Source organism: Symphalangus syndactylus, chromosome 17, assembly GCF_028878055.3.
Source record: "Symphalangus syndactylus isolate Jambi chromosome 17, NHGRI_mSymSyn1-v2.1_pri, whole genome shotgun sequence".
Classification (NCBI taxonomy): domain Eukaryota; kingdom Metazoa; phylum Chordata; class Mammalia; order Primates; family Hylobatidae; genus Symphalangus; species Symphalangus syndactylus.
This window is the reverse complement of record NC_072439.2, coordinates 37,493,554-37,565,642: the sequence shown is the minus strand read 5'-3', so window position 1 is coordinate 37,565,642 and position 72,089 is coordinate 37,493,554.

Sequence of the window (72,089 nt, the reverse complement as noted above, 5' to 3'; positions counted from 1 at the left end):
GAATGGAATGGAATGGAATGGAATGGAATGGAATGGAATGGAATGGAATGGAATAGAATGGAATGGAGTGGAATGGAATGGAATGCAGTGGAGTGGAATGGAATGGAATGGAATGGAATGGAATGCAGTGGAATGGAACGGTGAAATAAAATCTGAGAAGACATTGTGACACTGCATTCCAGCCAGGGTGACAGTTGAGAAGTTGTTGAAAGAAAGGAATAGAATAGAATAGTGTGGAATGGAATGGAATGAAATGGAAAGGAATTGAATGGAATTGAATGGAATGGCATGGAATGGAGTGCAACGGAATGTATTGAAAACGAATGGAGCGAAATGGAATGCAATGGAATGGAACGGAATGGAATGGAATGGAAAGGAATGGAATGGAATGGAGTGCAATGGAACGAAACGGAACAGAATGGAATGGAATGGAAGGAATTGGAATGGAATGGAATGCAATGCAATGGAATGGAGTGGAATGGAATGGTATGGATATGAATGGAACAGTGAAATCAAATGTGAGCTGATGTTGAGCCTCTGCAATCTAGCCAGGGTGACAGATTGAGAACTTGTTGAAAGGAAGGAATAGAATACAATAGTGTGGAATGCTATGGTATGGAATGGAATGGAATGCAATGGAATGGAATGGAATGGATTGGATTGGAATAGAATAGAGAGGAAAGGAATCGAATGTAACGGTGAAATAAAATGTGAGCTGACATTGTGCCTCCGCAATCCAGTCAGGGTGACAGATTGAAAAATTGTTGAATGGAAGGAATAGAATAGAATAGTGTGGAAAGGAATGCAATGAAATAGAATGGAGTGGAGTGGAGTGGAATGGATTGCAATGGAGTCGAGTGGAATGGAATGGAATGGAATTTAATGGAATAGAATGGGGTGTAACGGAATGGAATGGAACAAAAGTAACGATATGGACTGAAGTGGAGTGGAGTGCAATGGAATGGTATGGAATGCAATGGAATGGAATGCAACCGAATGAAATGCAATGAAATGGAATGCAATGGAATGGATCGGTGAAATAAAATGTCAGCTGAAACTGTGCCACTGCAATCCATCCAGGGTGACACATTGAGATCCTGTTGAAAGAAAGGAATATAATAGAATAGTGTGGAATGGAAAAGAATGGAAAGGAATGGAATGGAATAGAATGGAATGGAATAGAACAGAATGGAATGGGATGGAATGGAATGGAATGCAATAGAATGGAACAGAACGGAATGTAATAGAAGGGAATGGAAAGAAATTGAATGGAATGGAATGGATCAGAAAGGAATGGAATGGAATGGAAAGGAATGGAATGGAATGGAATGGAATGGAATGGAATGGAATGGTGGAATGGAATGGAATGGAATGGAGAGCAATGGAACAGAATGGAATGGAATGGAATGGAATGGAATGGAATGGAATGGAATGGGGAGCAATGGAAAGGAATGGAATAGAATGGAATGGAATGGAATTGAATGGAATGGAGAGGAATGGAGAGCAATGGAATGGAATGGAATGGAATGGAATGGAATGGAATGGAATGGACTAGAACGGACCCGAATGGAACGGAAAAGATAGGAATGGAATGGAATGGAATGGAATGGAATGGAATGGAATGGAGTACAATGGAATGGAATGCAATGGAATGGAATGGAATGGAGTACAATGGGATGGAATGGAACGGAATGGAATTCAATGGAATGGAATGGAATGCAACGGAGTGTAATGGAAGGGAATGGAATGGAATGGAATGCAGTGGAATGGAATGGAATGGAATAGAATGGAATTGAATTGAATAGAATGGAATGGAATGCAAAGGAATGGAATCGAATGGAATGGAATGGTGAAATAAAATGTGAGCTGACATTCTGCCATTGCAATCCAACCAGGCTGACAGATTGAGAACTCCTTGATTGAAAGGAATAGAATAGAAGAGTGTGGAATGGAATTGAATGGAATGGAAAGGAATTGAATGGACCGAATGGAACGGAAAAGATAGGCACAGAATGGAATGGAATGGAACGAAATGGAACGGAGTGCAATGAAACGGAATGGAATGGAATGGAATGGAATGGAATGGAGTGCAATGGAATGGAATGGAATGGAATGCAATGTAATGGAATGGAATCTAATGAAATGGAATGGAATGCAAAGGAATGGAATGCAATGTAATGGAATGGAATGGAATGGAATGGAATGCAATGGAATGGAAGAGTGAAATAAAATGTGAGCTGAAATTGTGCCACTGCATTCCAGCCATTGTGTTAGATTGAGAACTTTTTGAAAGAAAGGAATAGATTAGAATAGTGCGGAATGTAAGGAACTGAAGAGAATGGAATGGATTGCAGTGGCATGGAGTGAAGTGGAGAGGAGTGGAATGGAATGGAATGGAGTGTAATGGAAATGAATGGAACAGAATGGAACGAAATGGAATGGAATGGAAGGGAACAGTACGGAACCGATTGGAATGGAATGGAATGAATTGGAATGGAATGGAATGGAATTTCATGGAATGGAATGGAATGGAATGGAATGGAATGGAATGGAATGGAACGGAAGGGATCGGAATGGAACGAAATGCAATTGAATGGAAGGGAATGCAATGGAATGGAATGAAATAGAATGGAATCCAACGGTGAAATAAAAAGTGAGCTTACATTGTGCCACAGCAATCCAACAAGGGTGTCAGATTGAGAAATTTTTGGAAGGAAGGAATAGAATAGAATATTGATGTATGGAATGGAATGGAATGGAATGGAATGGAAACGTGAAATAAAATGTGAGCTGACATTGTACCACTGTAATCCAGCCAGGGTGACATGTTGAGAGCTTGTTGAAAGAAAGGAATAGAAAGGAAGAGTGTGGAATGGAATGGAATGGAATGGAATGGAATGGAATGGAATGGAATGGAATGGAACTGAACGGATGGGAACGGAATGGAATGCAAAGGAACGGAAGGGAATGGAATGGATTGGAATGGAATGGAATGGACTGGTGAAATAATATGTGAGCCGCCATTGTGCCCCTGCAATCCAGTCTGGGTGACAGATTGTGAACTTGTTGAAAGAAAGGAATAGAATAAAATGCTGTGGAATGGCATGCAATGGAAAGGAATGGAATGGAATGGAATGGAATGGAATGGAATGGAATGGAATGGAATGGAATGGAATGGAATGGAATGGTGAAATAAAATGTGAGAAGACATTGTGACACTGCATTCCAGCCTGGGTGACAGTTGAGAAGTTGTGGAAAGAAAGGAATAGAATAGAATAGTGTGGAATGGAATGGAATGGAATGGAATGGAATGAAATGGAAAGGAACTGAATGGAATTGAATGCAATGGCATGGAATGGAGTGCAGTGGAACGTAATGAAAAGGAATGGAGCGAAATGGAATCGAATGGAATGGAACGGAATGGAACGGAATGGAAAGGAATGGAATGGAATGGAGTGCAATGGAACGGAACGGAACAGAATGGAATGGAATGGAAGGAATTGGAATGGAATGGAATGGAATGCAATGCAATGGAATGGAGTGGAATGGAATGGAATGGAATGGAATGGAATGGAATGGAATGGATTGGAACAGAATAGAGAGGAAAGGAATCGAATGTAACGGTGAAATAAAATGTGAGCTGACATTGTGCCTCTGCAATCCAGTCAGGGTGACAGATTGAAAAATTGTTGAATGGAAGGAATAGAATAGAATAGTGTCGAAAGGAATGCAATGAAATAGAAGGGAGTGGAGTGGAGTGGAATGGATTGCAACGGAGTCGAGTGGAATGGAATGGAATGGAATTTAATGGAATAGAATGGAGTGTAACGGAATGGAATGGAACAAAATGTAACGATATGGACTGAAGTGGAGTGGAGTGCAGTGGAGTGCAATGGAATGGTATGGAATGCAATGGAATGCAATGGAATGGAAGGCAACCGAATGCAATGAAATGGAATGGTATGCAATGCAATGGAACGGTGAAATAAAATGGGAGCTGATACTGTGCCACTGCAATCCATCCAGGGTGACAGATTGAGAACCTGTTGAAGGAAAGGAATATAATGGAATAGTGTGGAATGGAATAGAATGGAAAGTAATGGAATGGCATGGAATGGAATAGAATGGAATGGAATAGAACAGAAAGGAATGGGATGGAATGGAATGGAATGCAATGGAACGGAAGAGAATGGAATGTAATAGAACGGAATGGAAAGAAATTGAATGGAATGGAATGGATCAGAAAGGAACGGAATGGAACGGAATGGAATGGAATGGAATGGAATGGAATGGAATGGAATGGAATGGAACGGAGTGTTATGGAAGAGAATGGAACGGAACGGAATGCAGTGGAATGGAATGGAATAGAATAGAATGGAATGGAATGGAATGGAATGGAATGGAATGGAATGGAATGGAATGGAATGAAACGGTGAAATAAAATGTGAGCTGACATTGTGCCATTGCAATCCAACGAGGGTGATAGATTGAGAACTACTTGATTGAAAGGAATAGAATAGAGGAGTGTGGATTGGAATTGAATGGAATGGAAAGGAATGGAATGGAGCCGAATGGAACGGAAAAGATGGGAACAGAATGGAATTGAATGGAACGAAATGGAAAGGAGTGCAATGAAACGGAATGGAATTCAATGGAATGGAAGGGAATGGAACGGAGTGTAATGGAAGAGAATGGAATGGAACGGAATGGAGTGCTATGGAATGAAATGGAATGGAATGGAACGGAACGGAACGGAACGGAATGGAACGGAGTACAATGGAATGGAATGGAATGAAATGAAATGCAATGGAATGGAACAGTGAAATAAAATGTGAGCTGACATTGTGCCACTGCAATCCATCCATTGTGACAGATTGAGAACGTTTTGAAAGAAAGGAATAGAACAGAATAGTGTGGAATGGAAGGAACTGAAGGGAATGCAATGGATTGCAGTGGTGTGGAGTGAAGTGGAGAGGAGTGGAATTCAATGGAATAGAGTGTAATGGAACTGAAAGGAATGAAATGGAATGGAATGGAAGGGAACAGAACGGAATGGATTGGAATGGAATGGAATGAATTGGAATGGAATGGAATGGAATTTAATGGAATGGAATGGAATGGAAAGGACTGCAAGGGAACGGAATGGAACAGAATGGAACGAAATGGAATTGAATGGAAGGGAATGCAATGGAATGGAATGGAACAGAATGGAATTGAACGGAGAAATAAAAAGTGAGCTGACATTGTGCCACAGCAATCCAACCAGGGTGTCAGATTGAGAAATTGTTGGAAGCAAGGAATAGAATAGAATATTGATGTATGGAATGGAATGGAATGGAATGGAAACGTGAAATATAATGTGAGCTGACATTGTACCACGGCAATCCAGCCAGGGTGACATATTGAGAACTTGTTGAAAGAAAGGAATAGAAGAGAAGAGTGTGGAATGGAATGGAATGGAATGGAATGGAATGGAATGGAATGGAATGGAATGGAATGGAATAGAATGGAACGGAATGGAACTGAACAGATTGGAACGGAAAGGAATGCAATGGAAGGAAAGGGAATGGAATGGATTGGAATGGACTGGTGAAATAAAATGTGAGCCGCCATTGTGCCCCTGCAATCCAGTCTGGGTGACAGATTGAGAACTTGTTGAAAGAAAGGAATAGAATAAAATGCTGTGGAATGGCATGCATTGGAAAGGAATGGAATGGAATGGAATGGAATGGAATGGAATGGAATGGAATGGAATGGAATGGAATGGAATGGAATAGAATGGAATGGAGTGGAATGGAATGGAATGCAGTGGAGTGGAATGGAATGGAATGGAATGGAATGGAATGCAGTGGAATGGAACGGTGAAATAAAATCTGAGAAGACATTGTGACACTGCATTCCAGCCAGGGTGACAGTTGAGAAGTTGTTGAAAGAAAGGAATAGAATAGAATAGTGTGGAATGGAATGGAATGAAATGGAAAGGAATTGAATGGAATTGAATGGAATGGCATGGAATGGAGTGCAACGGAATGTATTGAAAACGAATGGAGCGAAATGGAATGCAATGGAATGGAACGGAATGGAATGGAATGGAAAGGAATGGAATGGAATGGAGTGCAATGGAACGAAACGGAACAGAATGGAATGGAATGGAAGGAATTGGAATGGAATGGAATGCAATGCAATGGAATGGAGTGGAATGGAATGGTATGGATATGAATGGAACAGTGAAATCAAATGTGAGCTGATGTTGAGCCTCTGCAATCTAGCCAGGGTGACAGATTGAGAACTTGTTGAAAGGAAGGAATAGAATACAATAGTGTGGAATGCTATGGTATGGAATGGAATGGAATGCAATGGAATGGAATGGAATGGATTGGATTGGAATAGAATAGAGAGGAAAGGAATCGAATGTAACGGTGAAATAAAATGTGAGCTGACATTGTGCCTCCGCAATCCAGTCAGGGTGACAGATTGAAAAATTGTTGAATGGAAGGAATAGAATAGAATAGTGTGGAAAGGAATGCAATGAAATAGAATGGAGTGGAGTGGAGTGGAATGGATTGCAATGGAGTCGAGTGGAATGGAATGGAATGGAATTTAATGGAATAGAATGGGGTGTAACGGAATGGAATGGAACAAAAGTAACGATATGGACTGAAGTGGAGTGGAGTGCAATGGAATGGTATGGAATGCAATGGAATGGAATGCAACCGAATGAAATGCAATGAAATGGAATGCAATGGAATGGATCGGTGAAATAAAATGTCAGCTGAAACTGTGCCACTGCAATCCATCCAGGGTGACACATTGAGATCCTGTTGAAAGAAAGGAATATAATAGAATAGTGTGGAATGGAAAAGAATGGAAAGGAATGGAATGGAATAGAATGGAATGGAATAGAACAGAATGGAATGGGATGGAATGGAATGGAATGCAATAGAATGGAACAGAACGGAATGTAATAGAAGGGAATGGAAAGAAATTGAATGGAATGGAATGGATCAGAAAGGAATGGAATGGAATGGAAAGGAATGGAATGGAATGGAATGGAATGGAATGGAATGGAATGGAATGGAATGGAATGGTGGAATGGAATGGAATGGAATGGAGAGCAATGGAACAGAATGGAATGGAATGGAATGGAATGGAATGGAATGGAATGGAATGGAATGGAATGGGGAGCAATGGAAAGGAATGGAATAGAATGGAATGGAATGGAATTGAATGGAATGGAGAGGAATGGAGAGCAATGGAATGGAATGGAATGGAATGGAATGGAATGGAATGGAATGGAATGGAATGGACTAGAACGGACCCGAATGGAACGGAAAAGATAGGAATGGAATGGAATGGAATGGAATGGAATGGAATGGAATGGAGTACAATGGAATGGAATGCAATGGAATGGAATGGAATGGAGTGCAATGGGATGGAATGGAACGGAATGGAATTCAATGGAATGGAATGGAATGCAACGGAGTGTAATGGAAGGGAATGGAATGGAATGGAATGCAGTGGAATGGAATGGAATGGAATAGAATGGAATTGAATTGAATAGAATGGAATGGAATGCAAAGGAATGGAATCGAATGGAATGGAATGGTGAAATAAAATGTGAGCTGACATTCTGCCATTGCAATCCAACCAGGCTGACAGATTGAGAACTCCTTGATTGAAAGGAATAGAATAGAAGAGTGTGGAATGGAATTGAATGGAATGGAAAGGAATTGAATGGACCGAATGGAACGGAAAAGATAGGCACAGAATGGAATGGAATGGAACGAAATGGAACGGAGTGCAATGAAACGGAATGGAATGGAATGGAATGGAATGGAATGGAGTGCAATGGAATGGAATGGAATGGAATGCAATGTAATGGAATGGAATCTAATGAAATGGAATGGAATGCAAAGGAATGGAATGCAATGTAATGGAATGGAATGGAATGGAATGGAATGGAATGGAATGCAATGGAATGGAAGAGTGAAATAAAATGTGAGCTGAAATTGTGCCACTGCATTCCAGCCATTGTGTTAGATTGAGAACTTTTTGAAAGAAAGGAATAGATTAGAATAGTGCGGAATGTAAGGAACTGAAGAGAATGGAATGGATTGCAGTGGCATGGAGTGAAGTGGAGAGGAGTGGAATGGAATGGAATGGAGTGTAATGGAAATGAATGGAACAGAATGGAACGAAATGGAATGGAATGGAAGGGAACAGTACGGAACCGATTGGAATGGAATGGAATGAATTGGAATGGAATGGAATGGAATTTCATGGAATGGAATGGAATGGAATGGAATGGAATGGAATGGAATGGAACGGAAGGGATCGGAATGGAACGAAATGCAATTGAATGGAAGGGAATGCAATGGAATGGAATGAAATAGAATGGAATCCAACGGTGAAATAAAAAGTGAGCTTACATTGTGCCACAGCAATCCAACAAGGGTGTCAGATTGAGAAATTTTTGGAAGGAAGGAATAGAATAGAATATTGATGTATGGAATGGAATGGAATGGAATGGAATGGAATGGAAACGTGAAATAAAATGTGAGCTGACATTGTACCACTGTAATCCAGCCAGGGTGACATGTTGAGAGCTTGTTGAAAGAAAGGAATAGAAAGGAAGAGTGTGGAATGGAATGGAATGGAATGGAATGGAATGGAATGGAATGGAATGGAATGGAATGGAATGGAACTGAACGGATGGGAACGGAATGGAATGCAAAGGAACGGAAGGGAATGGAATGGATTGGAATGGAATGGAATGGACTGGTGAAATAATATGTGAGCCGCCATTGTGCCCCTGCTATCCAGTCTGGGTGACAGATTGAGAACTTGTTGAAAGAAAGGAATAGAATAAAATGCTGTGGAATGGCATGCAAAGGAATGGAATGGAATGGAATGGAAAGGAATGGAATGGAATCGAATGGAAGAAAATGGAATGGAATTCAGTGGAATGGAATGGAATGCAATGCAATGGAATGGAATGGAATTGTGAAATAAAATGTGAGAAGACATTGTGACACTGCATTCCAGCCAGGGTGACAGTTGAGAAGTTGTTGAAAGAAAGGAATATAATAGAATAGTGTGGAATGGAATGGAATGGAATGGAATGGAATGGAATGGAATGGAATGAAATGGAAGGAATTGAATGGAATTGAAAGGAATGGCATGGAATGGAGTGCAATGGAACGTAATGAAAAGGAATGGAGCGAAATGGAACGGAACAGAATGGAACGGAATGGAAAGGAATGGAATGGAATGGAGGGCAATGGAATGGAACGGAACAGAATGGAATGGAATGGAAGGAATTGGAATGGAATGGAATGGAATGCAATGCAATGGAATGGAGTGGAATGGAATGGAATGGATTTGAATGGAACGGAATGGAACAGTGAAATAAAATGTGAGCTGATGTTGAGCCTCTGCAATCTAGCCAGGGTGACAGATTGAGAACTTGTTGAAAGGAAGGAATAGAACACAATAGTGTGGAATGCTATGGTATGGAATGGAATAGAATGGAATGGAATGGAATAGAATGGATTTGAATAGAATAGAGAGGAAAGGAATCGAATGTAACGGTGAAATAAAATGTGAGCTTACATTGTGCCTCTGCAATCCAGTCAGGGTGACAGATTGAAAAATTGTTGAATGGAAGGAATAGAATAGAATAGTGTCGAAAGGAATGCAATGAAATAGAATGGAGTGGAGTGGAGTGGAATGGAATGGAATGGAATTTAATGGAATAGAATGGAGTTTAACGGAATGGAATGGAACAAAAAGTAACGATATGGACTGAAGTGGAGTGGAGTGCAGTGGAGTGCAATGGAATGGTATGGAATGCAATGGAATGCAATGGAATGGAATGCAACCGAATGAAATGCAATGGAATGGAATGCAATGGAATGGAACGGTGAAATAAAATATGAGCTGATACTGTGCCACTGCAATCCATCCAGTGTGACAGATTGAGAACCTGTTGAAGGAAAGGAATATAATAAAATAGTGTGGAATGGAATAGAATGGAAAGGAATGGAATAGAATGGAATGCAATAGAACAGAAAGGAAGGGGATGGAATGGAATGGAACGCAATAGAACGGAAGAGAATGGAATGTAATAGAAGGGAATGGAAAGAAATTGAATGGAATGGAAAGGATCAGAAAGGAACGGAATGGAACGGAAAGGAATGGAATGGAATGGAATGGAATGGAATGGAATGGAATGGAATGGAATGGAATGGAATGGTGGAATGCAATGGAATGGAGAGCAATGGAACGGAATGGAATGGAATGGAATGGAGAGGAATGGAATGGAATGGAATGGAATGGAATGGAATGGAATGGAATGGAATGGAATGGAATGGAATGGACTGGGATGGACCTGAATGGAACGGAAAAGATAAGAATGGAATGGAATGGAATGGAATGGAATGGAATGGAATGGAATGGAATGGAATGGAATAGAGGGCAATGGAAGGGAATGCAATGGAATGGAATGGAATGGAGTGCAATGGAATGGAATGGAACGGAATGGAATTCAATAGAATGCAATGGAATGGAACGGAGTGTAATGGAAGGGAATGGAACGGAATGGAATGCAGTGGAATGGAATGGAATAGAATGGAATGGAATGGAATGGAATGGAATGGAATGGTGAAAAAAAATGTGAGCTGACATTGTGCCATTGCAATCCAACCAGGCTGACAGATTGAGAACATCTTGATTGAAAGGAATAGAATAGAAGAGTGTGGAATGGAATTGAATGGAATGGAAAGGAATGGAATGGACCGAATGGAACGGAAAAGATAGGAACAGAATGAAATGGAATGGAACGAAATGGAACGGAGTGCAATGAAACGGAATGGAATGAAATGGAATGGAATGGAATGGAATGGAGTGCAATGGAATGGAATGGAATGGAATGGAATGGAATGGAATGGAATGGAATGGAATGGAATGCAATGGAATGGAATGGAATGGAATGCAATGGAATGGAATGGAATGCAATGGAATGGAGTGCAATGGAATGTAATGGAATGGAATGGAATGAAATGTAATGCAATGGAATGGAAGAGTGAAATAAAATGTGAGCTGACATTGTGCCACTGCAATCCAGCCATTGTGACAGATTGAGAACTTTTTGGAAGAAAGGAATTGATTAGAATAGTGTGGAATGGAAGGAACTGAAGGGAATGGAATGGATTGCAGTGGCATGGAGTGAAGTGGAGAGGAGTGGAATGGAATGGAATGGAGTGTAATGGAAATGAATGGAACAGAATGGAACGAAATGGAATGGAATGGAAGGGAACAGAACGGAACGGATTGGAATGGAATGGAATGGAATGGAATGGAATGGAGTGTAATGGAAATGAATGGAACGAAATGGAATGGAATGGAAGGGAACAGAACGGAACGGATTGGAATGGAATGGAATGAATTGGAATGGAAAGGAATGGAATTTCATGGAATGGACTGTAATGGAACGGAATGGATCGGAATGGAATGAAATGGAATTGAATGGAAGGGAATGCAATGGAATGGAATGGAATAGAATGGAATCGAACGGTGAAATAAAAAGTGAGCTGACATTGTGCCACAGAAATCCAACCAGGGTGTCAGATTGAGAAATTGTTGGAAGGAAGGAATAGAATAGAATATTGATGTATGGAATGGAATGGAATGGAATTGAATGGAATGGAACGGAAACGTGAAATAAAATGTGAGCTGACATTGTACCACTGCAATCCATCCAGGGTGACATATTGAGAACTTGTAGAAAGAAAGGAATAGAAGAGAAGAGTGTGGAATGGAATGGAATGGAATGGAATGGAATGGAATGGAATGGAATGGAATGGAATGGAATGGAATGGAATGGAATAGAATGGAACGAAATGGAACTCAACGGATGGGAACGGAATGGAATGCAATGGAACGGAAGGCAATGGAATGGATTGGAATGGAATGGAATGGACTGGTGAAATAAAATGTGAGCCGCCATTGTGCCCCTGCAATCCAGTCTGGGTGACAGATTGTGAACTTGTTGAAAGAAAGGAATAGAATAAAATGCTGTGGAATGGCATGCAATGGAAAGGAATGGAATGGAATGGAATGGAATGGAATGGAATGGAATGGAATGGAATGGTGAAATAAAATGTGAGAAGACATTGTGACACTGCATTCCAGCCTGGGTGACAGTTGAGAAGTTGTGGAAAGAAAGGAATAGAATAGAATAGTGTGGAATGGAATGGAATGGAATGAAATGGAAAGGAACTGAATGGAATTGAATGCAATGGCATGGAATGGAGTGCAGTGGAACGTAATGAAAAGGAATGGAGCGAAATGGAATCGAATGGAATGGAACGGAATGGAACGGAATGGAAAGGAATGGAATGGAATGGAGTGCAATGGAACGGAACGGAACAGAATGGAATGGAATGGAAGGAATTGGAATGGAATGGAATGGAATGCAATGCAATGGAATGGAGTGGAATGGAATGGAATGGAATGGAATGGAATGGAATGGAATGGAATGGATTGGAACAGAATAGAGAGGAAAGGAATCGAATGTAACGGTGAAATAAAATGTGAGCTGACATTGTGCCTCTGCAATCCAGTCAGGGTGACAGATTGAAAAATTGTTGAATGGAAGGAATAGAATAGAATAGTGTCGAAAGGAATGCAATGAAATAGAAGGGAGTGGAGTGGAGTGGAATGGATTGCAACGGAGTCGAGTGGAATGGAATGGAATGGAATTTAATGGAATAGAATGGAGTGTAACGGAATGGAATGGAACAAAATGTAACGATATGGACTGAAGTGGAGTGGAGTGCAGTGGAGTGCAATGGAATGGTATGGAATGCAATGGAATGCAATGGAATGGAAGGCAACCGAATGCAATGAAATGGAATGGTGTGCAATGCAATGGAACGGTGAAATAAAATGGGAGCTGATACTGTGCCACTGCAATCCATCCAGGGTGACAGATTGAGAACCTGTTGAAGGAAAGGAATATAATGGAATAGTGTGGAATGGAATAGAATGGAAAGTAATGGAATGGCATGGAATGGAATAGAATGGAATGGAATAGAACAGAAAGGAATGGGATGGAGTGGAATGGAATGCAATGGAACGGAAGAGAATGGAATGTAATAGAATGGAATGGAAAGAAATTGAATGGAATGGAATGGATCAGAAAGGAACGGAATGGAACGGAATGGAATGGAATGGAATGGAATGGAATGGAATGGAATGGAATGGAATGGAACGGAGTGTTATGGAAGAGAATGGAACGGAACGGAATGCAGTGGAATGGAATGGAATAGAATAGAATGGAATGGAATGGAATGGAATGGAATGGAATGGAATGGAATGAAACGGTGAAATAAAATGTGAGCTGACATTGTGCCATTGCAATCCAACGAGGGTGATAGATTGAGAACTACTTGATTGAAAGGAATAGAATAGAGGAGTGTGGATTGGAATTGAATGGAATGGAAAGGAATGGAATGGAGCCGAATGGAACGGAAAAGATGGGAACAGAATGGAATTGAATGGAACGAAATGGAAAGGAGTGCAATGAAACGGAATGGAATTCAATGGAATGGAAGGGAATGGAACGGAGTGTAATGGAAGAGAATGGAATGGAACGGAATGGAGTGCTATGGAATGAAATGGAATGGAATGGAACGGAACGGAACGGAACGGAATGGAACGGAGTACAATGGAATGGAATGGAATGAAATGAAATGCAATGGAATGGAACAGTGAAATAAAATGTGAGCTGACATTGTGCCACTGCAATCCATCCATTGTGACAGATTGAGAACGTTTTGAAAGAAAGGAATAGAACAGAATAGTGTGGAATGGAAGGAACTGAAGGGAATGCAATGGATTGCAGTGGTGTGGAGTGAAGTGGAGAGGAGTGGAATTCAATGGAATAGAGTGTAATGGAACTGAAAGGAATGAAATGGAATGGAATGGAAGGGAACAGAACGGAATGGATTGGAATGGAATGGAATGAATTGGAATGGAATGGAATGGAATTTAATGGAATGGAATGGAATGGAAAGGACTGCAAGGGAACGGAATGGAACAGAATGGAACGAAATGGAATTGAATGGAAGGGAATGCAATGGAATGGAATGGAACAGAATGGAATTGAACGGAGAAATAAAAAGTGAGCTGACATTGTGCCACAGCAATCCAACCAGGGTGTCAGATTGAGAAATTGTTGGAAGCAAGGAATAGAATAGAATATTGATGTATGGAATGGAATGGAATGGAATGGAAACGTGAAATAAAATGTGAGCTGACATTGTACCACGGCAATCCAGCCAGGGTGACATATTGAGAACTTGTTGAAAGATAGGAATAGAAGAGAAGAGTGTGGAATGGAATGGAATGGAATGGAATGGAATGGAATGGAATGGAATGGAATAGAATGGAACGGAATGGAACTGAACAGATTGGAACGGAAAGGAATGCAATGGAAGGAAAGGGAATGGAATGGATTGGAATGGACTGGTGAAATAAAATGTGAGCCGCCATTGTGCCCCTGCAATCCAGTCTGGGTGACAGATTGAGAACTTGTTGAAAGAAAGGAATAGAATAAAATGCTGTGGAATGGCATGCATTGGAAAGGAATGGAATGGAATGGAATGGAATGGAATGGAATGGAATGGAATGGAATGGAATGGAATGGAGTGGAATGGAATGGAATGCAGTGGAGTGGAATGGAATGGAATGGAATGGAATGGAATGCAGTGGAATGGAACGGTGAAATAAAATCTGAGAAGACATTGTGACACTGCATTCCAGCCAGGGTGACAGTTGAGAAGTTGTTGAAAGAAAGGAATAGAATAGAATAGTGTGGAATGGAATGGAATGAAATGGAAAGGAATTGAATGGAATTGAATGGAATGGCATGGAATGGAGTGCAATGGAATGTAATGAAAACGAATGGAGTGAAATGGAATGGAATGGAATGGAACGGAATGGAATGGAATGGAAAGGAATGGAATGGAATGGAGTGCAATGGAACGAAACGGAACAGAATGGAATGGAATGGAAGGAATTGGAATGGAATTGAATGCAATGCAATGGAATGGAGTGGAATGGAATTGTATGGATATGAATGGAACAGTGAAATCAAATGTGAGCTGATGTTGAGCCTCTGCAATCTAGCCAGGGTGACAGATTGAGAACTTGTTGAAAGGAAGGAATAGAATACAATAGTGTGGAATGCTATGGTATGGAATGGAATGGAATGGATTGGATTGGAATAGAATAGAGAGGAAAGGAATCGAATGTAACGGTGTAATAAAATGTGAGCTGACATTGTGCCTCTGCAATCCAGTCAGGGTGACAGACTGAAAAATTGTTGAATGGAAGGAATAGAATAGAATAGTGTGGAAAGGAATGCAATGAAATAGAATGGAGTGGAGTGGAGTGGAATGGATTGCAATGGAGTCGAGTGGAATGGAATGGAATGGAATTTAATGGAATAGAATGGGGTGTAACGGAATGGAATGGAACAAAAGTAACGATATGGACTGAAGTGGAGTGGAGTGCAGTGGAGTGCAATGGAATGGTATGGAATGCAATGGAATGCAATGGAATGGAATGCAACCGAATGAAATGCAATGGAATGGAATGCAATGGAATGGATCGGTGAAATAAAATGTCAGCTGATACTGTGCCACTGCAATCCATCCAGGGTGACACATTGAGAACCTGTTGAAAGAAAGGAATATAATAGAATAGTGTGGAATGGAAAAGAATGGAAAGGAATGGAATGGAATAGAATGGAATGGAATAGAACAGAAAGGAATGGGATGGAATGGAATGGAATGCAATAGAACGGAACAGAACGGAATGTAATAGAAGGGAATGGAAAGAAATTGAATGGAATGGAATGGATCAGAAAGGAATGGAATGGAACTGAAAGGAATGGAATGGAATGGAATGGAATGGAATGGAATGGTGGAATGGAATGGAATGGAATGGAGAGCAATGGAACAGAATGGAATGGAATGGAATGGAATGGAATGGAATGGAGAGCAATGGAAAGGAATGGAATGGAATGGAATGGAATGGAATTGAATGGAATGGAATGGAATGGAAAGGACTGCAAGGGAACGGAATGGAACAGAGTGGAACGAAATGGAATTGAATGGAAGGGAATGCAATGGAATGGAATGGAACAGAATGGAATTGAACGGAGAAATAAAAAGTGAGCTGACATTGTGCCACAGCAATCCAACCAGGGTGTCAGATTGAGAAATTGTTGGAAGCAAGGAATAGAATAGAATATTGATGTATGGAATGGAATGGAATGGAATGGAAACGTGAAATATAATGTGAGCTGACATTGTACCACGGCAATCCAGCCAGGGTGACATATTGAGAACTTGTTGAAAGAAAGGAATAGAAGAGAAGAGTGTCGAATGGAATGGAATGGAATGGAATGGAATGGAATGGAATGGAATAGAATGGAACGGAATGGAACTGAACAGATTGGAACGGAAAGGAATGCAATGGAAGGAAAGGGAATGGAATGGATTGGAATGGACTGGTGAAATAAAATGTGAGCCGCCATTGTGCCCCTGCAATCCAGTCTGGGTGACAGATTGAGAACTTGTTGAAAGAAAGGAATAGAATAAAATGCTGTGGAATGGCATGCATTGGAAAGGAATGGAATGGAATGGAATGGAATGGAATGGAATGGAATGGAATGGAATGCAGTGGAGTGGAATGGAATGGAATGGAATGCAGTGGAATGGAACGGTGAAATAAAATCTGAGAAGACATTGTGACACTGCATTCCAGCCAGGGTGACAGTTGAGAAGTTGTTGAAAGAAAGGAATAGAATAGAATAGTGTGGAATGGAATGGAATGAAATGGAAAGGAATTGAATGGAATTGAATGGAATGGCATGGAATGGAGTGCAACGGAATGTAATGAAAACGAATGGAGCGAAATGGAATGGAATGGGATGGAACGGAATGGAATGGAATGGAAAGGAATGGAATGGAATGGAGTGCAATGGAACGAAACGGAACAGAATGGAATGGAATGGAAGGAATTGGAATGGAATGGAATGCAATGCAATGGAATGGAGTGGAATGGAATGGTATAGATATGAATGGAACAGTGAAATCAAATGTGAGCTGATGTTGAGCCTCTGCAATCTAGCCAGGGTGACAGATTGAGAACTTGTTGAAAGGAAGGAATAGAATACAATAGTGTGGAATGCTATGGTATGGAATGGAATGGAATGCAATGGAATGGAATGGAATGGATTGGATTGGAATAGAATAGAGAGGAAAGGATTCGAATGTAACGGTGAAATAAAATGTGAGCTGACATTGTGCCTCTGCAATCCAGTCAGGGTGACAGATTGAAAAATTGTTGAATGGAAGGAATAGAATAGAATAGTGTGGAAAGGAATGCAATGAAATAGAATGGAGTGGAGTGGAGTGGAATGGATTGCAATGGAGTCGAGTGGAATGGAATGGAATGGAATTTAATGGAATAGAATGGGGTGTAACGGAATGGAATGGAACAAAAGTAACGATATGGACTGAAGTGGAGTGGAGTGCAGTGGAGTGCAATGGAATGGTATGGAATGCAATGGAATGCAATGGAATGGAATGCAACCGAATGAAATGCAATGGAATGGAATGCAATGGAATGGATCGGTGAAATAAAATGTCAGCTGATACTGTGCCACTGCAATCCATCCAGGGTGACACATTGAGAACCTGTTGAAAGAAAGGAATATAATAGAATAGTGTGGAATGGAAAAGAATGGAAAGGAATGGAATGGAATAGAATGGAATGGAATAGAACAGAAAGGAATGGGATGGAATGGAATGGAATGCAATAGAACGGAACAGAACGGAATGTAATAGAAGGGAATGGAAAGAAATTGAATGGAATGGAATGGATCAGAAAGGAATGGAATGGAACCGAAAGGAATGGAATGGAATGGAATGGAATGGAATGGAATGGAATGGAATGGAATGGAATGGAATGGTGGAATGGAATGGAATGGAATGGAGAGCAATGGAACAGAATGGAATGGAATGGAATGGAATGGAATGGAATGGAATGGAATTGAGAGCAATGGAAAGGAATGGAATGTAATGGAATGGAATGTAATGGAATGGAATGGAATGGAATGGAATGGAATGGAATGGAATGGAATGGAATTTCATGGAATGGAATGGAATGGAATGGAATGGAATGGACTGTAATGGAACGGAAGGGATCGGAATGGAACGAAATGCAATTGAATGGAAGGGAATGCAATGGAATGGAATGAAATAGAATGGAATCGAACGGTGAAATAAAAAGTGAGCTTACATTGTGCCACAGCAATCCAACAAGGGTGTCAGATTGAGAAATTTTTGGAAGGAAGGAATAGAATAGAATATTGATGTATGGAATGGAATGGAATGGAATGGAATGGAATGGAATGGAATGGAATGGAATGGAAACGTGAAATAAAATGTGAGCTGACATTGTACCACTGCAATCCAGCCAGGGTGACATGTTGAGAACTTGTTGAAAGAAAGGAATAGAAAGGAAGAGTGTGGAATGGAATGGAATGGAATGGAATGGAATGGAATGGAATGGAATGGAATGGAATAGAATGGAATGGAATTGAACTGAACGGATGGGAACGGAATGGAATGCAAAGGAACGGAAGGGAATGGAATGGATTGGAATGGAATGGAATGGACTGGTGAAATAATATGTGAGCCGCCATTGTGCCCCTGCTATCCAGTCTGGGTGACAGATTGAGAACTTGTTGAAAGAAAGGAATAGAATAAAATGCTGTGGAATGGCATGCAAAGGAATGGAATGGAATGGAATGGAAAGGAATGGAATGGAATGGAATGGAAGAAAATGGAATGGAATGCATTGGAATGGAATGGAATGGAATGCAATGGAATGGAATGGAATGGTGAAATAAAATGTGAGAAGACATTGTGACACTGCATTCCAGCCAGGGTGACAGTTGAGAAGTTGTTGAAAGAAAGGAATATAATAGAATAGTGTGGAATGGAATGGAATGGAATGGAATGGAATGGAATGGAATGGAATGAAATGGAAGGAATTGAATGGAATTGAAAGGAATGGCATGGAATGGAGTGCAATGGAACATAATGAAAAGGAATGGAGCGAAATGGAACGGAAAAGAATGGAACGGAATGGAAAGGAATGGAATGGAATGGAGGGCAATGGAATGGATCGGAACAGAATGGAATGGAATGGAAGGAATTGGAATGGAATGGAATGGAATGCAATGGAATGGAATGGAATGGAATGGAATGGATTTGAATGGAACGGAATGGAACAGTGAAATAAAATGTGAGCTGATGTTGAGCCTCTGCAATCTAGCCAGGGTGGCAGATTGAGAACTTGTTAAAAGGAAGGAATAGAACACAATAGTGTGGAATGCTATGGTATGGAATGGAATAGAATGGAATGGAATGGAATAGAATGGATTTGAACAGAATAGAGAGGAAAGGAATCAAATGTAACGGTGAAATAAAATGTGAGCTTACATTGTGCCTCTGCAATCCAGTCAGGGTGACAGATTGAAAAATTATTGAATGGAAGGAATAGAATAGAATAGTGTCGAAAGGAATGCAATGAAATAGAATGGAGTGGAGTGGAGTGGAATGGATTGCAATGGATTCGAGTGGAATGGAATGGAATGGAATTTAGTGGAATAGAATGGAGTGTAACAGAATGGAATGGAACAAAAAGTAACGATATGGACTGAAGTGGAGTGGAGTGCAGTGGAGTGCAATGGAATGTTATGGAATGCAATGGAATGCAATGGAATGGAATGCAACCGAATGAAATGCAATGGAATGGAATGCAATGGAATGGAACATGAAATAAAATATGAGCTGATACTGTGAAACGGCAATCCATCCAGTGTGACAGATTGAGAACCTCTTGAAGGAAAGGAATATAATAAAATAGAGTGGAATGGAATAGAATGGAAAGGAATGGAATAGAATGGAAAGGAATAGAACAGAAAGGAAGGGGATGGAATGGAATGGAATGCAATAGAACGGAAGAGAATGGAATGTAATAGAAGGGAATGGAAAGAATTTGAATGGAATGGAAAGGATCAGAAAGGAACAGAATGGAACGGAAAGGAATGGAATGGAATGGAATGGAATGGAATGGAATGGAATGGAATGGAATGGAATGGTGGAATGCAATTTAATGGAGAGCAATGGAACGGAATGGAATGGAATGGAATGGAATGGAATGGAATGGAATGGAATGGAATGGAATGGAATGGACTGGGATGGAGTGCAATGGAATGGAATGGAATGGAATGGAATGGAATGGAATGGAATGGAATGCAATGGAATGGAATGGAATGCAATGGAATGGAGTGCAATGGAATGGAATGGAATGGAATGGAATGAAATGTAATGCAATGGAATGGAAGAGTGAAATAAAATGTGAGCTGACATTGTGCCACTGAATTCCAGCCATTGTAACAGATTGAAAACTTTTTGGAAGAAAGGAATTGATTAGAATAGTGTGGAATGGAAGGAACTGAAGGGAATGGAATGGATTGCAGTGGCACGGAGTGAAGTGGAGAGGAGTGGAATGGAATGGAATGGAGTGTAATGGAAATGAATGGAACAGAATGGAACGAAATGGAATGGAATGGAAGGGAACAGAACGGAACGGATTGGAATGGAATGGAATGGAATGGAATGGAGTGTAATGGAAATGAATGGAACGAAATGGAATGGAATGGAAGGGAACAGAACGGAACGGATTGGAATGGAATGGAATGAATTGGAATGGAAAGGAATGGAATTTCATGGAATGGAATGGAATGGACTGTAATGGAACGGAATGGATCGGAATGGAATGAAATGGAATTAAATGGAAGGGAATGCAATGGAATGGAATGGAATAGAATGGAATCGAACGGTGAAATAAAAAGTGAGCTGACATTGTGCCACAGAAATCCAACCAGGGTGTTAGATTGAGAAATTGTTGGAAGGAAGGAATAGAATAGAATATTGATGTATGGAATGGAATGGAATGGAATTGAATGGAATGGAACGGAAAAGTGAAATAAAATGTGAGCTGACATTGTACCACTGCAATCCATCCAGGGTGACCTATTGAGAACTTGTAGAAAGAAAGGAATAGAAGAGAAGAGTGTGGAATGGAATGGAATGGAATGGAATGGAATGGAATGGAATGGAATGGAATAGAATGGAACGAAATGGAACTCAACGGATGGGAACGGAATGGAATGCAATGGAACGGAAGCAATGGAATGGATTGGAATGGAATGGAATGGACTGGTGAAATAAAATGTGAGCCGCCATTGTGCCCCTGCAATCCAGTCTGGGTGACAGATTGTGAACTTGTTGAAAGAAAGGAGTAGAATAAAATGCTGTGGAATGGCATGCAAAGGAAAGGAATGGAATGGAATGGAATGGAATGGAATGGAATGGAATGGAATGGAATGGAATGGAATGGAATGAAATGGAAAGGAACTGAATGGAATTGAATGCAATGGCATGGAATGGAGTGCAGTGGAACGTAATGAAAAGGAATGGAGCGAAATGGAATCGAATGGAATGGAACGGAATGGAACGGAATGGAAAGGAATGGAATGGAATGGAGTGCAATGGAACGGAACGGAACAGAATGGAATGGAATGGAAGGAATTGGAATGGAATGGAATGGAATGCAATGCAATGGAATGGAGTGGAATGGAATGGAATGGAATGGAATGGAATGGAATGGAATGGAATGGAATGGAATGGATTGGAACAGAATAGAGAGGAAAGGAATCGAATGTAACGGTGAAATAAAATGTGAGCTGACATTGTGCCTCTGCAATCCAGTCAGGGTGACAGATTGAAAAATTGTTGAATGGAAGGAATAGAATAGAATAGTGTCGAAAGGAATGCAATGAAATAGAAGGGAGTGGAGTGGAGTGGAATGGATTGCAACGGAGTCGAGTGGAATGGAATGGAATGGAATTTAATGGAATAGAATGGAGTGTAACGGAATGGAATGGAACAAAATGTAACGATATGGACTGAAGTGGAGTGGAGTGCAGTGGAGTGCAATGGAATGGTATGGAATGCAATGGAATGGAATGCAACCGAATGCAATGAAATGGAATGGAATGCAATGCAATGGAACGGTGAAATAAAATGTGAGCTGATACTGTGCCACTGCAATCCATCCAGGGTGACAGATTGAGAACCTGTTGAAGGAAAGGAATATAATGGAATAGTGTGGAATGGAATAGAATGGAAAGTAATGGAATGGCAAGGAATGGAATAGAATGGAATGGAATAGAACAGAAAGGAATGGGATGGAATGGAATGGAATGCAATGGAACGGAAGAGAATGGAATGTAATAGAACGGAATGGAAAGAAATTGAATGGAATGGAATGGATCAGAAAGGAACGGAATGGAACGGAATGGAATGGAATGGAATGGAATGGAATGGAATGGAACGGAGTGTAATGAAAGAGAATGGAACGGAACGGAATGCAGTGGAATGGAATGGAATAGAATGGAATGGAATGGAATGGAATGGAATGGAATGGAATGGAATGGAATGAAACGGTGAAATAAAATGTGAGCTGACATTGTGCCATTGCAATCCAACGAGGGTGATAGATTGAGAATTACTTGATTGAAAGGAATAGAATAGAGGAGTGTGGATTGGAATTGAATGGAATGGAAAGGAATGGAATGGACCCGAATGGAACGGAAAAGATGGGAACAGAATGGAATTGAATGGAACGAAACGGAACAGAGTGCAAGGAAACGGAATGGAATTCAATGGAATGGAATGGAATGGAACGGAGTGTAATGGAAGAGAATGGAATGGAACGGAAAGGAATGCAGTGGAATGGAATGGAATGGAATAGAATGGAATGGAATGGAATGGAATGGAATGGAATGGAATGGAATGGAACGGTGAAATAAAATGTGAGCTGACATTGTCCCATTGCAATCCAACGATGGTGACAGATTGAGAACTTCTTGATTGAAAGGGATAGAATAGAGGAGTGTGGATTGGAATTGAATGGAATGGAAAGGAATGGAATGGACCCGAATGGAACGGAAAAGATGGGAACATAATGGAATGGAATGGAACGAAATGGAACGGAGTGCAATGAAACGGAATGGAATGGAATGGAATGGAATGCAATGGAGTACAATGGAATGGAATTGAATGGAATGGAATGGAGTGCTATGGAATGAAATGGAATGGAATGGAACGGAACGGAATGGAACGGAGTACAATGGAATGGAATGGAATGAAATGAAATGCAATGGAATGGAACAGTGAAATAAAATGTGAGCTGACATTGTGCCACTGCAATCCATCCATTGTGACAGATTGAGAACGTTTTGAAAGAAAGGAATAGAACAGAATAGTGTGGAATGGAAGGAACTGAAGGGAATGCAATGGATTGCAGTGCTGTGGAGTGAAGTGGAGAGGAGTGGAATTCAATGGAATAGAGTGTAATGGAACTGAAAGGAATGAAATGGAATGGAATGGAAGGGAACAGAACGGAATGGATTGGAATGGAATGGAATGAATTGGAATGGAATGGAATGGAATTTAATGGAATGGAATGGAATGGAAAGGACTGCAAGGGAACGGAATGGAACAGAATGGAACGAAATGGAATTGAATGGAAGGGAATGCAATGGAATGGAATGGAACAGAATGGAATTGAACGGAGAAATAAAAAGTGAGCTGACATTGTGCCACAGCAATCTAACCAGGGTGTCAGATTGAGAAATTGTTGGAAGCAAGGAATAGAATAGAATATTGATGTATGGAATGGAATGGAATGGAATGGAAACGTGAAATATAATGTGAGCTGACATTGTACCACGGCAATCCAGCCAGGGTGACATATTGAGAACTTGTTGAAAGAAAGGAATAGAAGAGAAGAGTGTGGAATGGAATGGAATGGAATGGAATGGAATGGAATAGAATGGAACGGAATGGAACTGAACAGATTGGAACGGAAAGGAATGCAATGGAAGGAAAGGGAATGGAATGGATTGGAATGGACTGGTGAAATAAAATGTGAGCCGCCATTGTGCCCCTGCAATCCAGTCTGGGTGACAGATTGAGAACTTGTTGAAAGAAAGGAATAGAATAAAATGCTGTGGAATGGCATGCATTGGAAAGGAATGGAATGGAATGGAATGGAATGGAATGGAATGGAATGGAATGGAATGGAATGGAAAGGAATGGAATGGAATGGAATGGAATAGAATGGAATGGAGTGGAATGGAATGGAATGCCGTGGAGTGCAATGGAATGGAATGGAATGGAATGGAATGCAGTGGAATGGAACGGTGAAATAAAATCTAAGAAGACATTGTGACACTGCATTCCAGCCAGGGTGACAGTTGAGAAGTTGTTGAAAGAAAGGAATAGAATAGAATAGTGTGGAATGGAATGGAATGAAATGGAAAGGAATTGAATGGAATTGAATGGAATGGCATGGAATGGAGTGCAATGGAATGTATTGAAAACGAATGGAGCGAAATTGAATGCAATGGAATGGAACGGAATGGAATGGAATGGAATGGAAGGAATTGGAATGGAATGGAATGCAATGCAATGGAATGGAGTGGAATCGAATGGTATGGATATGAATGGAACAGTGAAATCAAATGTGAGCTGATGTTGAGCCTCTGCAATCTAGCCAGGGTGACAGATTGAGAACTTTTTGAAAGGAAGGAATAGAATACAATAGTGTGGAATGCTATGGTATGGAATGGAATGGAATGCAATGGAATGGAATGGAATGGATTGGATTGGAATAGAATAGAGAGGAAAGGAATCGAATGTAACGGTGAAATAAAATGTGAGCTGACATTGTGCCTCCGCAATCCAGTCAGGGTGACAGATTGAAAAATTGTTGAATGGAAGGAATAGAATAGAATAGTGTGGAAAGGAATGCAATGAAATAGAATGGAGTGGAGTGGAGTGGAATGGATTGCAATGGAGTCGAGTGGAATGGAATGGAATGGAATTTAATGGAATAGAATGGGGTGTAACGGAATGGAATGGAACAAAATAACGATATGGACTGAAGTGGAGTGGAGTGCAATGGAATGGTATGGAATGCAATGGAATGGAATGCAACCGAATGAAATGCAATGGAATGGAATGCAATGGAATGGATCGGTGAAATAAAATGTCAGCTGATACTGTGCCACTGCAATCCATCCAGGGTGACACATTGAGAACCTGTTGAAAGAAAGGAATATAATAGAATAGTGTGGAATGGAAAAGAATGGAAAGGAATGGAATGGAATAGAATGGAATGGAATAGAACAGAATGGAATGGGATGGAATGGAATGGAATGCAATAGAATGGAACAGAACGGAATGTAATAGAAGGGAATGGAAAGAAATTGAATGGAATGGAATGGATCAGAAAGGAATGGAATGGAATGGAAAGGAATGGAATGGAATGGAATGGAATGGAATGGAATGGAATGGAATGGAATGGAATGGAATGGAATGGAATGGTGGAATGGAATGGAATGGAATGGAGAGCAATGGAACAGAATGGAATGGAATGGAATGGAATGGAATGGAATGGAATGGAATGGAGAGCAATGGAAAGGAATGGAATGGAATGGAATGGAATGGAATGGAATGGAATGGAATGGAATGGAATGGAATTGAATGGAATGGAGAGGAATGGAGAGCAATGGAATGGAATGGAATGGAATGGAATGGAATGGAATGGAATGGACTGGAACGGACCCGAATGGAACGGAAAAGATAGGAATGGAATGGAATGGAATGGAATGGAATGGAATGGAATGGGAGGGAATGGAGTAAAATGGAATGGAATGCAATGGAATGGAATGGAATGGAGTGCAATGGAATGGAATGGAACGGAATGGAATTCAATGGAATGGAATGGAATGCAACGGGGTGTAATGGAAGGGAATGGAATGGAATGGAATGCAGTGGAATGGAATGGAATGGAATAGAATGGAATTGAATTGAATAGAATGGAATGGAATGCCAAGTTATGGAATGGAATGGAATGGAACGGTGAAATAAAATGTGAGCTGACATTCTGCCATTGCAATCCAACCAGGCTGACAGATTGAGAACTCCTTGATTGAAAGGAATAGAATAGAAGAGTCTGGAATGGAATTGAATGGAATGGAAAGGAATTGAATGGACCGAATGGAACGGAAAAGATAGGCACAGAATGGAATGGAATGGAACGAAATGGAACGGAGTGCAATGAAACGGAATGGAATGGAATGGAATGGAATGGAATGGAATGGAGTGCAATGGAATGGAATGGAATGGAATGCAATGGAATGGAATGGAATCTAATGAAATGGAATGGAATGCAAAGGAATGGAATGCAATGTAATGGAATGGAATGGAATGGAATGGAATGGAATGGAATGGAATGCAATGGAATGGAAGAGTGAAATAAAATGTGAGCTGAAATTGTGCCACTGCATTCCAGCCATTGTGTTAGATTGAGAACTTTTTGAAAGAAAGGAATAGATTAGAATAGTGCAGAATGTAAGGAACTGAAGAGAATGGAATGGATTGCAGTGGCATGGAGTGAAGTGGAGAGGAGTGGAATGGAATGGAATGGAGTGTAATGGAAATGAATGGAACAGAATGGAACGAAATGGAATGGAATGGAAGGGAACAGTACGGAACCGATTGGAATGGAATGGAATTTCATGGAATGGAATGGAATGGAATTTCATGGAATGGAATGGAATGGAATGGAATGGAATTTCATGGAATGGAATGGAATGGAATTTCATGGAATGAAATGGAATGGAATGGAATGGAATGGAATGGACTGTAATGGAACGGAAGGGATCGGAATGGAACGAAATGCAATTGAATGGAAGGGAATGCAATGGAATGGAATGAAATAGAATGGAATCGAACGGTGAAATAAAAAGTGAGCTTACATTGTGCCACAGCAATCCAACAAGGGTGTCAGATTGAGAAATTTTTGGAAGGAAGGAATAGAATAGAATATTGATGTATGGAATGCAATGGAATGGAATGGAATGGAATGGAATGGAATGGAATGGAATGGAATGGAATGGAATGGAATGGAACGGAGTGTAATGGAAGAGAATGGAATGGAACGGAACGGAATGCAGTGGAATGGAATGGAATGGAATAGAATGGAATGGAATGGAATGGAATGGAATGGAATGGAATGGAATGGAACGGTGAAATAAAATGTGAGCTGACATTGTGCCATTGCAATCCAACGATGGTGACAGATTGAGAACTTCTTGATTGAAAGGGATAGAATAGAGGAGTGTGGATTGGAATTGAATGGAATGGAAGGGAATGGAATGGACCCGAATGGAACGGAAAAGATGGGAACATAATGGAATGCAATGGAACGAAATGGAATGGAGTGCAAAGAAACGGAATGGAATGGAATGGAATGGAATGGAATGGAATGGAATGCAATGGAGTACAACGGAATGGAATTGAATAGAATGGAATGGAGTGCTATGGAATGAAATGGAATGGAATGGAACGGAACGGAACGGAACGGAACGGAACGGAACGGAGTACAATGGAATGGAATGGAATGGAATGGAATGAAATGAAATGCAATGGAATGGAACAGTGAAATAAAATGTGAGCTGACATTGTGCCACTGCAATCCATCCATTGTGACAGATTGAGAACGTTTTGAAAGAAAGGAATAGAACAGAATAGTGTGGAATGGAAGGAACTGAAGGGAATGCAATGGATTGCAGTGGTGTGGAGTGAAGTGGAGAGGAGTGGAATTCAATGGAATAGAGTGTAATGGAACTGAAAGGAATGAAATGGAATGGAATGGAAGGGAACAGAACGGAATGGATTGGAATGGAATGGAATGAATTGGAATGGAATGGAATGGAATTTAATGGAATGGAATGGAATGGAAAGGACTGCAAGGGAACGGAATGGAACAGAATGGAACGAAATGGAATTGAATGGAAGGGAATGCAATGGAATGGAATGGAACAGAATGGAATTGAACGGAGAAATAAAAAGTGAGCTGACATTGTGCCACAGAAATCCAACCAGGGTGTCAGATTGAGAAATTGTTGGAAGCAAGGAATAGAATAGAATATTGATGTATGGAATGGAATGGAATGGAATGGAAACGTGAAATATAATGTGAGCTGACATTGTACCACGGCAATCCAGCCAGGGTGACATATTGAGAACTTGTTGAAAGATAGGAATAGAAGAGAAGAGTGTGGAATGGAATGGAATGGAATGGAATGGAATGGAATGGAATGGAATGGAATAGAATGGAACGGAATGGAACTGAACAGATTGGAACGGAAAGGAATGCAATGGAAGGAAAGGGAATGGAATGGATTGGAATGGACTGGTGAAATAAAATGTGAGCCGCCATTGTGCCCCTGCAATCCAGTCTGGGTGACAGATTGAGAACTTGTTGAAAGAAAGGAATAGAATAAAATGCTGTGGAATGGCATGCATTGGAAAGGAATGGAATGGAATGGAATGGAATGGAATGGAATGGAATGGAATGGAATGGAATGGAATGGAGTGGAATGGAATGGAATGCAGTGGAGTGGAATGGAATGGAATGGAATGGAATGGAATGCAGTGGAATGGAACGGTGAAATAAAATCTGAGAAGACATTGTGACACTGCATTCCAGCCAGGGTGACAGTTGAGAAGTTGTTGAAAGAAAGGAATAGAATAGAATAGTGTGGAATGGAATGGAATGAAATGGAAAGGAATTGAATGGAATTGAATGGAATGGCATGGAATGGAGAGCAATGGAATGTAATGAAAACGAATGGAGTGAAATGGAATGGAATGGAATGGAACGGAATGGAATGGAATGGAAAGGAATGGAATGGAATGGAGTGCAATGGAACGAAACGGAACAGAATGGAATGGAATGGAAGGAATTGGAATGGAATGGAATGCAATGCAATGGAATGGAGTGGAATGGAATGGTATGGATATGAATGGAACAGTGAAATCAAATGTGAGCTGATGTTGAGCCTCTGCAATCTAGCCAGGGTGACAGATTGAGAACTTGTTGAAAGGAAGGAATAGAATACAATAGTGTGGAATGCTATGGTATGGAATGGAATGGAATGCAATGGAATGGAATGGAATGGATTGGATTGGAATAGAATAGAGAGGAAAGGAATCGAATGTAACAGTGAAATAAAATGTGAGCTGACATTGTGCCTCCGCAATCCAGTCAGGGTGACAGACTGAAAAATTGTTGAATGGAAGGAATAGAATAGAATAGTGTGGAAAGGAATGCAATGAAATAGAATGGAGTGGAGTGGAGTGGAATGGATTGCAATGGAGTCGAGTGGAATGGAATTTAATGGAATTTAATGGAATAGAATGGGGTGTAAGGGAATGGAATGGAACAAAAGTAACGATATGGACTGAAGTGGAGTGGAGTGCAGTGGAGTGCAATGGAATGGTATGGAATGCAATGGAATGCAATGGAATGGAATGCAACCGAATGAAATGCAATGGAATGGAATGCAATGGAATGGATCGGTGAAATAAAATGTCAGCTGATACTGTGCCACTGCAATCCATCCAGGGTGACACATTGAGAACCTGTTGAAAGAAAGGAATATAATAGAATAGTGTGGAATGGAAAGGAATGGAAAGGAATGGAATGGAATAGAATGGAATGGAATAGAACAGAAAGGAATGGGATGGAATGGAATGGAATGCAATAGAACGGAACAGAACGGAATGTAATAGAAAGGAATGGAAAGAAATTGAATGGAATGGAATGGATCAGAAAGGAATGGAATGGAACCGAAAGGAATGGAATGGAATGGAATGGAATGGAATGGAATGGTGGAATGGAATGGAATGGAATGGAGAGCAATGGAACAGAATGGAATGGAATCGAATGGAATGGAATGGAATGGAATGGAGAGCAATGGAAAGGAATGGAATGGAATGGAATGGAATGGAATTGAATGGAATGGAATGGAATGGAAAGGACTGCAAGGGAACGGAATGGAACAGAATGGAACGAAATGGAATTGAATGGAAGGGAATGCAATGGAATGGAATGGAACAGAATGGAATTGAACGGAGAAATAAAAAGTGAGCTGACATTGTGCCACAGCAATCCAACCAGGGTGTCAGATTGAGAAATTGTTGGATGCAAGGAATAGAATAGAATATTGATATATGGAATGGAATGGAATGGAATGGAAACGTGAAATATAATGTGAGCTGACATTGTACCACGGCAATCCAGCCAGGGTGACATATTGAGAACTTGTTGAAAGAAAGGAATAGAAGAGAAGAGTGTGGAATGGAATGGAATGGAATGGAATGGAATGGAATGGAATAGAATGGAACGGAATGGAACTGAACAGATTGGAACGGAAAGGAATGCAATGGAAGGAAAGGGAATGGAATGGATTGGAATGGACTGGTGAAATAAAATGTGAGCCGCCATTGTGCCCCTGCAATCCAGTCTGGGTGACAGATTGAGAACTTGTTGAAAGAAAGGAATAGAATAAAATGCTGTGGAATGGCATGCATTGGAAAGGAATGGAATGGAATGGAATGGAATGGAATGGAATGGAATGGAATGGAATGGAGTGGAATGGAATGGAATGCAGTGGAGTGGAATGGAATGGAATGGAATGGAATGGAATGGAATGGGATGGAATGGAATGGAATGGACTGGGATGGACCTGAATGGAACGGAAAAGATAAGAATGGAATGGAATGGAATGGAATGGAATGGAATGGAATGGAATGGAATGGAATGGAATGGAATGGAATAGAGGGCAATGGAAGGGAATGCAATGGAATGGAATGGAATGGAGTGCAATGGAATGGAATGGAACGGAATGGAATTCAATAGAATGCAATGGAATGGAACGGAGTGTAATGGAAGGGAATGGAACGGAATGGAATGCAGTGGAATGGAATGGAATAGAATGGAATGGAATGGAATGGAATGGAGTGGAATGGTGAAAAAAAATGTGAGCTGACATTGTGCCATTGCAATCCAACCAGGCTGACAGATTGAGAACATCTTGATTGAAAGGAATAGAATAGAAGAGTGTGGAATGGAATTGAATGGAATGGAAAGGAATGGAATGGACCGAATGGAACGGAAAAGATAGGAACAGAATGAAATGGAATGGAACGAAATGGAACGGAGTGCAATGAAACGGAATGGAATGAAATGGAATGGAATGGAATGGAATGGAGTGCAATGGAATGGAATGGAATGGAATGGAATGGAATGGAATGGAATGGAATGGAATGGAATGCAATGGAATGGAATGGAATGGAATGCAATGGAATGGAATGGAATGCAATGGAATGGAGTGCAATGGAATGTAATGGAATGGAATGGAATGAAATGTAATGCAATGGAATGGAAGAGTGAAATAAAATGTGAGCTGACATTGTGCCACTGCAATCCAGCCATTGTGACAGATTGAGAACTTTTTGGAAGAAAGGAATTGATTAGAATAGTGTGGAATGGAAGGAACTGAAGGGAATCGAATGGATTGCAGTGGCATGGAGTGAAGTGGAGAGGAGTGGAATGGAATGGAATGGAGTGTAATGGAAATGAATGGAACAGAATGGAACGAAATGGAATGGAATGGAAGGGAACAGAACGGAACGGATTGGAATGGAATGGAATGGAATGGAATGGAGTGTAATGGAAATGAATGGAACGAAATGGAATGGAATGGAAGGGAACAGAACGGAACGGATTGGAATGGAATGGAATGAATTGGAATGGAAAGGAATGGAATTTCATGGAATGGACTGTAATGGAACGGAATGGATCGGAATGGAATGAAATGGAATTGAATGGAAGGGAATGCAATGGAATGGAATGGAATAGAATGGAATCGAACGGTGAAATAAAAAGTGAGCTGACATTGTGCCACAGAAATCCAACCAGGGTGTCAGATTGAGAAATTGTTGGAAGGAAGGAATAGAATAGAATATTGATGTATGGAATGGAATGGAATGGAATTGAATGGAATGGAACGGAAACGTGAAATAAAATGTGAGCTGACATTGTACCACTGCAATCCATCCAGGGTGACATATTGAGAACTTGTAGAAAGAAAGGAATAGAAGAGAAGAGTGTGGAATGGAATGGAATGGAATGGAATGGAATGGAATGGAATGGAATGGAATAGAATGGAACGAAATGGAACTCAACGGATGGGAACGGAATGGAATGCAATGGAACGGAAGGCAATGGAATGGATTGGAATGGAATGGAATGGACTGGTGAAATAAAATGTGAGCCGCCATTGTGCCCCTGCAATCCAGTCTGGGTGACAGATTGTGAACTTGTTGAAAGAAAGGAATAGAATAAAATGCTGTGGAATGGCATGCAATGGAAAGGAATGGAATGGAATGGAATGGAATGGAATGGAATGGAATGGAATGGAATGGAATGGTGAAATAAAATGTGAGAAGACATTGTGACACTGCATTCCAGCCTGGGTGACAGTTGAGAAGTTGTGGAAAGAAAGGAATAGAATAGAATAGTGTGGAATGGAATGGAATGGAATGGAATGGAATGAAATGGAAAGGAACTGAATGGAATTGAATGCAATGGCATGGAATGGAGTGCAGTGGAACGTAATGAAAAGGAATGGAGCGAAATGGAATCGAATGGAATGGAACGGAATGGAACGGAATGGAAAGGAATGGAATGGAATGGAGTGCAATGGAACGGAACGGAACAGAATGGAATGGAATGGAAGGAATTGGAATGGAATGGAATGGAATGCAATGCAATGGAATGGAGTGGAATGGAATGGAATGGAATGGAATGGAATGGAATGGAATGGAATGGATTGGAACAGAATAGAGAGGAAAGGAATCGAATGTAACGGTGAAATAAAATGTGAGCTGACATTGTGCCTCTGCAATCCAGTCAGGGTGACAGATTGAAAAATTGTTGAATGGAAGGAATAGAATAGAATAGTGTCGAAAGGAATGCAATGAAATAGAAGGGAGTGGAGTGGAGTGGAATGGATTGCAACGGAGTCGAGTGGAATGGAATGGAATGGAATTTAATGGAATAGAATGGAGTGTAACGGAATGGAATGGAACAAAATGTAACGATATGGACTGAAGTGGAGTGGAGTGCAGTGGAGTGCAATGGAATGGTATGGAATGCAATGGAATGCAATGGAATGGAAGGCAACCGAATGCAATGAAATGGAATGGTATGCAATGCAATGGAACGGTGAAATAAAATGGGAGCTGATACTGTGCCACTGCAATCCATCCAGGGTGACAGATTGAGAACCTGTTGAAGGAAAGGAATATAATGGAATAGTGTGGAATGGAATAGAATGGAAAGTAATGGAATGGCATGGAATGGAATAGAATGGAATGGAATAGAACAGAAAGGAATGGGATGGAATGGAATGGAATGCAATGGAACGGAAGAGAATGGAATGTAATAGAACGGAATGGAAAGAAATTGAATGGAATGGAATGGATCAGAAAGGAACGGAATGGAACGGAATGGAATGGAATGGAATGGAATGGAATGGAATGGAATGGAACGGAGTGTTATGGAAGAGAATGGAACGGAACGGAATGCAGTGGAATGGAATGGAATAGAATAGAATGGAATGGAATGGAATGGAATGGAATGGAATGGAATGGAATGGAATGGAATGGAATGAAACGGTGAAATAAAATGTGAGCTGACATTGTGCCATTGCAATCCAACGAGGGTGATAGATTGAGAACTACTTGATTGAAAGGAATAGAATAGAGGAGTGTGGATTGGAATTGAATGGAATGGAAAGGAATGGAATGGAGCCGAATGGAACGGAAAAGATGGGAACAGAATGGAATTGAATGGAACGAAATGGAAAGGAGTGCAATGAAACGGAATGGAATTCAATGGAATGGAAGGGAATGGAACGGAGTGTAATGGAAGAGAATGGAATGGAACGGAATGGAGTGCTATGGAATGAAATGGAATGGAATGGAACGGAACGGAACGGAACGGAATGGAACGGAGTACAATGGAATGGAATGGAATGAAATGAAATGCAATGGAATGGAACAGTGAAATAAAATGTGAGCTGACATTGTGCCACTGCAATCCATCCATTGTGACAGATTGAGAACGTTTTGAAAGAAAGGAATAGAACAGAATAGTGTGGAATGGAAGGAACTGAAGGGAATGCAATGGATTGCAGTGGTGTGGAGTGAAGTGGAGAGGAGTGGAATTCAATGGAATAGAGTGTAATGGAACTGAAAGGAATGAAATGGAATGGAATGGAAGGGAACAGAACGGAATGGATTGGAATGGAATGGAATGAATTGGAATGGAATGGAATGGAATTTAATGGAATGGAATGGAATGGAAAGGACTGCAAGGGAACGGAATGGAACAGAATGGAACGAAATGGAATTGAATGGAAGGGAATGCAATGGAATGGAATGGAACAGAATGGAATTGAACGGAGAAATAAAAAGTGAGCTGACATTGTGCCACAGCAATCCAACCAGGGTGTCAGATTGAGAAATTGTTGGAAGCAAGGAATAGAATAGAATATTGATGTATGGAATGGAATGGAATGGAATGGAAACGTGAAATATAATGTGAGCTGACATTGTACCACGGCAATCCAGCCAGGGTGACATATTGAGAACTTGTTGAAAGATAGGAATAGAAGAGAAGAGTGTGGAATGGAATGGAATGGAATGGAATGGAATGGAATGGAATGGAATGGAATGGAATAGAATGGAACGGAATGGAACTGAACAGATTGGAACGGAAAGGAATGCAATGGAAGGAAAGGGAATGGAATGGATTGGAATGGACTGGTGAAATAAAATGTGAGCCGCCATTGTGCCCCTGCAATCCAGTCTGGGTGACAGATTGAGAACTTGTTGAAAGAAAGGAATAGAATAAAATGCTGTGGAATGGCATGCATTGGAAAGGAATGGAATGGAATGGAATGGAATGGAATGGAATGGAATGGAATGGAATGGAATGGAGTGGAATGGAATGGAATGCAGTGGAGTGGAATGGAATGGAATGGAATGGAATGGAATGCAGTGGAATGGAACGGTGAAATAAAATCTGAGAAGACATTGTGACACTGCATTCCAGCCAGGGTGACAGTTGAGAAGTTGTTGAAAGAAAGGAATAGAATAGAATAGTGTGGAATGGAATGGAATGAAATGGAAAGGAATTGAATGGAATTGAATGGAATGGCATGGAATGGAGTGCAATGGAATGTAATGAAAACGAATGGAGTGAAATGGAATGGAATGGAATGGAACGGAATGGAATGGAATGGAAAGGAATGGAATGGAATGGAGTGCAATGGAACGAAACGGAACAGAATGGAATGGAATGGAAGGAATTGGAATGGAATTGAATGCAATGCAATGGAATGGAGTGGAATGGAATTGTATGGATATGAATGGAACAGTGAAATCAAATGTGAGCTGATGTTGAGCCTCTGCAATCTAGCCAGGGTGACAGATTGAGAACTTGTTGAAAGGAAGGAATAGAATACAATAGTGTGGAATGCTATGGTATGGAATGGAATGGAATGGATTGGATTGGAATAGAATAGAGAGGAAAGGAATCGAATGTAACGGTGTAATAAAATGTGAGCTGACATTGTGCCTCTGCAATCCAGTCAGGGTGACAGACTGAAAAATTGTTGAATGGAAGGAATAGAATAGAATAGTGTGGAAAGGAATGCAATGAAATAGAATGGAGTGGAGTGGAGTGGAATGGATTGCAATGGAGTCGAGTGGAATGGAATGGAATGGAATTTAATGGAATAGAATGGGGTGTAACGGAATGGAATGGAACAAAAGTAACGATATGGACTGAAGTGGAGTGGAGTGCAGTGGAGTGCAATGGAATGGTATGGAATGCAATGGAATGCAATGGAATGGAATGCAACCGAATGAAATGCAATGGAATGGAATGCAATGGAATGGATCGGTGAAATAAAATGTCAGCTGATACTGTGCCACTGCAATCCATCCAGGGTGACACATTGAGAACCTGTTGAAAGAAAGGAATATAATAGAATAGTGTGGAATGGAAAAGAATGGAAAGGAATGGAATGGAATAGAATGGAATGGAATAGAACAGAAAGGAATGGGATGGAATGGAATGGAATGCAATAGAACGGAACAGAACGGAATGTAATAGAAGGGAATGGAAAGAAATTGAATGGAATGGAATGGATCAGAAAGGAATGGAATGGAACTGAAAGGAATGGAATGGAATGGAATGGAATGGAATGGAATGGTGGAATGGAATGGAATGGAATGGAGAGCAATGGAACAGAATGGAATGGAATGGAATGGAATGGAATGGAATGGAGAGCAATGGAAAGGAATGGAATGGAATGGAATGGAATGGAATTGAATGGAATGGAATGGAATGGAAAGGACTGCAAGGGAACGGAATGGAACAGAGTGGAACGAAATGGAATTGAATGGAAGGGAATGCAATGGAATGGAATGGAACAGAATGGAATTGAACGGAGAAATAAAAAGTGAGCTGACATTGTGCCACAGCAATCCAACCAGGGTGTCAGATTGAGAAATTGTTGGAAGCAAGGAATAGAATAGAATATTGATGTATGGAATGGAATGGAATGGAATGGAAACGTGAAATATAATGTGAGCTGACATTGTACCACGGCAATCCAGCCAGGGTGACATATTGAGAACTTGTTGAAAGAAAGGAATAGAAGAGAAGAGTGTCGAATGGAATGGAATGGAATGGAATGGAATGGAATGGAATGGAATAGAATGGAACGGAATGGAACTGAACAGATTGGAACGGAAAGGAATGCAATGGAAGGAAAGGGAATGGAATGGATTGGAATGGACTGGTGAAATAAAATGTGAGCCGCCATTGTGCCCCTGCAATCCAGTCTGGGTGACAGATTGAGAACTTGTTGAAAGAAAGGAATAGAATAAAATGCTGTGGAATGGCATGCATTGGAAAGGAATGGAATGGAATGGAATGGAATGGAATGGAATGGAATGGAATGGAATGCAGTGGAGTGGAATGGAATGGAATGGAATGCAGTGGAATGGAACGGTGAAATAAAATCTGAGAAGACATTGTGACACTGCATTCCAGCCAGGGTGACAGTTGAGAAGTTGTTGAAAGAAAGGAATAGAATAGAATAGTGTGGAATGGAATGGAATGAAATGGAAAGGAATTGAATGGAATTGAATGGAATGGCATGGAATGGAGTGCAACGGAATGTAATGAAAACGAATGGAGCGAAATGGAATGGAATGGGATGGAACGGAATGGAATGGAATGGAAAGGAATGGAATGGAATGGAGTGCAATGGAACGAAACGGAACAGAATGGAATGGAATGGAAGGAATTGGAATGGAATGGAATGCAATGCAATGGAATGGAGTGGAATGGAATGGTATAGATATGAATGGAACAGTGAAATCAAATGTGAGCTGATGTTGAGCCTCTGCAATCTAGCCAGGGTGACAGATTGAGAACTTGTTGAAAGGAAGGAATAGAATACAATAGTGTGGAATGCTATGGTATGGAATGGAATGGAATGCAATGGAATGGAATGGAATGGATTGGATTGGAATAGAATAGAGAGGAAAGGATTCGAATGTAACGGTGAAATAAAATGTGAGCTGACATTGTGCCTCTGCAATCCAGTCAGGGTGACAGATTGAAAAATTGTTGAATGGAAGGAATAGAATAGAATAGTGTGGAAAGGAATGCAATGAAATAGAATGGAGTGGAGTGGAGTGGAATGGATTGCAATGGAGTCGAGTGGAATGGAATGGAATGGAATTTAATGGAATAGAATGGGGTGTAACGGAATGGAATGGAACAAAAGTAACGATATGGACTGAAGTGGAGTGGAGTGCAGTGGAGTGCAATGGAATGGTATGGAATGCAATGGAATGCAATGGAATGGAATGCAACCGAATGAAATGCAATGGAATGGAATGCAATGGAATGGATCGGTGAAATAAAATGTCAGCTGATACTGTGCCACTGCAATCCATCCAGGGTGACACATTGAGAACCTGTTGAAAGAAAGGAATATAATAGAATAGTGTGGAATGGAAAAGAATGGAAAGGAATGGAATGGAATAGAATGGAATGGAATAGAACAGAAAGGAATGGGATGGAATGGAATGGAATGCAATAGAACGGAACAGAACGGAATGTAATAGAAGGGAATGGAAAGAAATTGAATGGAATGGAATGGATCAGAAAGGAATGGAATGGAACCGAAAGGAATGGAATGGAATGGAATGGAATGGAATGGAATGGAATGGAATGGAATGGTGGAATGGAATGGAATGGAATGGAGAGCAATGGAACAGAATGGAATGGAATGGAATGGAATGGAATGGAATGGAATGGAATTGAGAGCAATGGAAAGGAATGGAATGTAATGGAATGGAATGTAATGGAATGGAATGGAATGGAATGGAATGGAATGGAATGGAATGGAATGGAATGGAATTTCATGGAATGGAATGGAATGGAATGGAATGGAATGGAATGGACTGTAATGGAACGGAAGGGATCGGAATGGAACGAAATGCAATTGAATGGAAGGGAATGCAATGGAATGGAATGAAATAGAATGGAATCGAACGGTGAAATAAAAAGTGAGCTTACATTGTGCCACAGCAATCCAACAAGGGTGTCAGATTGAGAAATTTTTGGAAGGAAGGAATAGAATAGAATATTGATGTATGGAATGGAATGGAATGGAATGGAATGGAATGGAATGGAATGGAATGGAAACGTGAAATAAAATGTGAGCTGACATTGTACCACTGCAATCCAGCCAGGGTGACATGTTGAGAACTTGTTGAAAGAAAGGAATAGAAAGGAAGAGTGTGGAATGGAATGGAATGGAATGGAATGGAATGGAATGGAATGGAATGGAATAGAATGGAATGGAATTGAACTGAACGGATGGGAACGGAATGGAATGCAAAGGAACGGAAGGGAATGGAATGGATTGGAATGGAATGGAATGGACTGGTGAAATAATATGTGAGCCGCCATTGTGCCCCTGCTATCCAGTCTGGGTGACAGATTGAGAACTTGTTGAAAGAAAGGAATAGAATAAAATGCTGTGGAATGGCATGCAAAGGAATGGAATGGAATGGAATGGAAAGGAATGGAATGGAATGGAATGGAAGAAAATGGAATGGAATGCATTGGAATGGAATGGAATGGAATGCAATGGAATGGAATGGAATGGTGAAATAAAATGTGAGAAGACATTGTGACACTGCATTCCAGCCAGGGTGACAGTTGAGAAGTTGTTGAAAGAAAGGAATATAATAGAATAGTGTGGAATGGAATGGAATGGAATGGAATGGAATGGAATGGAATGGAATGAAATGGAAGGAATTGAATGGAATTGAAAGGAATGGCATGGAATGGAGTGCAATGGAACATAATGAAAAGGAATGGAGCGAAATGGAACGGAAAAGAATGGAACGGAATGGAAAGGAATGGAATGGAATGGAGGGCAATGGAATGGATCGGAACAGAATGGAATGGAATGGAAGGAATTGGAATGGAATGGAATGGAATGCAATGGAATGGAATGGAATGGAATGGAATGGATTTGAATGGAACGGAATGGAACAGTGAAATAAAATGTGAGCTGATGTTGAGCCTCTGCAATCTAGCCAGGGTGGCAGATTGAGAACTTGTTAAAAGGAAGGAATAGAACACAATAGTGTGGAATGCTATGGTATGGAATGGAATAGAATGGAATGGAATGGAATAGAATGGATTTGAACAGAATAGAGAGGAAAGGAATCAAATGTAACGGTGAAATAAAATGTGAGCTTACATTGTGCCTCTGCAATCCAGTCAGGGTGACAGATTGAAAAATTATTGAATGGAAGGAATAGAATAGAATAGTGTCGAAAGGAATGCAATGAAATAGAATGGAGTGGAGTGGAGTGGAATGGATTGCAATGGATTCGAGTGGAATGGAATGGAATGGAATTTAGTGGAATAGAATGGAGTGTAACGGAATGGAATGGAACAAAAAGTAACGATATGGACTGAAGTGGAGTGGAGTGCAGTGGAGTGCAATGGAATGTTATGGAATGCAATGGAATGCAATGCAATGGAATGCAACCGAATGAAATGCAATGGAATGGAATGCAATGGAATGGAACATGAAATAAAATATGAGCTGATACTGTGAAACGGCAATCCATCCAGTGTGACAGATTGAGAACCTCTTGAAGGAAAGGAATATAATAAAATAGAGTGGAATGGAATAGAATGGAAAGGAATGGAATAGAATGGAAAGGAATAGAACAGAAAGGAAGGGGATGGAATGGAATGGAATGCAATAGAACGGAAGAGAATGGAATGTAATAGAAGGGAATGGAAAGAATTTGAATGGAATGGAAAGGATCAGAAAGGAACAGAATGGAACGGAAAGGAATGGAATGGAATGGAATGGAATGGAATGGAATGGAATGGAATGGAATGGAATGGAATGGTGGAATGCAATTTAATGGAGAGCAATGGAACGGAATGGAATGGAATGGAATGGAATGGAATGGAATGGAATGGAATGGAATGGACTGGGATGGAGTGCAATGGAATGGAATGGAATGGAATGGAATGGAATGGAATGGAATGCAATGGAATGGAATGGAATGCAATGGAATGGAGTGCAATGGAATGGAATGGAATGGAATGGAATGAAATGTAATGCAATGGAATGGAAGAGTGAAATAAAATGTGAGCTGACATTGTGCCACTGAATTCCAGCCATTGTAACAGATTGAAAACTTTTTGGAAGAAAGGAATTGATTAGAATAGTGTGGAATGGAAGGAACTGAAGGGAATGGAATGGATTGCAGTGGCACGGAGTGAAGTGGAGAGGAGTGGAATGGAATGGAATGGAGTGTAATGGAAATGAATGGAACAGAATGGAACGAAATGGAATGGAATGGAAGGGAACAGAACGGAACGGATTGGAATGGAATGGAATGGAATGGAATGGAGTGTAATGGAAATGAATGGAACGAAATGGAATGGAATGGAAGGGAACAGAACGGAACGGATTGGAATGGAATGGAATGAATTGGAATGGAAAGGAATGGAATTTCATGGAATGGAATGGAATGGACTGTAATGCAACGGAATGGATCGGAATGGAATGAAATGGAATTAAATGGAAGGGAATGCAATGGAATGGAATGGAATAGAATGGAATCGAACGGTGAAATAAAAAGTGAGCTGACATTGTGCCACAGAAATCCAAACAGGGTGTTAGATTGAGAAATTGTTGGAAGGAAGGAATAGAATAGAATATTGATGTATGTAATGGAATGGAATGGAATTGAATGGAATGGAACGGAAAAGTGAAATAAAATGTGAGCTGACATTGTACCACTGCAATCCATCCAGGGTGACCTATTGAGAACTTGTAGAAAGAAAGGAATAGAAGAGAAGAGTGTGGAATGGAATGGAATGGAATGGAATGGAATGGAATGGAATGGAATGGAATGGAATAGAATGGAACGAAATGGAACTCAACGGATGGGAACGGAATGGAATGCAATGGAACGGAAGCAATGGAATGGATTGGAATGGAATGGAATGGACTGGTGAAATAAAATGTGAGCCGCCATTGTGCCCCTGCAATCCAGTCTGGGTGACAGATTGTGAACTTGTTGAAAGAAAGGAGTAGAATAAAATGCTGTGGAATGGCATGCAAAGGAAAGGAATGGAATGGAATGGAATGGAATGGAATGGAATGGAATGGAATGGAATGAAATGGAAAGGAACTGAATGGAATTGAATGCAATGGCATGGAATGGAGTGCAGTGGAACGTAATGAAAAGGAATGGAGCGAAATGGAATCGAATGGAATGGAACGGAATGGAACGGAATGGAAAGGAATGGAATGGAATGGAGTGCAATGGAACGGAACGGAACAGAATGGAATGGAATGGAAGGAATTGGAATGGAATGGAATGGAATGCAATGCAATGGAATGGAGTGGAATGGAATGGAATGGAATGGAATGGAATGGAATGGAATGGAATGGATTGGAACAGAATAGAGAGGAAAGGAATCGAATGTAACGGTGAAATAAAATGTGAGCTGACATTGTGCCTCTGCAATCCAGTCAGGGTGACAGATTGAAAAATTGTTGAATGGAAGGAATAGAATAGAATAGTGTCGAAAGGAATGCAATGAAATAGAAGGGAGTGGAGTGGAGTGGAATGGATTGCAACGGAGTCGAGTGGAATGGAATGGAATGGAATTTAATGGAATAGAATGGAGTGTAACGGAATGGAATGGAACAAAATGTAACGATATGGACTGAAGTGGAGTGGAGTGCAGTGGAGTGCAATGGAATGGTATGGAATGCAATGGAATGGAATGCAACCGAATGCAATGAAATGGAATGGAATGCAATGCAATGGAACGGTGAAATAAAATGTGAGCTGATACTGTGCCACTGCAATCCATCCAGGGTGACAGATTGAGAACCTGTTGAAGGAAAGGAATATAATGGAATAGTGTGGAATGGAATAGAATGGAAAGTAATGGAATGGCATGGAATGGAATAGAATGGAATGGAATAGAACAGAAAGGAATGGGATGGAATGGAATGGAATGCAATGGAACGGAAGAGAATGGAATGTAATAGAACGGAATGGAAAGAAATTGAATGGAATGGAATGGATCAGAAAGGAACGGAATGGAACGGAATGGAATGGAATGGAATGGAATGGAATGGAATGGAACGGAGTGTAATGAAAGAGAATGGAACGGAACGGAATGCAGTGGAATGGAATGGAATAGAATGGAATGGAATGGAATGGAATGGAATGGAATGGAATGGAATGGAATGAAACGGTGAAATAAAATGTGAGCTGACATTGTGCCATTGCAATCCAACGAGGGTGATAGATTGAGAATTACTTGATTGAAAGGAATAGAATAGAGGAGTGTGGATTGGAATTGAATGGAATGGAAAGGAATGGAATGGACCCGAATGGAACGGAAAAGATGGGAACAGAATGGAATTGAATGGAACGAAACGGAACAGAGTGCAAGGAAACGGAATGGAATTCAATGGAATGGAATGGAATGGAACGGAGTGTAATGGAAGAGAATGGAATGGAACGGAACGGAATGCAGTGGAATGGAATGGAATGGAATAGAATGGAATGGAATGGAATGGAATGGAATGGAATGGAATGGAATGGAATGGAATGGAATGGAATGGAATGGAACGGTGAAATAAAATGTGAGCTGACATTGTCCCATTGCAATCCAACGATGGTGACAGATTGAGAACTTCTTGATTGAAAGGGATAGAATAGAGGAGTGTGGATTGGAATTGAATGGAATGGAAAGGAATGGAATGGACCCGAATGGAACGGAAAAGATGGGAACATAATGGAATGGAATGGAACGAAATGGAACGGAGTGCAATGAAACGGAATGGAATGGAATGGAATGGAATGCAATGGAGTACAATGGAATGGAATTGAATGGAATGGAATGGAGTGCTATGGAATGAAATGGAATGGAATGGAACGGAACGGAATGGAACGGAGTACAATGGAATGGAATGGAATGAAATGAAATGCAATGGAATGGAACAGTGAAATAAAATGTGAGCTGACATTGTGCCACTGCAATCCATCCATTGTGACAGATTGAGAACGTTTTGAAAGAAAGGAATAGAACAGAATAGTGTGGAATGGAAGGAACTGAAGGGAATGCAATGGATTGCAGTGCTGTGGAGTGAAGTGGAGAGGAGTGGAATTCAATGGAATAGAGTGTAATGGAACTGAAAGGAATGAAATGGAATGGAATGGAAGGGAACAGAACGGAATGGATTGGAATGGAATGGAATGAATTGGAATGGAATGGAATGGAATTTAATGGAATGGAATGGAATGGAAAGGACTGCAAGGGAACGGAATGGAACAGAATGGAACGAAATGGAATTGAATGGAAGGGAATGCAATGGAATGGAATGGAACAGAATGGAATTGAACGGAGAAATAAAAAGTGAGCTGACATTGTGCCACAGCAATCTAACCAGGGTGTCAGATTGAGAAATTGTTGGAAGCAAGGAATAGAATAGAATATTGATGTATGGAATGGAATGGAATGGAATGGAAACGTGAAATATAATGTGAGCTGACATTGTACCACGGCAATCCAGCCAGGGTGACATATTGAGAACTTGTTGAAAGAAAGGAATAGAAGAGAAGAGTGTGGAATGGAATGGAATGGAATGGAATGGAATGGAATGGAATGGAATGGAATGGAATAGAATGGAACGGAATGGAACTGAACAGATTGGAACGGAAAGGAATGCAATGGAAGGAAAGGGAATGGAATGGATTGGAATGGACTGGTGAAATAAAATGTGAGCCGCCATTGTGCCCCTGCAATCCAGTCTGGGTGACAGATTGAGAACTTGTTGAAAGAAAGGAATAGAATAAAATGCTGTGGAATGGCATGCATTGGAAAGGAATGGAATGGAATGGAATGGAATGGAATGGAATGGAATGGAATGGAATGGAATGGAATGGAATGGAATGGAAAGGAATGGAATGGAATGGAATGGAATAGAATGGAATGGAGTGGAATGGAATGGAATGCCGTGGAGTGCAATGGAATGGAATGGAATGGAATGGAATGCAGTGGAATGGAACGGTGAAATAAAATCTAAGAAGACATTGTGACACTGCATTCCAGCCAGGGTGACAGTTGAGAAGTTGTTGAAAGAAAGGAATAGAATAGAATAGTGTGGAATGGAATGGAATGAAATGGAAAGGAATTGAATGGAATTGAATGGAATGGCATGGAATGGAGTGCAATGGAATGTATTGAAAACGAATGGAGCGAAATTGAATGCAATGGAATGGAACGGAATGGAATGGAATGGAATGGAAGGAATTGGAATGGAATGGAATGCAATGCAATGGAATGGAGTGGAATCGAATGGTATGGATATGAATGGAACAGTGAAATCAAATGTGAGCTGATGTTGAGCCTCTGCAATCTAGCCAGGGTGACAGATTGAGAACTTTTTGAAAGGAAGGAATAGAATACAATAGTGTGGAATGCTATGGTATGGAATGGAATGGAATGCAATGGAATGGAATGGAATGGATTGGATTGGAATAGAATAGAGAGGAAAGGAATCGAATGTAACGGTGAAATAAAATGTGAGCTGACATTGTGCCTCCGCAATCCAGTCAGGGTGACAGATTGAAAAATTGTTGAATGGAAGGAATAGAATAGAATAGTGTGGAAAGGAATGCAATGAAATAGAATGGAGTGGAGTGGAGTGGAATGGATTGCAATGGAGTCGAGTGGAATGGAATGGAATGGAATTTAATGGAATAGAATGGGGTGTAACGGAATGGAATGGAACAAAATAACGATATGGACTGAAGTGGAGTGGAGTGCAATGGAATGGTATGGAATGCAATGGAATGGAATGCAACCGAATGAAATGCAATGGAATGGAATGCAATGGAATGGATCGGTGAAATAAAATGTCAGCTGATACTGTGCCACTGCAATCCATCCAGGGTGACACATTGAGAACCTGTTGAAAGAAAGGAATATAATAGAATAGTGTGGAATGGAAAAGAATGGAAAGGAATGGAATGGAATAGAATGGAATGGAATAGAACAGAATGGAATGGGATGGAATGGAATGGAATGCAATAGAATGGAACAGAACGGAATGTAATAGAAGGGAATGGAAAGAAATTGAATGGAATGGAATGGATCAGAAAGGAATGGAATGGAATGGAAAGGAATGGAATGGAATGGAATGGAATGGAATGGAATGGAATGGAATGGAATGGAATGGAATGGTGGAATGGAATGGAATGGAATGGAGAGCAATGGAACAGAATGGAATGGAATGGAATGGAATGGAATGGAATGGAATGGAATGGAGAGCAATGGAAAGGAATGGAATGGAATGGAATGGAATGGAATGGAATGGAATGGAATGGAATGGAATTGAATGGAATGGAGAGGAATGGAGAGCAATGGAATGGAATGGAATGGAATGGAATGGAATGGAATGGACTGGAACGGACCCGAATGGAACGGAAAAGATAGGAATGGAATGGAATGGAATGGAATGGAATGGAATGGAATGGGAGGGAATGGAGTAAAATGGAATGGAATGCAATGGAATGGAATGGAATGGAGTGCAATGGAATGGAATGGAACGGAATGGAATTCAATGGAATGGAATGGAATGCAACGGGGTGTAATGGAAGGGAATGGAATGGAATGGAATGCAGTGGAATGGAATGGAATGGAATAGAATGGAATTGAATTGAATAGAATGGAATGGAATGCCAAGTTATGGAATGGAATGGAATGGAACGGTGAAATAAAATGTGAGCTGACATTCTGCCATTGCAATCCAACCAGGCTGACAGATTGAGAACTCCTTGATTGAAAGGAATAGAATAGAAGAGTCTGGAATGGAATTGAATGGAATGGAAAGGAATTGAATGGACCGAATGGAACGGAAAAGATAGGCACAGAATGGAATGGAATGGAACGAAATGGAACGGAGTGCAATGAAACGGAATGGAATGGAATGGAATGGAATGGAATGGAATGGAATGGAGTGCAATGGAATGGAATGGAATGGAATGCAATGGAATGGAATGGAATCTAATGAAATGGAATGGAATGCAAAGGAATGGAATGCAATGTAATGGAATGGAATGGAATGGAATGGAATGGAATGGAATGGAATGGAATGCAATGGAATGGAAGAGTGAAATAAAATGTGAGCTGAAATTGTGCCACTGCATTCCAGCCATTGTGTTAGATTGAGAACTTTTTGAAAGAAAGGAATAGATTAGAATAGTGCAGAATGTAAGGAACTGAAGAGAATGGAATGGATTGCAGTGGCATGGAGTGAAGTGGAGAGGAGTGGAATGGAATGGAATGGAGTGTAATGGAAATGAATGGAACAGAATGGAACGAAATGGAATGGAATGGAAGGGAACAGTACGGAACCGATTGGAATGGAATGGAATTTCATGGAATGGAATGGAATGGAATTTCATGGAATGGAATGGAATGGAATGGAATGGAATGGAATGGAATGGAATGGAATGGAATGGAATGGAATTTCATGGAATGAAATGGAATGGAATGGAATGGAATGGAATGGACTGTAATGGAACGGAAGGGATCGGAATGGAACGAAATGCAATTGAATGGAAGGGAATGCAATGGAATGGAATGAAATAGAATGGAATCGAACGGTGAAATAAAAAGTGAGCTTACATTGTGCCACAGCAATCCAACAAGGGTGTCAGATTGAGAAATTTTTGGAAGGAAGGAATAGAATAGAATATTGATGTATGGAATGCAATGGAATGGAATGGAATGGAATGGAATGGAATGGAATGGAATGGAATGGAATGGAACGGAGTGTAATGGAAGAGAATGGAATGGAACGGAACGGAATGCAGTGGAATGGAATGGAATGGAATAGAATGGAATGGAATGGAATGGAATGGAATGGAATGGAATGGAATGGAACGGTGAAATAAAATGTGAGCTGACATTGTGCCATTGCAATCCAACGATGGTGACAGATTGAGAACTTCTTGATTGAAAGGGATAGAATAGAGGAGTGTGGATTGGAATTGAATGGAATGGAAGGGAATGGAATGGACCCGAATGGAACGGAAAAGATGGGAACATAATGGAATGCAATGGAACGAAATGGAATGGAGTGCAAAGAAACGGAATGGAATGGAATGGAATGGAATGGAATGGAATGGAATGCAATGGAGTACAACGGAATGGAATTGAATAGAATGGAATGGAGTGCTATGGAATGAAATGGAATGGAATGGAACGGAACGGAACGGAACGGAACGGAACGGAACGGAGTACAATGGAATGGAATGGAATGGAATGGAATGAAATGAAATGCAATGGAATGGAACAGTGAAATAAAATGTGAGCTGACATTGTGCCACTGCAATCCATCCATTGTGACAGATTGAGAACGTTTTGAAAGAAAGGAATAGAACAGAATAGTGTGGAATGGAAGGAACTGAAGGGAATGCAATGGATTGCAGTGGTGTGGAGTGAAGTGGAGAGGAGTGGAATTCAATGGAATAGAGTGTAATGGAACTGAAAGGAATGAAATGGAATGGAATGGAAGGGAACAGAACGGAATGGATTGGAATGGAATGGAATGAATTGGAATGGAATGGAATGGAATTTAATGGAATGGAATGGAATGGAAAGGACTGCAAGGGAACGGAATGGAACAGAATGGAACGAAATGGATTTGAATGGAAGGGAATGCAATGGAATGGAATGGAACAGAATGGAATTGAACGGAGAAATAAAAAGTGAGCTGACATTGTGCCACAGCAATCCAACCAGGGTGTCAGATTGAGAAATTGTTGGAAGCAAGGAATAGAATAGAATATTGATGTATGGAATGGAATGGAATGGAATGGAAACGTGAAATATAATGTGAGCTGACATTGTACCACGGCAATCCAGCCAGGGTGACATATTGAGAACTTGTTGAAAGATAGGAATAGAAGAGAAGAGTGTGGAATGGAATGGAATGGAATGGAATGGAATGGAATGGAATGGAATGGAATGGAATAGAATGGAACGGAATGGAACTGAACAGATTGGAACGGAAAGGAATGCAATGGAAGGAAAGGGAATGGAATGGATTGGAATGGACTGGTGAAATAAAATGTGAGCCGCCATTGTGCCCCTGCAATCCAGTCTGGGTGACAGATTGAGAACTTGTTGAAAGAAAGGAATAGAATAAAATGCTGTGGAATGGCATGCATTGGAAAGGAATGGAATGGAATGGAATGGAATGGAATGGAATGGAATGGAATGGAATGGAATGGAATGGAGTGGAATGGAATGGAATGCAGTGGAGTGGAATGGAATGGAATGGAATGGAATGGAATGCAGTGGAATGGAACGGTGAAATAAAATCTGAGAAGACATTGTGACACTGCATTCCAGCCAGGGTGACAGTTGAGAAGTTGTTGAAAGAAAGGAATAGAATAGAATAGTGTGGAATGGAATGGAATGAAATGGAAAGGAATTGAATGGAATTGAATGGAATGGCATGGAATGGAGTGCAATGGAATGTAATGAAAACGAATGGAGTGAAATGGAATGGAATGGAATGGAACGGAATGGAATGGAATGGAAAGGAATGGAATGGAATGGAGTGCAATGGAACGAAACGGAACAGAATGGAATGGAATGGAAGGAATTGGAATGGAATGGAATGCAATGCAATGGAATGGAGTGGAATGGAATGGTATGGATATGAATGGAACAGTGAAATCAAATGTGAGCTGATGTTGAGCCTCTGCAATCTAGCCAGGGTGACAGATTGAGAACTTGTTGAAAGGAAGGAATAGAATACAATAGTGTGGAATGCTATGGTATGGAATGGAATGGAATGCAATGGAATGGAATGGAATGGATTGGATTGGAATAGAATAGAGAGGAAAGGAATCGAATGTAACAGTGAAATAAAATGTGAGCTGACATTGTGCCTCCGCAATCCAGTCAGGGTGACAGACTGAAAAATTGTTGAATGGAAGGAATAGAATAGAATAGTGTGGAAAGGAATGCAATGAAATAGAATGGAGTGGAGTGGAGTGGAATGGATTGCAATGGAGTCGAGTGGAATGGAATTTAATGGAATTTAATGGAATAGAATGGGGTGTAAGGGAATGGAATGGAACAAAAGTAACGATATGGACTGAAGTGGAGTGGAGTGCAGTGGAGTGCAATGGAATGGTATGGAATGCAATGGAATGCAATGGAATGGAATGCAACCGAATGAAATGCAATGGAATGGAATGCAATGGAATGGATCGGTGAAATAAAATGTCAGCTGATACTGTGCCACTGCAATCCATCCAGGGTGACACATTGAGAACCTGTTGAAAGAAAGGAATATAATAGAATAGTGTGGAATGGAAAGGAATGGAAAGGAATGGAATGGAATAGAATGGAATGGAATAGAACAGAAAGGAATGGGATGGAATGGAATGGAATGCAATAGAACGGAACAGAACGGAATGTAATAGAAAGGAATGGAAAGAAATTGAATGGAATGGAATGGATCAGAAAGGAATGGAATGGAACCGAAAGGAATGGAATGGAATGGAATGGAATGGAATGGAATGGTGGAATGGAATGGAATGGAATGGAGAGCAATGGAACAGAATGGAATGGAATCGAATGGAATGGAATGGAATGGAATGGAGAGCAATGGAAAGGAATGGAATGGAATGGAATGGAATGGAATTGAATGGAATGGAATGGAATGGAAAGGACTGCAAGGGAACGGAATGGAACAGAATGGAACGAAATGGAATTGAATGGAAGGGAATGCAATGGAATGGAATGGAACAGAATGGAATTGAACGGAGAAATAAAAAGTGAGCTGACATTGTGCCACAGCAATCCAACCAGGGTGTCAGATTGAGAAATTGTTGGATGCAAGGAATAGAATAGAATATTGATATATGGAATGGAATGGAATGGAATGGAAACGTGAAATATAATGTGAGCTGACATTGTACCACGGCAATCCAGCCAGGGTGACATATTGAGAACTTGTTGAAAGAAAGGAATAGAAGAGAAGAGTGTGGAATGGAATGGAATGGAATGGAATGGAATGGAATGGAATAGAATGGAACGGAATGGAACTGAACAGATTGGAACGGAAAGGAATGCAATGGAAGGAAAGGGAATGGAATGGATTGGAATGGACTGGTGAAATAAAATGTGAGCCGCCATTGTGCCCCTGCAATCCAGTCTGGGTGACAGATTGAGAACTTGTTGAAAGAAAGGAATAGAATAAAATGCTGTGGAATGGCATGCATTGGAAAGGAATGGAATGGAATGGAATGGAATGGAATGGAATGGAATGGAATGGAATGGAGTGGAATGGAATGGAATGCAGTGGAGTGGAATGGAATGGAATGGAATGGAATGGAATGGAATGCAGTGGAATGGAACGGTGAAATAAAATCTGAGAAGACATTGTGACACTGCATTCCAGCCAGGGTGACAGTTGAGAAGTTGTTGAAAGAAAGGAATAGAATAGAATAGTGTGGAATGGAATGGAATTAAATGGAAAGGAATTGAATGGAATTGAATGGAATGGCATGGAATGGAGTGCAACGGAATGTAATGAAAACGAATGGAGCGAAATGGAATGGAATGGAATGGAACGGAATGGAATGGAATGGAAAGGAATGGAATGGAAAGGAATGGAATGGAATGGAGTGCAATGGAACGAAACGGAACAGAATGGAATGGAATGGAAGGAATTGGAATGGAATGGAATGCAATGCAATGGAATGGAGTGGAATGGAATGGTATAGATATGAATGGAACAGTGAAATCAAATGTGAGCTGATGTTGAGCCTCTGCAATCTAGCCAGGGTGACAGATTGAGAACTTGTTGAAAGGAAGGAATAGAATACAATAGTGTGGAATGGTATGGTATGGAATGGAATGGAATGTAATGGAATGGAATGGAATGGATTGGATTGGAATAGAATAGAGAGGAAAGGATTCGAATGAAACGGTGAAATAAAATGTGAGCTGACATTGTGCCTCCGGAATCCAGTCAGGGTGACAGATTGAAAAATTGTTGAATGGAAGGAATAGAATAGAATAGTGTGGAAAGGAATGCAATGAAATAGAATGGAGTGGAGTGGAGTGGAATGGATTGCAATGGAGTCGAGTGGAATGGAATGGAATGGAATTTAATGGAATAGAATGGGGTGTAACGGAATGGAATGGAACAAAAGTAACGATATGGACTGAAGTGGAGTGGAGTGCAGTGGAGTGCAATGGAATGGTATGGAATGCAATGGAATGCAATGGAATGGAATGCAACCGAATGAAATGCAATGGAATGGAATGCAATGGAATGGATCGGTGAAATATAATGTCAGCTGATACTGTGCCACTGCAATCCATCCAGGGTGACACATTGAGAACCTGTTGAAAGAAAGGAATATAATAGAATAGTGTGGAATGGAAAAGAATGGAAAGGAATGGAATGGAATAGAATGGAATGGAATAGAACAGAAAGGAATGGGATGGAATGGAATGGAATGCAATAGAACGGAACAGAACGGAATGTAATAGAAGGGAATGGAAAGAAATTGAATGGAATGGAATGGATCAGAAAGGAATGGAATGGAACCGAAAGGAATGGAATGGAATGGAATGGAATGGAATGGAATGGAATGGAATGGTGGAATGGAATGGAATGGAATGGAGAGCAATGGAACAGAATGGAATGGAATGGAATGGAATGGAATGGAATGGAATGGAATGGAATGGAATGGAATTGAGAGCAATGGAAAGGAATGGAATGGAATGGAATGGAATGGAATGGAATGTAATGGAATGGAATGGAATGGAATGGAATGTAATGGAATGGAATGGAATGGAATGGAATTTCATGGAATGGAATGGAATGGAATGGAATGGAATGGAATGGACTGTAATGGAACGGAAGGGATCGGAATGGAACGAAATGCAATTGAATGGAAGGGAATGCAATGGAATGGAATGAAATAGAATGGAATCGAACGGTGAAATAAAAAGTGAGCTTACATTGTGCCACAGCAATCCAACAAGGGTGTCAGATTGAGAAATTTTTGGAAGGAAGGAATAGAATAGAATATTGATGTATGGAATGGAATGGAATGGAATGGAATGGAATGGAATGGAATGGAATGGAAACGTGAAATAAAATGTGAGCTGACATTGTACCACTGCAATCCAGCCAGGGTGACATGTTGAGAACTTGTTGAAAGAAAGGAATAGAAAGGAAGAGTGTGGAATGGAATGGAATGGAATGGAATGGAATGGAATGGAATGGAATGGAATGGAATAGAATGGAATGGAATGGAACTGAACGGATGGGAACGGAATGGAATGCAAAGGAACGGAAGGGAATGGAATGGATTGGAATGGAATGGAATGGACTGGTGAAATAATATGTGAGCCGCCATTGTGCCCCTGCTATCCAGTCTGGGTGACAGATTGAGAACTTGTTGAAAGAAAGGAATAGAATAAAATGCTGTGGAATGGCATGCAAAGGAATGGAATGGAATGGAATGGAAAGGAATGGAATGGAATGGAATGGAAGAAAATGGAATGGAATGCATTGGAATGGAATGGAATGGAATGCAATGGAATGGAATGGAATGGTGAAATAAAATGTGAGAAGACATTGTGACACTGCATTCCAGCCAGGGTGACAGTTGAGAAGTTGTTGAAAGAAAGGAATATAATAGAATAGTGTGGAATGGAATGGAATGGAATGGAATGGAATGGAATGGAATGGAATGGAATGAAATGGAAGGAATTGAATGGAATTGAAAGGAATGGCATGGAATGGAGTGCAATGGAACGTAATGAAAAGGAATGGAGCGAAATGGAACGGAACAGAATGGAACGGAATGGAAAGGAATGGAATGGAATGGAGGGCAATGGAATGGAACGGAACAGAATGGAATGGAATGGAAGGAATTGGAATGGAATGGAATGGAATGCAATGGAATGGAATGGAATGGAATGGAATGGATTTGAATGGAACGGAATGGAACAGTGAAATAAAATGTGAGCTGATGTTGAGCCTCTGCAATCTAGCCAGGGTGACAGATTGAGAACTTGTTAAAAGGAAGGAATAGAACACAATAGTGTGGAATGCTATGGTATGGAATGGAATAGAATGGAATGGAATGGAATAGAATGGATTTGAATAGAATAGAGAGGAAAGGAATCGAATGTAACGGTGAAATAAAATGTGAGCTTACATTGTGCCTCTGCAATCCAGTCAGGGTGACAGATTGAAAAATTACTGAATGGAAGGAATAGAATAGAATAGTGTCGAAAGGAATGCAATGAAATAGAATGGAGTGGAGTGGAGTGGAATGGATTGCAATGGAGTCGAGTGGAATGGAATGGAATGGAATTTAATGGAATAGAATGGAGTGTAACGGATTGGAATGGAACAAAAAGTAACGATATGGACTGAAGTGGAGTGGAGTGCAGTGGAGTGCAATGGAATGGTATGGAATGCAATGGAATGCAATGGAATGGAATGCAACCGAATGAAATGCAATGGAATGGAATGCAATGGAATGGAACGGTGAAATAAAATATGAGCTAATACTGTGAAACTGCAATCCATCCAGTGTGACAGATTGAGAACCTCTTGAAGGAAAGGAATATAATAAAATAGAGTGGAATGGAATAGAATGGAAAGGAATGGAATAGAATGGAAAGGAATAGAACAGAAAGGAAGGGGATGGAATGGAATGGAATGCAATAGAACGGAAGAGAATGGAATGTAATAGAAGGGAATGGAAAGAATTTGAATGGAATGGAAAGGATCAGAAAGGAACGGAATGGAACGGAAAGGAATGGAATGGAATGGAATGGAATGGAATGGAATGGAATGGAATGGAATGGAATGGAATGGAATGGTGGAATGCAATTTAATGGAGAGCAATGGAACGGAATGGAATGGAATGGAATGGAGAGGAATGGAGAGGAATGGAATGGAATGGAATGGAATGGAATGGAATGGAATGGAATGGAATGGAATGGAATGGAATGGAATGGAATGGAATGGACTGGGATGGAGTGCAATGGAATGGAATGGAATGGAATGGAATGGAATGGAATGGAATGCAATGGAATGGAATGGAATGCAATGGAATGGAGTGCAATGGAATGGAATGGAATGGAATGGAATGAAATGTAATGCAATGGAATGGAAGAGTGAAATAAAATGTGAGCTGACATTGTGCCACTGAAATCCAGCCATTGTAACAGATTGAAAACTTTTTGGAAGAAAGGAGTTGATTAGAATAGTGTGGAATGGAAGGAACTGAAGGGAATGGAATGGATTGCAGTGGCACGGAGTGAAGTGGAGAGGAGTGGAATGGAATGGAATGGAGTGTAATGGAAATGAATGGAACAGAATGGAACGAAATGGAATGGAATGGAAGGGAACAGAACGGAACGGATTGGAATGGAATGGAATGGAATGGAGTGTAATGGAAATGAATGGAACGAAATGGAATGGAATGGAAGGGAACAGAACGGAACGGATTGGAATGGAATGGAATGAATTGGAATTGAAAGGAATGGAATTTCATGGAATGGAATGGAATGGACTGTAATGGAACGGAATGGATCGGAATGGAATGAAATGGAATTGAATGGAAGGGAATGCAATGGAATGGAATGGAATAGAATGGAATCGAACGGTGAAATAAAAAGTGAGCTGACATTGTGCCACAGAAATCCAACCAGGGTGTTAGATTGAGAAATTGTTGGAAGGAAGGAATAGAATAGAATATTGATGTATGGAATGGAATGGAATGGAATTGAATGGAATGGAACGGAAAAGTGAAATAAAATGTGAGCTGACACTGTACCACTGCAATCCATCCAGGGTGACATATTGAGAACTTGTAGAAAGAAAGGAATAGAAGAGAAGAGTGTGGAATGGAATGGAATGGAATGGAATGGAATGGAATGGAATGGAATGGAATGGAATAGAATGGAACGAAATGGAACTCAACGGATGGGAACGGAATGGAATGCAATGGAACGGAAGGCAATGGAATGGATTGGAATGGAATGGAATGGACTGGTGAAATAAAATGTGAGCCGCCATTGTGCCCCTGCAATCCAGTCTGGGTGACAGATTGTGAACTTGTTGAAAGAAAGGAATAGAATAAAATGCTGTGGAATGGCATGCAATGGAAAGGAATGGAATGGAATGGAATGGAATGGAATGGAATGGAATGGAATGGAATGGAATGGTGAAATAAAATGTGAGAAGACATTGTGACACTGCATTCCAGCCTGGGTGACAGTTGAGAAGTTGTGGAAAGAAAGGAATAGAATAGAATAGTGTGGAATGGAATGGAATGGAATGGAATGGAATGGAATGAAATGGAAAGGAACTGAATGGAATTGAATGCAATGGCATGGAATGGAGTGCAGTGGAACGTAATGAAAAGGAATGGAGCGAAATGGAATCGAATGGAATGGAACGGAATGGAACGGAATGGAAAGGAATGGAATGGAATGGAGTGCAATGGAACGGAACGGAACAGAATGGAATGGAATGGAAGGAATTGGAATGGAATGGAATGGAATGCAATGCAATGGAATGGAGTGGAATGGAATGGAATGGAATGGAATGGAATGGAATGGAATGGATTGGAACAGAATAGAGAGGAAAGGAATCGAATGTAACGGTGAAATAAAATGTGAGCTGACATTGTGCCTCTGCAATCCAGTCAGGGTGACAGATTGAAAAATTGTTGAATGGAAGGAATAGAATAGAATAGTGTCGAAAGGAATGCAATGAAATAGAAGGGAGTGGAGTGGAGTGGAATGGATTGCAACGGAGTCGAGTGGAATGGAATGGAATGGAATTTAATGGAATAGAATGGAGTGTAACGGAATGGAATGGAACAAAATGTAACGATATGGACTGAAGTGGAGTGGAGTGCAGTGGAGTGCAATGGAATGGTATGGAATGCAATGGAATGGAAGGCAACCGAATGCAATGAAATGGAATGGAATGCAATGCAATGGAACGGTGAAATAAAATGTGAGCTGATACTGTGCCACTGCAATCCATCCAGGGTGACAGATTGAGAACCTGTTGAAGGAAAGGAATATAATGGAATAGTGTGGAATGGAATAGAATGGAAAGTAATGGAATGGCATGGAATGGAATAGAATGGAATGGAATAGAACAGAAAGGAATGGGATGGAATGGAATGGAATGCAATGGAACGGAAGAGAATGGAATGTAATAGAACGGAATGGAAAGAAATTGAATGGAATGGAATGGATCAGAAAGGAACGGAATGGAACGGAATGGAATGGAATGGAATGGAATGGAATGGAATGGAATGGAACGGAGTGTTATGGAAGAGAATGGAACGGAACGGAATGCAGTGGAATGGAATGGAATAGAATAGAATGGAATGGAATGGAATGGAATGGAATGGAATGGAATGGAATGGAATGAAACGGTGAAATAAAATGTGAGCTGACATTGTGCCATTGCAATCCAACGAGGGTGATAGATTGAGAACTACTTGATTGAAAGGAATAGAATAGAGGAGTGTGGATTGGAATTGAATGGAATGGAAAGGAATGGAATGGAGCCGAATGGAACGGAAAAGATGGGAACAGAATGGAATTGAATGGAACGAAATGGAACGGAGTGCAATGAAACGGAATGGAATTCAATGGAATGGAAGGGAATGGAACGGAGTGTAATGGAAGAGAATGGAATGGAACGGAATGGAGTGCTATGGAATGAAATGGAATGGAATGGAACGGAACGGAACGGAACGGAATGGAACGGAGTACAATGGAATGGAATGGAATGAAATGAAATGCAATGGAATGGAACAGTGAAATAAAATGTGAGCTGACATTGTGCCACTGCAATCCATCCATTGTGACAGATTGAGAACGTTTTGAAAGAAAGGAATAGAACAGAATAGTGTGGAATGGAAGGAACTGAAGGGAATGCAATGGATTGCAGTGGTGTGGAGTGAAGTGGAGAGGAGTGGAATTCAATGGAATAGAGTGTAATGGAACTGAAAGGAATGAAATGGAATGGAATGGAAGGGAACAGAACGGAATGGATTGGAATGGAATGGAATGAATTGGAATGGAATGGAATGGAATTTAATGGAATGGAATGGAATGGAAAGGACTGCAAGGGAACGGAATGGAACAGAATGGAACGAAATGGAATTGAATGGAAGGGAATGCAATGGAATGGAATGGAACAGAATGGAATTGAACGGACAAATAAAAAGTGAGCTGACATTGTGCCACAGCAATCCAACCAGGGTGTCAGATTGAGAAATTGTTGGAAGCAAGGAATAGAATAGAATATTGATGTATGGAATGGAATGGAATGGAATGGAATGGAAACGTGAAATATAATGTGAGCTGACATTGTACCACGGCAATCCAGCCAGGGTGACATATTGAGAACTTGTTGAAAGAAAGGAATAGAAGAGAAGAGTGTGGAATGGAATGGAATGGAATGGAATGGAATGGAATGGAATGGAATGGAATAGAATGGAACGGAATGGAACTGAACAGATTGGAACGGAAAGGAATGCAATGGAAGGAAAGGGAATGGAATGGATTGGAATGGACTGGTGAAATAAAATGTGAGCCGCCATTGTGCCCCTGCAATCCAGTCTGGGTGACAGATTGAGAACTTGTTGAAAGAAAGGAATAGAATAAAATGCTGTGGAATGGCATGCATTGGAAAGGAATGGAATGGAATGGAATGGAATGGAATGGAATGGAATGGAATGGAATGGAATGGAATGGAATGGAATAGAATGGAATGGAGTGGAATGGAATGGAATGCAGTGGAGTGGAATGGAATGGAATGGAATGGAATGGAATGCAGTGGAATGGAACGGTGAAATAAAATCTGAGAAGACATTGTGACACTGCATTCCAGCCAGGGTGACAGTTGAGAAGTTGTTGAAAGAAAGGAATAGAATAGAATAGTGTGGAATGGAATGGAATGAAATGGAAAGGAATTGAATGGAATTGAATGGAATGGCATGGAATGGAGTGCAACGGAATGTAATGAAAACGAATGGAGCGAAATGGAATGGAATGGAATGGAACGGAATGGAATGGAATGGAAAGGAATGGAATGGAAAGGAATGGAATGGAATGGAGTGCAATGGAACGAAACGGAACAGAATGGAATGGAATGGAAGGAATTGGAATGGAATGGAATGCAATGCAATGGAATGGAGTGGAATGGAATGGTATAGATATGAATGGAACAGTGAAATCAAATGTGAGCTGATGTTGAGCCTCTGCAATCTAGCCAGGGTGACAGATTGAGAACTTGTTGAAAGGAAGGAATAGAAGACAATAGTGTGGAATGGTATGGTATGGAATGGAATGGAATGCAATGGAATGGAATGGAATGGATTGGATTGGCATAGAATAGAGAGGAAAGGATTCGAATGTAACGGTGAAATAAAATGTGAGCTGACATTGTGCCTCCGCAATCCAGTCAGGGTGACAGATTGAAAAATTGTTGAATGGAAGGAATAGAATAGAATAGTGTGGAAAGGAATGCAATGAAATAGAATGGAGTGGAGTGGAGTGGAATGGATTGCAATGGAGTCGAGTGGAATGGAATGGAATGGAATTTAATGGAATAGAATGGGGTGTAACGGAATGGAATGGAACAAAAGTAACGATATGGACTGAAGTGGAGTGGAGTGCAGTGGAGTGCAATGGAATGGTATGGAATGCAATGGAATGCAATGGAATGGAATGCAACCGAATGAAATGCAATGGAATGGAATGCAAAGGAATGGATCGGTGAAATATAATGTCAGCTGATACTGTGCCACTGCAATCCATCCAGGGTGACACATTGAGAACCTGTTGAAAGAAAGGAATATAATAGAATAGTGTGGAATGGAAAAGAATGGAAAGGAATGGAATGGAATAGAATGGAATGGAATAGAACAGAAAGGAATGGGATGGAATGGAATGGAATGCAATAGAACGGAACAGAACGGAATGTAATAGAAGGGAATGGAAAGAAATTGAATGGAATGGAATGGATCAGAAAGGAATGGAATGGAACCGAAAGGAATGGAATGGAATGGAATGGAATGGAATGGAATGGAATGGAATGGAATGGAATGGAATGGTGGAATGGAATGGAATGGAATGGAGAGCAATGGAACAGAATGGAATGGAATGGAATGGAATGGAATGGAATGGAATGGAATGGAATGGAATTGAGAGCAATGGAAAGGAATGGAATGGAATGGAATGGAATGTAATGGAATGGAATGGAAGGGAATGGAATGGAATGGAATGGAATGGAAAGGAATGGAATGGAATTGAATGGAATGGAAACGTGAAATAAAATGTGAGCTGACATTGTACCACTGCAATCCAGCCAGGGTGACATGTTGAGAACTTGTTGAAAGAAAGGAATAGAAAGGAAGAGTGTGGAATGGAAGGGAATGGAATGGAATGGAATGGAATGGAATGGAATGGAATGGAATAGAATGGAATGGAATGGAACTGAACGGATGGGAACGGAATGGAATGCAAAGGAACGGAAGGGAATGGAATGGATTGGAATGGAATGGAATGGACTGGTGAAATAATATGTGAGCCGCCATTGTGCCCCTGCTATCCAGTCTGGGTGACAGATTGAGAACTTGTTGAAAGAAAGGAATAGAATAAAATGCTGTGGAATGGCATGCAAAGGAATGGAATGGAATGGAATGGAAAGGAATGGAATGGAATGGAATGGAAGAAAATGGAATGGAATGCATTGGAATGGAATGGAATGGAATGCAATGGAATGGAATGGAATGGTGAAATAAAATGTGAGAAGACATTGTGACACTGCATTCCAGCCAGGGTGACAGTTGAGAAGTTGTTGAAAGAAAGGAATATAATAGAATAGTGTGGAATGGAATGGAATGGAATGGAATGGAATGGAATGGAATGGAATGGAATGAAATGGAAGGAATTGAATGGAATTGAAAGGAATGGCATGGAATGGAGTGCAATGGAACGTAATGAAAAGGAATGGAGCGAAATGGAACGGAACAGAATGGAACGGAATGGAAAGGAATGGAATGGAATGGAGGGCAATGGAATGGAACGGAACAGAATGGAATGGAATGGAAGGAATTGGAATGGAATGGAATGGAATGCAATGGAATGGAATGGAATGGAATGGAATGGATTTGAATGGAACGGAATGGAACAGTGAAATAAAATGTGAGCTGATGTTGAGCCTCTGCAATCTAGCCAGGGTGACAGATTGAGAACTTGTTAAAAGGAAGGAATAGAACACAATAGTGTGGAATGCTATGGTATGGAATGGAATAGAATGGAATGGAATGGAATAGAATGGATTTGAATAGAATAGAGAGGAAAGGAATCGAATGTAACGGTGAAATAAAATGTGAGCTTACATTGTGCCTCTGCAATCCAGTCAGGGTGACAGATTGAAAAATTACTGAATGGAAGGAATAGAATAGAATAGTGTCGAAAGGAATGCAATGAAATAGAATGGAGTGGAGTGGAGTGGAATGGATTGCAATGGAGTCGAGTGGAATGGAATGGAATGGAATTTAATGGAATAGAATGGAGTGTAACGGAATGGAATGGAACAAAAAGTAACGATATGGACTGAAGTGGAGTGGAGTGCAGTGGAGTGCAATGGAATGGTATGGAATGCAATGGAATGCAATGGAATGGAATGCAACCGAATGAAATGCAATGGAATGGAATGCAATGGAATGGAACGGTGAAATAAAATATGAGCTAATACTGTGAAACTGCAATCCATCCAGTGTGACAGATTGAGAACCTCTTGAAGGAAAGGAATATAATAAAATAGAGTGGAATGGAATAGAATGGAAAGGAATGGAATAGAATGGAAAGGAATAGAACAGAAAGGAAGGGGATGGAATGGAATGGAATGCAATAGAACGGAAGAGAATGGAATGTAATAGAAGGGAATGGAAAGAATTTGAATGGAATGGAAAGGATCAGAAAGGAACGGAATGGAACGGAAAGGAATGGAATGGAATGGAATGGAATGGAATGGAATGGAATGGAATGGAATGGAATGGTGGAATGCAATTTAATGGAGAGCAATGGAACGGAATGGAATGGAATGGAATGGAGAGGAATGGAGAGGAATGGAATGGAATGGAATGGAATGGAATGGAATGGAATGGAATGGAATGGAATGGAATGGACTGGGATGGAGTGCAATGGAATGGAATGGAATGGAATGGAATGGAATGGAATGGAGTGGAATGGAATGGAATGGAATGCAATGCAATGGAATGGAATGCAATGGAATGGAGTGCAATGGAATGGAATGGAATGGAATGGAATGAAATGTAATGCAATGGAATGGAAGAGTGAAATAAAATGTGAGCTGACATTGTGCCACTGAAATCCAGCCATTGTAACAGATTGAAAACTTTTTGGAAGAAAGGAGTTGATTAGAATAGTGTGGAATGGAAGGAACTGAAGGGAATGGAATGGATTGCAGTGGCACGGAGTGAAGTGGAGAGGAGTGGAATGGAATGGAATGGAGTGTAATGGAAATGAATGGAACAGAATGGAACGAAATGGAATGGAATGGAAGGGAACAGAACGGAACGGATTGGAATGGAATGGAATGGAATGGAATGGAGTGTAATGGAAATGAATGGAACGAAATGGAATGGAATGGAAGGGAACAGAACGGAACGGATTGGAATGGAATGGAATGAATTGGAATTGAAAGGAATGGAATTTCATGGAATGGAATGGAATGGACTGTAATGGAATGGAATGGATCGGAATGGAATGAAATGGAATTGAATGGAAGGGAATGCAATGGAATGGAATGGAATAGAATGGAATCGAACGGTGAAATAAAAAGTGAGCTGACATTGTGCCACAGAAATCCAACCAGGGTGTTAGATTGAGAAATTGTTGGAAGGAAGGAATAGAATAGAATATTGATGTATGGAATGGAATGGAATGGAATTGAATGGAATGGAACGGAAAAGTGAAATAAAATGTGAGCTGACACTGTACCACTGCAATCCATCCAGGGTGACATATTGAGAACTTGTAGAAGGAAAGGAATAGAAGAGAAGAGTGTGGAATGGAATGGAATGGAATGGAATGGAATGGAATGGAATGGAATGGAATGGAATGGAATAGAATGGAACGAAATGGAACTCAACGGATGGGAACGGAATGGAATGCAATGGAACGGAAGGCAATGGAATGGATTGGAATGGAATGGAATGGACTGGTGAAATAAAATGTGAGCCGCCATTGTGCCCCTGCAATCCAGTCTGGGTGACAGATTGTGAACTTGTTGAAAGAAAGGAATAGAATAAAATGCTGTGGAATGGCATGCAATGGAAAGGAATGGAATGGAATGGAATGGAATGGAATGGAATGGAATGGAATGGAATGGAATGGTGAAATAAAATGTGAGAAGACATTGTGACACTGCATTCCAGCCTGGGTGACAGTTGAGAAGTTGTGGAAAGAAAGGAATAGAATAGAATAGTGTGGAATGGAATGGAATGGAATGGAATGGAATGAAATGGAAAGGAACTGAATGGAATTGAATGCAATGGCATGGAATGGAGTGCAGTGGAACGTAATGAAAAGGAATGGAGCGAAATGGAATCGAATGGAATGGAACGGAATGGAACGGAATGGAAAGGAATGGAATGGAATGGAGTGCAATGGAACGGAACGGAACAGAATGGAATGGAATGGAAGGAATTGGAATGGAATGGAATGGAATGCAATGCAATGGAATGGAGTGGAATGGAATGGAATGGAATGGAATGGAATGGAATGGAATGGATTGGAACAGAATAGAGAGGAAAGGAATCGAATGTAACGGTGAAATAAAATGTGAGCTGACATTGTGCCTCTGCAATCCAGTCAGGGTGACAGATTGAAAAATTCTTGAATGGAAGGAATAGAATAGAATAGTGTCGAAAGGAATGCAATGAAATAGAAGGGAGTGGAGTGGAGTGGAATGGATTGCAACGGAGTCGAGTGGAATGGAATGGAATGGAATTTAATGGAATAGAATGGAGTGTAACGGAATGGAATGGAACAAAATGTAACGATATGGACTGAAGTGGAGTGGAGTGCAGTGGAGTGCAATGGAATGGTATGGAATGCAATGGAATGCAATGGAATGGAAGGCAACCGAATGCAATGAAATGGAATGGTATGCAATGCAATGGAACGGTGAAATAAAATGGGAGCTGATACTGTGCCACTGCAATCCATCCAGGGTGACAGATTGAGAACCTGTTGAAGGAAAGGAATATAATGGAATAGTGTGGAATGGAATAGAATGGAAAGTAATGGAATGGCATGGAATGGAATAGAATGGAATGGAATAGAACAGAAAGGAATGGGATGGAATGGAATGGAATGCAATGGAACGGAAGAGAATGGAATGTAATAGAACGGAATGGAAAGAAATTGAATGGAATGGAATGGATCAGAAAGGAACGGAATGGAACGGAATGGAATGGAATGGAATGGAATGGAATGGAATGCAACGGAGTGTAATGGAAGGGAATGGAATGGAATGGAATGCAGTGGAATGGAATGGAATGGAATAGAATGGAATGGAATTGAATAGAATGGAATGGAATGCAAAGGAATGGAATGGAATGGAATGGAACGGTGAAATAAAATGTGAGCTGACATTGTGCCATTGCAATCCAACCAGGCTGACAGATTGAGAACTCCTTGATTGAAAGGAATAGAATAGAAGAGTGTGGAATGGAATTGAATGGAATGGAAAGGAATTGAATGGACAGAATGGAACGGAAAAGATAGGCACAGAATGGAATGGAATGGAACGAAATGGAACGGAGTGCAATGAAAAGGAATGGAATGGAATGGAATGGAATGGAATGGAATGGACTGCAATGGAATGGAATGGAATGGAATGCAATGGAATGGAATGGAATCTAATGAAATGGAATGGAATGCAATGGAATGGAATGCAATGGAATGGAATGGAATGGAATGGAATGGAATGGAATGGAATGAAATGGAATGGAATGCAATGGAATGGAAGAGGGAAATAAAATGTGAGCTGAAATTGTGCCACTGGATTCCAGCCATTGTGTTAGATTGAGAATTTTTGAAAGAAAGGAATAGGTTAGAATAGTGCGGAATGTAAGGAACTGAAGAGAATGGAATGGATTGCAGTGGCATGGAGTGAAGTGGAGAGGAGTGGAATGGAATGGAATGGAGTGTAATGGAAATGAATGGAACAGAATGGAACGAAATGGAATGGAATGGAAGGGAACAGTACGGAACCGATTGGAATTGAATGGAATGAATTGGAATGGAATGGAATGGAATTTTATGGAATGGAATGGAATGGCATGGAATGGAATGGAATGGAATGGAATGGAATTTCATGGAATTTCATGGAATGGAATGGAATGGAATGGAATGGAATGGAATGGACTGTAATGGAACGGAAGGGATCGGAATGGAACGAAATGCAATTTAATGTAAGGGAATGCAATGGAATGGAATGAAATAGAATGGAATCGAACGGTGAAATAAAATGTGAGCTTACATTGTGCCACAGCAATCCAACAAGGGTGTCAGATTGAGAAATTTTTGGAAGGAAGGAATAGAATAGAATATTGATGTATGGAATGGAATGGAATGGAATGGAATGGAATGGAATGGAATGGAATGGAATGGAAACGTGAAATAAAATGTGAGCTGACATTGTACCACTGCAATCCAGCCAGGGTGACATGTTGAGAACTTGTTGAAAGAAAGGAATAGAAAGGAAGAGTGTGGAATGGAATGGAATGGAATGGAATGGAATGGAATGGAATGGAATGGAATGGAATAGAATGGAATGGAATGGAACTGAACGGATGGGAACGGAATGGAATGCAAAGGAATGGAAGGGAATGGAATGGATTGGAATGGAATGGAATGGACTGGTGAAATAATATGTGAGCCGCCATTGTGCCCCTGCTATCCAGTCTGGGTGACAGATTGAGAACTTGTTGAAAGAAAGGAATAGAATAAAATGCTGTGGAATGGCATGCAAAGGAATGGAATGGAATGGAATGGAAAGGAATGGAATGGAATGGAATGGAAGAAAATGGAATGGAATGCAGTGGAATGGAATGGAATGGAATGCAATGGAATGGAATGTAATGGTGAAATAAAATGTGAGAAGACATTGTGACACTGCATTCCAGCCAGGGTGACAGTTGAGAAGTTGTTGAAAGAAAGGAATATAATAGAATAGTGTGGAATGGAATGGAATGGAATGGAATGGAATGGAATGGAATGGAAGGAATTGAATGGAATTGAAAGGAATGGCATGGAATGGAGTGCAATGGAACGTAATGAAAAGGAATGGAGCCAAATGGAATGGAACAGAATGGAACGGAATGGAAAGGAATGGAATGGAATGGAGGGCAATGAAATGGAACGGAACAGAATGGAATGGAATGGAAGGAATTGGAATGGAATGGAATGGAATGCAATGCAATGGAATGGAGTGGAATGGAATGGAATGGATTTGAATGGAACGGAATGGAACAGTGAAATAAAATGTGAGCTGATGTTGAGCCTCTGCAATCTAGCCAGGGTGACAGATTGAGAACGTGTTGAAAGGAAGGAATAGAACACAATAGTGTGGAATGCTATGGTATGGAATGGAATAGAATGGAATGGAATGGAATAGAATGGATTTGAATAGAATAGAGAGGAAAGGAATCGAATGTAACGGTGAAATAAAATGTGAGCTTACATTGTGCCTCTGCAATCCAGTCAGGGTGACAAATTGAAAAATTGTTGAATGGAAGGAATAGAATAGAATAGTGTCCAAAGGAATGCAATGAAATAGAATGGAGTGGAGTGGAGTGGAATGGATTGCAATGGAGTCGAGTGGAATGGAATGGAATGGAATTTAATGGAATAGAATGGAGTGTAACGGAATGGAATGGAACAAAAAGTAACGATATGGACTGAAGTGGAGTGGAGTGCAGTGGAGTGCAATGGAATGGTATGGAATGCAATGGAATGCAATGGAATGGAATGCAACCGAATGAAATGCAATGGAATGGAATGCAATGGAATGGAACGGTGAAATAAAATATGAGCTGATACTGTGCCACTGCAATCCATCCAGTGTGACAGATTGAGAACCTGTTGAAGGAAAGGAATATAATAAAATAGTGTGGAATGGAATAGAATGGAAAGGAATGGAATAGAATGGAATGGAATAGAACAGAAAGGAAGGGGATGGAATGGAATGGAATGCAATAGAACGGAAGAGAATGGAATGTAATAGAAGGGAATGGAAAGAAATTGAATGGAATGGAAAGGATCAGAAAGGAACGGAATGGAACGGAAAGGAATGGAATGGAATGGAATGGAATGGAATGGAATGGAATGGTGGAATGCAATGGAATTGAGAGCAATGGAACGGAATGGAGTGGAATGGAATGGAATGGAATGGAATGGAATGGAATGGAATGGACTGGGATGGACCTGAATGGAACGGAAAAGATAGGAACAGAATGGAATGGAATGGAATGGAATGGAATGGAATGGAATGGAATGGAATAGAGTGCAATGGAAGGGAATGCAATGGAATGGAATGGAATGGAGTGCAATGGAATGGAATGGAACGGAATGGAATTCAATGGAATGCAATGGAATGGAACGGAGTGTAATGGAAGGGAATGGAACGGAATGGAATGCAGTGGAATGGAATGGAATAGAATGGAATGGAATGGAATGGAATGCAACGGTGAAAAAAAATGTGAGCTGACATTGTGCCATTGCAATCCAACCAGGCTGACAGATTGAGAACATCTTGATTGAAAGGAATAGAATAGAAGAGTGTGGAATGGAATTGAATGGAATGGAAAGGAATGGAATGGACCGAATGGAAAGGAAAATATAGGAACAGAATGAAATGGAATGGAACGAAATGGAACGGAGTGCAATGAAACGGAATGGAATGAAATGGAACGGAATGGAATGGAATGGAGTGCAATGGAATGGAATGGAATGGAATGGAATGGAATGGAATGGAATGGAATGGAATGCAATGGAATGGAATGGAATGGAATGGAATGCAATGGAATGGAATGGAATGCAATGGAATGGAGTGCAATGGAATGGATTGGAATGGAATGAAATGAAATGGAATGCAATGGAATGGAAGGGTGAAATAAAATGTGAGCTGACATTGTGCCACTGCAATCCAGCCATTGTGACAGATTGAGAACTTTTTGGAAGAAAGGAATTGATTAGAATAGTGTGGAATGGAAGGATCTGAAGGGAATGGAATGGATTGCAGTGGCATGGAGTGAAGTGGAGAGGAGTGGAATGGAATGGAATGGAGTGTAATGGAAATGAATGGAACAGAATGGAACGAAATGCAATGGAATGGAAGGGAACAGAACGGAACGGATTGGAATGGAATGGAATGGAATGGAATGGAATGGAGTGTAATGGAAATGAATGGAACGAAATGGAATGGAATGGAAGGGAACAGAACGGAACGGATTGGAATGGAATGGAATGAATTGGAATGGAAAGGAATGGAATTTCATGGAATGGAATGGAATGGACTGTAATGGAACGGAATGGATTGGAATGGAATGAAATGGAATTGAATGGAAGGGAATGCAATGGAATGGAATGGAATAGAATGGAATCGAACGGTGAAATAAAAAGTGAGCTGACATTGTGCCACAGAAATCCAACCAGGGTGTCAGATTGAGAAATTGTTGGAAGGAAGGAATAGAATAGAATATTGATGTATGGAATGGAATGGAATGGAATGGAATGGAAGGGAACGGAAACGTGAAATAAAATGTGAGCTGACATTGTACCACTGCAATCCATCCAGGGTGACGTATTGAGAACTTGTAGAAAGAAAGGAATAGAAGAGAAGAGTGTGGAATGGAATGGAATGGAATGGAATGGAATAGAATGGAACGAAATGGAACTCAACGGATGGGAACGGAATGGAATGCAATGGAACGGAAGGCAATGGAATGGATTGGAATGGAATGGAATGGACTGGTGAAATAAAATGTGAGCCGCCATTGTGCCCCTGCTATCCAGTCTGGGTGACAGATTGAGAACTTGTTGAAAGAAAGGAATAGAATAAAATGCTGTGGAATGGCATGCAATGGAAAGGAATGGAATGGAATGGAATGGAATGGAATGGAATGGAATGGAATGGAATGGAATGGAATGGAATGGTGAAATAAAATGTGAGAAGACATTGTGACACTGCATTCCAGCCAGGGTGACAGTTGAGAAGTTGTGGAAAGAAAGGAATAGACTAGAATAGTGTGGAATGGAATGGAATGGAATGGAATGGAATGAAATGGAAAGGAACTGAATGGAATTGAATGCAATGGCATGGAATGGAGTGCAGTGGAACGTAATGAAAAGGAATGGAGCGAAATGGAATCGAATGGAATGTAACGGAATGGAACGGAATGGAAAGGAATGGAATGGAATGGAGTGCAATGGAACGGAACGGAACAGAATGGAATGGAATGGAAGGAATTGGAATGGAATGGAATGGAATGCAATGCAATGGAATGGAGTGGAATGGAATGGAATGGAATGGAATGGAATGGAATGGAATGGAATGGATTGGAACAGAATAGAGAGGAAAGGAATGGAATGTAACGGTGAAATAAAATGTGAGCTGACATTGTGCCTCTGCAATCCAGTCAGGGTGACAGATTGAAAAATTGTTGAATGGAAGGAATAGAATAGAATAGTGTCGAAAGGAATGCAATGAAATAGAAGGGAGTGGAATGGAGTGGAATGGATTGCAACGGAGTCGAGTGGAATGGAATGGAATGGAATTTAATGGAATAGAATGGAGTGTAACGGAATGGAATGGAACAAAATGTAACGATATGGACTGAAGTGGAGTGGAGTGCAGTGGAGTGCAATGGAATGGTATGGAATGCAATGGAATGGAATGCAACCGAATGCAATGAAATGGAATGGAATGCAATGCAATGGAACGGTGAAATAAAATGTGAGCTGATACTGTGCCACTGCAATCCATCCAGGGTGACAGATTGAGAACCTGTTGAAGGAAAGGAATATAATGGAATAGTGTGGAATGGAATAGAATGGAAAGTAATGGAATGGCATGGAATGGAATAGAATGGAATGGAATAGAACAGAAAGGAATGGGATGGAATGGAATGGAATGCAATGGAACAGAAGAGAATGGAATGTAATAGAAAGGAATGGAAAGAAATTGAATGGAATGGAATGGATCAGAAAGGAATGGAATGGAACGGAATGGAATGGAATGGAATGGAATGGAATGGAATGGAATGGAACGGAGTGTAATGGAAGAGAATGGAACGGAACGGAATGCAGTGGAATGGAATGGAATAGAATAGAATGGAATGGAATGGAATGGAATGGAATTGAATGGAATGGAATGAAACGGTGAAATAAAATGTGAGCTGACATTGTGCCATTGCAATCCAACGAGAGTGATAGATTGAGAACTACTTGATTGAAAGGAATAGAATAGAGGAGTGTGGATTGGAATTGAATGGAATGGAAAGGAATGGAATGGACCCGAATGGAACGGAAAAGATGGGAACAGAATGGAATTGAATGGAACGAAATGGAACGGAGTGCAATGAAACGGAATGGAATTCAATGGAATGGAATGGAATGGAACGGAGTGTAATGGAAGAGAATGGAATGGAACGGAACGGAATGCAGTGGAATGGAATGGAATGGAATAGAATGGAATGGAATGGAATGGAATGGAATGGAATGGAATGGAACGGTGAAATAAAATGTGAGCTGACATTGTGCCATTGCAATCCAATGATGGTGACAGATTGAGAACTTCTTGATTGAAAGGGATAGAATAGAGGAGTGTGGATTGGAATTGAATGGAATGGAAAGGAATGGAATGGACCCGAATCGAACGGAAAAGATGGGAACATAATGGAATGGAATGGAACGAAATGGAACGGAGTGCAATGAAACGGAATGGAATGGAATGGAATGGAATGGAATGCAATGGAGTACAATGGAATGGAATTGAATGGAATGGAATGGAGTGCGATGGAATGAAATGGAATGGAATGGAACGGAACGGAACGGAAAGGAACGGAACGGAACGGAGTACAATGGAATGGAATGGAATGGAATGGAATGAAATGAAATGAAATGCAATGGAATGGAACAGTGAAATAAAATGTGAGCTGACATTGTGCCACTGCAATCCATCCATTGTGACAGATTGAGAACGTTTTGAAAGAAAGGAATAGAACAGAATAGTGTGGAATGGAAGGAACTGAAGGGAATGCAATGGATTGCAGTGGTGTGGAGTGAAGTGGAGAGGAGTGGAATTCAATGGAATAGAGTGTAATGGAACTGAAAGGAATGAAATGGAATGGAATGGAAGGGAAGAGAACGGAATGGATTGGAATGGAATGGAATGAATTGGAATGGAATGGAATGGAATTTAATGGAATGGAATGGAATGCAAAGGCCTGCAAGGGAACGGAACGGATCAGAATGGAACGAAATGGAATTGAATGGAAGGGAATGCAATGCAATGGAATGGAACAGAATGGAATTGAACGGAGAAATAAAAAGTGAGCTGACATTGTGCCACAGCAATCCAACCAGGGTGTCAGATTGAGAAATTGTTGGAAGCAAGGAATAGAATAGAATATTGATGTATGGAATGGAATGGAATGGAATGGAAACGTGAAATATAATGTGAGCTGACATTGTACCACGGCAATCCAGCCAGGGTGACATATTGAGAACTTGTTGAAAAAAAGGAATAGAAGAGAAGAGTGTGGAATGGAATGGAATGGAATGGAATGGAATGGAATGGAATAGAATGGAACGGAATGGAACTGAACAGATTGGAACGGAAAGGAATGCAATGGAAGTAAAGGGAATGGAATGTATTGGAATGGACTGGTGAAATAAAATGTGAGCCGCCATTGTGCCCCTGCAATCCAGTCTGGGTGACAGATTGAGAACTTGTTGAAAGAAAGGAATAGAATAAAATGCTGTGGAATGGCATGCATTGGAAAGGAATGGAATGGAATGGAATGGAATGGAATGGAATGGAATGGAATGGAATGGAATGGAATGGAGTGGAATGGAATGGAATGTAGTGGAAT